Source organism: Coffea arabica, chromosome 1c (assembly GCF_036785885.1).
Source record: "Coffea arabica cultivar ET-39 chromosome 1c, Coffea Arabica ET-39 HiFi, whole genome shotgun sequence".
Classification (NCBI taxonomy): Eukaryota; Viridiplantae; Streptophyta; class Magnoliopsida; order Gentianales; family Rubiaceae; genus Coffea; species Coffea arabica.
Genome location: NC_092310.1, coordinates 50,549,273 through 50,610,220, shown reverse-complemented (window position 1 = coordinate 50,610,220; position 60,948 = coordinate 50,549,273). Strand labels below are relative to the sequence as shown.

The 60,948-nt window shown below is 35.2% G+C and overlaps 6 protein-coding genes across 15 annotated transcripts in view; 4 read left to right on the top strand and 2 right to left on the bottom strand.

Moving 5' to 3' along the window:
• Positions 1-292: 292 nt before the first annotated feature.
• On the top strand, positions 293-5,234 carry LOC113726660 (uncharacterized). Its single transcript, XM_072075934.1, has 5 exons — positions 293-432; positions 1,777-2,030; positions 2,653-2,864; positions 3,994-4,261; positions 4,788-5,234. Exons 2-5 carry the CDS (start codon positions 1,779-1,781, stop codon positions 5,076-5,078), a joined length of 1,023 nt encoding a protein of 340 aa, XP_071932035.1. The 5' UTR covers positions 293-432; positions 1,777-1,778; the 3' UTR covers positions 5,079-5,234.
• Positions 5,235-12,976: 7,742 nt separating this feature from the next.
• Positions 12,977-15,667, top strand: LOC113726652 (probable lysophospholipase BODYGUARD 1). The gene is made up of 5 exons (XM_072075923.1): positions 12,977-13,202; positions 13,319-13,581; positions 14,465-14,676; positions 14,769-15,030; positions 15,171-15,667. Exons 2-5 carry the CDS (start codon positions 13,321-13,323, stop codon positions 15,486-15,488), a joined length of 1,053 nt encoding a protein of 350 aa, XP_071932024.1. The 5' UTR covers positions 12,977-13,202; positions 13,319-13,320; the 3' UTR covers positions 15,489-15,667.
• A 669-nt stretch (positions 15,668-16,336) lies between these two features.
• Positions 16,337-16,976, bottom strand: LOC140005919 (uncharacterized). Its single transcript, XM_072047214.1, has 2 exons — positions 16,953-16,976; positions 16,337-16,843 (listed from the first exon to the last, which is right to left on the bottom strand). Exons 1-2 carry the CDS (start codon positions 16,974-16,976, stop codon positions 16,337-16,339), a joined length of 531 nt encoding a protein of 176 aa, XP_071903315.1.
• A 2,143-nt stretch (positions 16,977-19,119) lies between these two features.
• LOC113726620 (uncharacterized) lies at positions 19,120-33,821 on the top strand. 6 transcript variants are annotated; one of them, XM_072075885.1, is made up of 16 exons: positions 19,120-19,443; positions 19,652-19,756; positions 19,933-20,078; positions 26,385-26,573; positions 26,758-27,381; positions 27,489-27,583; positions 29,728-29,790; positions 29,887-29,975; positions 30,081-30,140; positions 30,297-30,447; positions 30,538-30,893; positions 30,966-31,037; positions 31,313-31,383; positions 31,467-31,521; positions 32,729-32,993; positions 33,365-33,821. In XM_072075885.1, the coding sequence occupies exons 3-16, from the start codon at positions 20,041-20,043 to the stop codon at positions 33,676-33,678; spliced, it is 2,442 nt and encodes an 813-aa protein (XP_071931986.1). In that variant the 5' UTR covers positions 19,120-19,443; positions 19,652-19,756; positions 19,933-20,040; the 3' UTR covers positions 33,679-33,821. The 6 variants fall into 6 exon arrangements, with proteins under 6 accessions (XP_071931986.1, XP_071931980.1, XP_071932014.1 ...); XM_072075879.1 differs by having other exon boundaries at positions 19,925-20,078; XM_027250451.2 differs by having other exon boundaries at positions 19,121-19,443; positions 19,925-20,078; positions 26,385-26,546.
• A 7,211-nt stretch (positions 33,822-41,032) lies between these two features.
• Positions 41,033-48,426, bottom strand: LOC113726612 (transcription factor TGA9-like). Of its 3 annotated transcripts, XM_072075866.1 has the most exons (13): positions 47,953-48,424; positions 47,661-47,837; positions 47,433-47,524; positions 46,967-47,049; positions 46,579-46,830; positions 45,685-45,729; positions 45,384-45,443; positions 45,192-45,269; positions 45,023-45,071; positions 44,051-44,322; positions 43,738-43,959; positions 41,996-42,138; positions 41,033-41,360 (listed from the first exon to the last, which is right to left on the bottom strand). In XM_072075866.1, exons 2-13 carry the CDS (start codon positions 47,780-47,782, stop codon positions 41,273-41,275), a joined length of 1,506 nt encoding a protein of 501 aa, XP_071931967.1. In that variant the 5' UTR covers positions 47,783-47,837; positions 47,953-48,424; the 3' UTR covers positions 41,033-41,272. The 3 variants fall into 3 exon arrangements, with proteins under 3 accessions (XP_071931967.1, XP_071931969.1, XP_071931971.1); XM_072075868.1 differs by lacking the exon at positions 45,685-45,729 and having other exon boundaries at positions 47,661-48,426; XM_072075870.1 differs by lacking the exons at positions 47,433-47,524; positions 47,661-47,837; positions 47,953-48,424 and adding an exon at positions 47,137-47,382.
• A 10,723-nt stretch (positions 48,427-59,149) lies between these two features.
• Positions 59,150-60,948, top strand: part of LOC113741989 (transmembrane 9 superfamily member 5-like) — a 6,445-nt gene continuing 4,646 nt past the window's right edge. The window contains exon 1 of one of the 3 annotated variants that reach the window (XM_072075845.1): positions 59,150-59,544. In XM_072075845.1, the coding sequence (XP_071931946.1) occupies positions 59,402-59,544 (143 nt within the window). In that variant the 5' untranslated portion in view covers positions 59,150-59,401. The remainder of the gene's footprint in view (positions 59,545-60,948) is intronic. The other 2 variants (XM_072075851.1, XM_072075857.1) reach the window with 2 other exon arrangements.

Here is a 60,948-nt window from a genome sequence, read left to right as displayed (position 1 = left end):
AGACCAATAATAGCAAGATCAATATTGGTAGAATTTACTTATCAAAAAAAAATAATGGTAGAATTTATTTTAAATAAGTATAAGGAAATTATAAAAGTCATGCAATCTTTTTGTACCTCTATAATAAAAAAAATTAAAAATTTTAATTCATGTTAAAAACTATAAACTAGATTAGAACCTTCCTTTTTGTTATGTAATTAGGATAACTAGACGGCAATAATAATATTATTATGAGAATAAAATTTGAGAGTGAATCATATTGAAAATATTTTTTTAGCATAGAAAACTCCATTTTCCAGCACCCAATTTATAAAACATTGGAAACATAGAACGTGTCTGAACTCTGACGGTCCAAAGAGCAAGAAAGTATCAGCTGCGTCAGCTAGAGCTTACAGAAGAAGAAGAACAGCAGCTCTTTTAAGCTTTCTTCAAGTGGGTTTTTCTTATCTTTTCTCGTTTTAATGTTATTAATAGCTATTGCATTTCTTTGCTAGCTTGTTTCTGTTTCTCGGATGTTCTTAATGTTCAATATGTTGCTATACCTGCAGGATTCCTTATTGCAATCTTTTAATCTGTAATTATTTTAGTGGATATGCTTTTGAGTAAATTGGATTACAGGACAGTTCTAAGATGCAGTAGAGCTGCTTGTTGGAGCTTAACTAAGCACTTAAGCTTCAATTTTGGTCTTCAATCTTGCCATACTAATGTTGAGCATAAAGGGTTCTGATTTAGCATTCAAATGAGTGAAAGGTAGAAATTCAGAACCGATAGTCTCTTGAGGTTGATGCCATATTTTGAAGAGTTTTAACTTTGGTGCTTGCATCATGTGTTTTTACCTGGTTCTCGGTCCAATCCCAATTATTCAAGTCCTTTGGGTGCAGAGGGCATTAACCTAATGCCAGGGGAAGTTCTCATGCAGGGCTATGTCTTAACATAAATTTGATTTTTTTTTTTCAAAACAATTTGATAATTTATGAGGTGTATTTTCCCCAGCCAGGATAATCAGGCTTTAAGTATTCCATTCATTGGATTCCTAGAGTACTTGTGATTTTCTGGACTCTGGACAGTTGCTGAAATGAGTTTTCGTAGCCAAAAGTTTAGGTCTTAAGGGTGTCATTCAAACATTTCCTGGAGTTACAGCCATGCTCTTTTGTTCTATTAGAGTAATTTTAGTATGCCGGGAAAAAGAGCTTGAGAGCTAAATCTAGCTTAGAAATTCCATATCTTGAACTCAATTTCACTATTTGGGTATAATTTAATTACCAGTCAGTAACATCATCAGGCTATGTCATACTTCAAGCACATTGAACATATAGAAGCATGAGAAGCAGTATTTTGCTAGATTTTCTGCCCTATTCAGAAGCATTTTCTTGTTCTATCAACTATCATGCTGCATCAATGAGAAATCTATCATTACTTGAGCCCAAAATCGGTCAATACGTGGTACCTGTTAAGTTTATATTGATCAAAATTAGCTTAGATCCTTATTATTGCACAACTGGAACTAGTAGGACTTTCTAGATTTTGGATCAGCAATTACATTTAAATGAGCAGTAAGAATCTTGCAACTTGTGTATAAGCAAATAAACTTTACTGTTAGAATCCTTCAACGTGTCTAGTTGGGTGCTTATTGCTAAGTATTCTCTTACTGATCCATCCCTGCTTGACATTTTCTCTTGTAAGACTTGGTTTATGATTCATGCTTTTTGCCCGGTCTATAATTGATATTTAAACCAGCGGCAATATGCTGACTTTCACATTTTCATTTGTCTCCAGCAATGTTTGCACAAATAGCAGTGGGAATAGTAGGGGGTTTTCTGGTCTGGGCTTACCTGTCAATGAAGCCTGCTCCTCCAAAAATATGTGGTTCCCCTGATGGTCCTCCAGTGACTTCACCTAGAGTCAAACTCAGTGATGGGAGATACTTGGCCTACAAAGAGGCTGGTGTTAGCAAGGAACAAGCTAAGTACAAGATCATTCTCATTCATGGCTTTGACAGCTCCAAAGATATGATCCTGCCAATTTCACAAGTATGTCCTTGTTCTTGAAAATTTAATTTATCATTTACATTTTATGTCCTGTGAGCCTTTAGTTGGGCTTCTATCTGCTTAAAATTATCGTGCAGTAATCTTGGAGGGAATAAAGTTTTCCCTACCCACTTCCCCAGCACTCAAAAAATATAAAAGCAAAGTTGTCTTCAAAGACAAAAGCACTTGAGTTCCTAATGGGTAGCCAAACCAAATTATTTTTGACAAATTGATGTGTTTTCTAAATGTAAGAATTTGATAAAGTTCTTTTTCTGCACCATGAAATTGAGAAAGTTATTGTTGAAGAGGTGGAAAGCGTGTTTTTGGTTATTCCAGACAACATGGTTGAACCAAAGGCTTAGATGTGTACATCAGGTTCTGGTTCTGTACCACAAAAGACCTGGAGTACTTTGTTTATGCAGCCACTCTAGCAATCAATTTGGATAAGACCTTCTGGGGACAGATTGGAACTAAGTTTAGGTTTCCAAATATCTATCATATGTGCAACATTTAGAATTTATCATGCAGTCTCTTTACATAGTAAAACATATGTAGTTTATAGTCACAGATCTAATTTGATCTCAACCTTATGAAAACATCTAATGACTCCTATTTATGTGTATAGGATCTGATAAACGAGCTCCAGATATACCTTCTGTCATTTGATCGTGCAGGGTATGGGGAGAGTGATCCATATCCAAAGCGCTCAGTAAAGACTGAAGCATATGATATTCAAGAGCTAGCTGACAAGTTGCATATTGGCCCAAAGTTCCATATATTTGGCATCTCCATGGGAGCATATCCTGTTTGGGGTTGTCTGAAATACATCCCTCACAGGTAGAAACAAATGATTGACTTTTCCTCAGTTATATTTCTAAATAGCTAATCACCACAGTTCTTTGCTTCAAACTCTCCTGATAGTCAAGTGCTACTCTATAATCACATTACTCGAGACATTGGTAGTTACCAGGAGCCTTGTTTCCCTTATTGTGTTCCTCCTTATTTCAACTTCTTACCACTCAAGGCTTGCTTTCTTGTTGAACTATTACCATCATCCTTGAAAAGGCTATTTTTCAGGTCCCAAGATGTACTCTAATGCTGACCTCTGATTGAAGTGCTATAATAATGAAGATGGTGCTAAATGTTTCCCTTTGATTGAAAGTGGTGTTTTTTTCCTATTTTTTTTGGGTTGCCTAATAAGAGCATCATATTCGCCTCGAGGAATGCATTGCTTTGCTGGAGATGAAAATAACCCTCCCCCCCCCCGCCTCACGGGCCTCCCCTAAAAGAACTGAACAAAAATAATCTAAGCGAGGCAAAATTCTCTTGTATGACAGCATCTGCATAAAACGCTCATGAAAAATGTTACCCTGCCTTGGCATGCTTAAACTTGTATTATGCAGAGCAACAAATATAGCTTATTGGGTGACACTAACTTCTTTCTAGCATATTCAGTATTAAATTATATTCTGAAAGACTGATACTCACGCCAAATTATGGTAAAACTAGGTATCAGAATAACCACTGTGATTCTGAAAGTAAAACTATTCTTGGTCCATGTGAAAACCTTTATTTGATTTAGTGCATGCTATATTTCAAGTGTAGTGCGTTTTGTAACCTTCCAGTGAAGCACATATGTTGATTTTCATACTCATGACTGAATTATGTTAACACTCACCATGTGGTGTTTATCACCTATTATAAAGGTAAGTTTTTGAGAAATCCCTGTTTTCCGTTTTAGTCAAAAGCAATTTGTAACCATTAGAAAGTATATGCTCCTTTTCCAACATTTATCTTATGTACCCCTTGATTGTTAACTGAAAGTATTTGATTGTTAGGAGAGTTGTTACATGCAAAATATTGACATGTATTGTTTAATCAAGTTGAAGGAAAATCTATTGTTTTGTTCTTTTCAACACTTTGTTGAACAAATTTGTCTAACGTTCATTTCCACCTGTATGTGCAGGTTGTCAGGAGTTGCACTGGTAGTTCCATTTGTTCACTACTGGTGGCCTTGTCTCCCCGCTGAACTATCCAAACATTCCCTTAGGAAGCTACTTGTTCAAGACCAATGGGTATTTCGAGTAGCACATTACACCCCATGGTTGCTTAATTGGTGGATGACCCAAAAATGGTTCCCATCCTTAAGTATAATGGAAGGAAAAACAGATATTTTAAGCAGCCAAGATCTTGAGATATTAAAGCAGTCGTCAGGTGTCTTAAATGATGGACAGGTATTTCTACTCTTTCTCTTTTGTTTGATGTTGATAGAGTGTATAGTCACTATTTGCTTCATGAAAGAGTTCATGTCCTTTACCTTTGAAATGTACCTCTTGAGCTAGTTCTGCGCAGGGCAGATTAGATATATTGATCATTCTATTGCTGAATTAACTCTTAAAATCACTCTGATATCAAAATTATTTCACATGATAGGTTGGTTAAGTTGAAATTGTGTAAAAGTTAAAAGCATTAAGAAACTGCAGGAGTGCTTTCTAAGAAATCAGTAGTCTATTTGTAAGATATCGACTTCAGTAGCAGCACAAGAGGGAACAACTGCAAATGAATGCAGTATTTGTTGTCTGGGAAGAAATTTTCCAAAACCTCTACAAGTTGGAACCTGTGAAGATAATAAGCTTTTCTCTTAATACCACCCTCAGAAAACTATGGCATATTACATTGGCATGATTGCACCAGATTGTAATTTTCACAATCATTTTTAAAGTACATGTCATCCGTAACTCCAGAACCTTTCTTTGGCAGGAGAAAGTGAGACAGCAAGGTCTTTATGAATCTCTCTATCGTGATATACTAGCCGGTTATGTGCAGTGGGAATTTGATCCCACGGATATAGCTGATCCATTTCCAAATAAGGAGGGCTCAGTTCATCTTTGGCAAGGTTGTGAAGATAGAATTATTCCATTTGAAATAAATCGTTACATATCAGAGAAACTGCCATGGATTCGATATCACGAGGTTCCTGATGCTGGACATTTTCTGGCCTTCAATGGCAGCTTATGTGAATCCATAGTGAGGGAACTTTTGACTGCATGATGTCGTTCATCCTCAAGATGGCTTCAAAAAGTTTTACAAATAAATAATGCCTTCATGAGTACGTCCGCTTTAGTGAATTCAAAATAGCTATAGAAAGCCTTCTCATCTCTGTATTAATTGTAAAGCAATGCCAAGTTTTCACAAGTTTTAGCTTCACTCTTCTTCTGCTTGTTCATTCTTCACATGAATTTTTATGCTGTGCTTTAACACTTTCTACAACTTTCTTCCTCTTCTCCTTGCTCCCTGGCCGTGGTACCTTGGGGAAGAGTGACAAAAAGGGAAAACATATGAAAGAACAAAGAGACAGTTCAAAGCAAGATGAGATGTGCTGCAGCTTGGTGTCAAATGATAGGGTGCCTACTTTTGGTTTGACAAGAAACCATGCCCCTATTGTCCTACAAATCTAAGCAAGGATCTTTTTTCATTTCTGACTTGGTCCAGTGTTCTTCCAACCATCCTAGAATGTCCAAGTTAGGTCAATTTACAATTTACAGCAATTAACTTAGTTGAACAGTACCTTATGGTTGGTAGACATATAAGATTACTCCATTTTAATGCTAAAGCTAAGTGCAATCATGCATACACGTCCCAATCCTCTTTCTCTCGCAGACAATTGGATAAGGAAACAAAAAGTTAAGCTTGGCAAGTCATGTTCCATTAACTGTTTGGCAGAAGAACTCTTGCTTAAAAGATCATTGAATTTGCCAAACTTGTTATCCATATATTATATGACTTGTCCAAACTCCACTGCCATCATCTGAGACTTTTGTAACGGGTGTTTAGTAGATACTGGTTGTATATCATTGACGATTTAAATGCACACATTCATAATTTACTAAGTCCCCTAGACTTTAACACTTTCAAAATACTAGCACCTGAATATCTACAATCAGCGCCCCTACAATGTATATTCACATAAGGTAACAACTACGTTCCACCTGGGTGAATTCAACTTAGGAAAGGAAATATTGGGATGCAGCTGATGTTGAAGGGGCTAAAAATTTTCCTCATCAACATGTTTGTGTTTTGGATTCATCTTGCTATTTTTTTGTGTTTTTAACTAGAATTCCCTTGATTCGATTCATAAAATTAATTGAAAACATGATAGATATCCGACAAGATCTGGTCCATCTGCGCATGTAGGCCATGTTTTCCTTGCAAGGGAAATGTGTAAGAAGAGATTATAGCAAGCTGTGATACTGCAAAAACATTTGTTTTCTGGTTTATCAGAAGGAAGCAGCAGCCTAAAGAAGATGACAAAAAGTATCAGCTCAAGGAAATTTCGCCACTTTGCTCATGTTCTCGGGCTCAAGAAGTTGCAAGTACAATTCCCATCACTCATATATTACCACAAAAGGGCCACCGGCTGTCACGACCAAGCAATTAAGTCTTGGTGGTGTGAAAGGTCAAGTGTTCAATTTTTACCTCCCACCAATTTGCCACTATATGTGGCTGCCTTCGGTGGCTTTTTTCCGATGGTGATTCAACTCTCATCGGCTCTCCCTTCCCCTAGATTAGGATAGATTAGATTATAAAAATGTTACCGATAAATTTTATTAGGTAAATCTTTTCTATGTTCAGCTCTACACAAATCTTGAGCATATTTTAAGCAAAAATGTAATGGGGCATGAAATGCCTGCTTGATGCAACAAATTTTTTACAGAGTTTTGATACTTATTAGTCCTCAACAACAAAAATGTCAAAACCCAAATGTTTTACCTTTGAATCTTATACCATAAAACGTTGATTTGATTCCCAGCATGTCCTTTGGTGCATGGACTCGTATTGATTGCCCTCTTCCAGTGCTAAAAAATGGCCCCAATTGCTGATGCAAAATGGTCAGGTTCAGATGGTATTCAAATCGCATGAAATTATACAATGACATGCTCTAAAACAATACATCAAATGGGGCCAAAATCAACTATCTCCAATAGATTAAACAGACACAGTAACATCACCGAACGTAATAGAGGAAATGCTCCATAGAATGTTCTTAAATCTGGTATAAACCAAACAGATGATTCCATTATTCCCGATCGTGCTAATTACTATATTGAAATATAAATTTGTCCCAAGATTATTTAATTCTGATTTTGTTTTGCCAAGAATTATTGTGCTACAAGTTACAGGTGCACCAGATTTTTCAAGCAGCCAAATTTGGCAAGTCTGTAGTTGTCATCAAGATGCTTTAAAGGTCTTCAGATTGATTATATTGTCAGGTGGTAAGAGTTAGCGACCGGGTAAATTCCACGAGTCAATACCAAATTAAATCATTACCACTTGCATGTTTAATGATGAAATTATAAGGGGAACTTTTCTATAAAGAAGTATAACACATGCAAGATTAACGAACGCAGGACTTTTCTTTTTTCCAATCAGTTTGACTAACACGTGCCAAATAGGCGACCATTAAGAGGGTTTCTGGTGTTAGTTTTTTTTAAAAGTATAATTAATTCAGAAAAATAGCTAAATACAGGGGTGCAATAATTATAACTATATACATTCGCATAATAAATTAAGTATTATTTAGATGTATTAACGAGTGTCTGGTAGGCACCTCATGAAATAATACTTTTTTTTCTATTACTTTTTGTGGGATGTGGTCCATTAATATTTTGTTTTGGTAGGAAAAAAACAAACATGTGATCCGTTTATTTGATTCTCTCTCATATTAAAGTTATTGTGGAGGTCCTAATTCATTTCTTCAAACAAAGGCTCTAGAAAAGTGTACACTTGATTACTATCGTGGTATGTAAAATCCAAAAAATTCTACCAAGAAGATATCGTATATAAATTTCATAAAATTAATATATATAGGGAGAAGCAATTTCCACACATACAAGTATGTATAAAAGAAGAGAAATAATATCAATAATATATCAATAATCACACGTAATAATAACAAGGCTCTCAATCCTCCATTCTTTTCAACTGACAATAATATTAAGACTACCTATTTATAAACTAAATTATTTGGTAAACAAATCTTATAACCACAAAAAATTTCGTAATAACAAACTAATTTATAAATACTAAAACTACTACAATTTGTTTCCAATAGAATTACTAAAATCTTAACTTGACTAAAACTCTGCAATTTAATAATATGAGACTTGTTTTAATATACCAACATTGCCTCGCTTAAATCAAACTATCCAATCAATCAAGTTCACCACCATCATTATAAATAATCTCTTTGTCAAATTCTGACAACATCACTTTGTACTGGTTCTTCCTTGTTGCAATAATCCATGTACTTGAATAGATTGTTGAATAGATGATTTTCATCACATAATATGTATGATGTCAATTTATTGACAACTCACTTTGTAATTTTAATAATCGCAAGCAATTCAACTAACAGGATTGTTCTCTGGTCTCTATCGCAATACTGCAATCAATATGACAATTTTCAAACCAATTTTATGGTTCAATATTCACCTGCCGGATACTTCAAGATTAGCCTTGTGATCTAACTCGATCAACTGACTTCTTCACCTATGCTCTAATTTTGACCGTAGAAAACTCCCAAAACTAAGTTTCTAGTCAGGTCAATTCTTCAATGTTTATAAGCGCTCAGGATCAATTTTTTGAACCTACAGCTTCAATACTAGTTGTAGAATCCAAAAAATTCCAACAAGAACATATAGTAGATGAATTTCATAAAATTAATGTATATGGGGAGAAGCAATTTCCACACAGATTGCAAATGAATCGAGTCAAATCGAGTTTTAACTTAATCAAGTCGAATCTCGACTCAATTTTTCCAAACTCGTGTTGGATGACCTCTCAATATAAAGTTTGAGGTCGAACTTGACTTAAAATGTGAGCCGAGTTGAGCTTTAGATCGAGCCTACTCGAGCTTAAAAAAATTAAAAAAATCGTAATTTTTCTTAACAAATAACAAAATATTATGGACATATATACATAATTTCACTATTAAAATAAAAAGTAATATTGCGAGCTAATGAGCTAAGTTTTTCTGTGCTGAACCTCAACTCTAATTTGATGTTGATCGAATTCGAGTTGAGTTTTGATTGCACCGGCTCTCAAGTGCTCACGTGTAACTTGACTCGTTTGCAACCCTACATATAAGTATGTTTGGGAGAAGATGAATAATACTAACAATATATCAATAATCATACTTAATAATAACAAGGCTATCAATTCTTAACTCTTCTCAATTGGCAACAATATATTATCAATTCTTAACTCTTCTTAACTAACAACAATATTAAGACCTATTTATAGACCCTTTCAATTGACAACAATATTAAGACTCCCTATTTATAGACTAAATGACTTGGTAAATAAATCTTACAACAACAAGAAATTTTCTAATAGCAAACTAATTCCTAAATACTAAAATTACTATAATTTAATTTCAATAGAATTACTAAAATCTTAATTTGACTAAAACACTGCTATATAATAATATAAGGAGAAGAAGCGGGGATAGAGAAATTGGTCAACTCATCAGAGGGCTAGCTTACAGGCTAGGCCTCTCTCTAACCTAAAAACTAGTATTATCAAAAAATTTCTATTTTTTGACTTGATTTAATATGCCAAATGGAATTTTCTTTTTTGAAGTTTTTCTTACATATGCTCTTAATACACCTTTTTCACATTTAATTTTGAGCGAGTACATACCCCTATTTATATTATATCTTTTATATTCAAACATCACGGATTTAATTTTACTTTTAAGAAAAATATCAGTATCACAATCCATAACTCATTCTAATAAATGCCTTCTATAACCTTTTTTTTTTTTTTTTTTTATAAGTGGGAGGTTTCAAATTCGAAAACTCTCACTTATACTGCCTTTCCCTGTGACACCTAATCCATTCATTTTCCCTTTGACAACTCCTTTTTTTTTTAGTAGCATCACTCACACTTTATATTTGGATATCACCCAATCTATACCTCGACAATCCACTTGACAAATCCTTTTCAAGAAATATATTTTAGGAAAGTAGAAAGCTAACGTGAATCATTGAGTTGGAATATTCTATGAAGAATGTCCAAGTGTTCAATGGATGATGATGCCTTGCCTTCCTCGTCCATTGTAAATAGACTGCACCATATAAGCTGGCGGTCACATGTTTAAACTCCCAAGAAATAAACTGCCCGCTTACGTGTTTCATTTTTTTTATATCCAAAATTTCGATTGACTATTATTTGTAGCATTTTGCATTCGGCGCTGGACATGCACATGAAGCCTCCTTAATCATGGAAATAAAGCAAAAGACAGCCAACAACTCCTTGTTTTTAAGCTATTCTAATGCCTGTATCTATCTCGTAGGCATGTCATGATTTTGTACGAGAGAAGTGAAATAGAAGATAATTCACCTCTTTGTTTTTAGCAATACTTTTCTATATTTGTATTTATTGCACAAGCATGTCATGATTTTGAGTTGCTTTTTTGTGACTAAATACCTAGACATCCCATCTTACATTACAATCTTGATTGACACTTGATTTATTTTCTGTGACTGGAACATATTTGTTGCATTTGAAACAAACCTCACTATAAACATTTGCATGCAATATAAAATTTCCATTACAATTAGTTTTATTGAGCCCAATTAATCACTAGAATTGGCCCTGTGATCAAGGGACTCGGGGCTGCAACCGTCCCTGCCAATTTTAGCTCATTTCAACTGCGCGTAACATTGGTTCAACTGCGCGTAACTTTTTTTTCACAGGATGTATTTTCACAACAGATAGTGATGGGCCCCACACTTGACGCGAATTTCTAGTTACATGGTGTTATTTCAGCCGCACAAAATTTTGAGGGCCAATTTTCAGCCGCACAAAATTTTAACCGTGCAGGGACGGTCATACTGATGACCGTCCCTGCCCCAAATCCATGATCAAGAGAGAGCTCTTAGGGGTCTCTTCACTGTCACGTTCAGCGTCCAAATCATGGATGTGATACTGTAAGACCGGAAAAGATACTAGTGATAAGTGTCAAATCACCAAAATTAAAATTCCTACTTTAAAAATTTAAATTCAAGTATAGCGGCGAATAGAGTTATCTACTCGGGAAGTGGATGATTCATTTCCTTCTAAAACACTAAATAAAATGGAAATTTTTGGAAATTTTAAAAATAATTAATTAGAAAAGTAATTTGTGAAAATAAATAGGAATTAAATCAACGATACATATGATTCTAGTCAAAAGTGTAACTTTTTATGTATGGTTCACACAACTAATCATCGATGCAAAAATAGTTTAATTATTAATTAATAGATTGATTATAACTATTAACAAACACCGACAATCAACTTTTCTTTACTTCATCGATACTCAATGTACGGCCCTTAACTATTTATCTAACCAAAAAATAACCTTGGCTATGACTATATGACTTAATTTCCTAATTGCATTAGAAACTAGAAAAATTCAACCCTAACTAACAAACACGCTACGAAAGTTTGTTTAAATTAGATCATGCGTTTTCCTAATATGAAATCAATCACGCTAGTTGCCACTAGTATCAACTAATCAAACAATTATAGATTTAATCGATTAATATGACAGTAGGTTATTAGATTAATTTGAATATCGGACCCTTTGACAATCAAATAACGAAACAATCATAAGAAATTAAATTAGAAAATACATGAATACCAATGAATTAAAAGAAATAATAAAAAATCAATTTGATCTCACGGAACCGTGTTTTCAAATTGATCCTTGACTAGAAAAGAAATTAATTGTTCGTCACGGAGAAAAATTCCAACGCAAAAGATGAAGTATTACAAGGTCGTCCCGTCTTTTCACAAAGATAAAGATGAAGATGCGATGTAATGTTTCCTGGTTGGAGAATATAAAAGCCAAACGTTCTCTTTTTCCTCTTGTCTAATTAGTTTCCTAGTTTCTAGCTATCAAGATCAGGAGAATCCCGGTTGACAAAGGAAAGCCTAAAAAGATAACCTATTACAAATGATTCCTATTATGAATTGGAAACGTCTCTGGGAAGAAATATCACGTTCACACTCCAACTCAACGATCGCAACTGCTTTAGTAAACTCCGATGTTTGCATCGGAATCCTGAGTTTCTTTAGTAAACCTGCCAATTGCAGAAGTTTCTTTCCTTCTGTCAAATGTGAATGCGCATTCGACTTTCAAAGCCTACCTTTCACAGATGCTTCTAACGCTCGGAAGTTGGAAACTGCCAAGAATTCATGTAGAATGCCCTCAACTCAAATGTGTTGGAAAGATGCTGCACTTATTCATCTCCTTTTGCTAGTGGGACCAGGAGACAGTAAAGCTTGCTAACAATTGCAGCCTGAAAAATATGAGGAAGAAGTTTCCTTGGAAAAGAGAAGTGTGTGGGGCTGAAACAATTGGAAAAGAGAAACTCTCGTTTCTTGACAACTTGGTCGGCTCACGGGGTTTTTTTCATTGAATTTTTTATAGCTTTCAATTATCAATATATATAGTTCAATTTTTATACGCTAATACAATTAATTGCTGCAAAACGTAGCTTTCACCTGTACGTATTTGTGTATAAATAATATCTTTTCATTATCGTTTTGAATTCACATTTCGCTTCATTTCCTAGGTCCTTCTTTCCCGTTTTGGGCATTTACAAGTTGATTGGGACAAGAATTAAATTGGCATTACTAAGGAAAATACTTCGACAAGTTTTTTCCCTTTTTTTTTTTTTTTTTTTTTTTTGGTAATCTTGGTGGGATTTGTTGTATTGCATAAAGGCCCTCGAATTCTCGATTAATAAGGCAATAATCCTCTCCTAACCCAAGAATTAAGTGGAAAACCCCCAACCACAGCTCCCCGCCCACTCCATCCAATAAAATATACATGTACATACTTAGCACCTACTTCTTACCATTATAAAACCATCTATAAGTTACAATCAGGATTCACCAGGCTGCACAAGGGGTGACAAATCAATTAAATTTAAACTTAGAAGGGAAGGAAGAGTGAAATACACACAAATAATTAGTAAATCAGATCTCTTTTTTTAAAGGCTTCGAGAGTTTACAGTGTCTCCAACAGGACTCCAAGGCACTCTACAACTGCTGACCCCGATAACAAAACTTCCACCGGAGAGCCCATATCCACCATCGCTTCTGCTGAAAAAGCTGGCTCAGGTGAGCTTAATTCAACCACCCCATCAATTAAACGAAGAATACAAGAGTAGCCCATGTTTCAATTTCCTGAAATCTAATCAGTAAATTTTTTTGTTGATGTTTTTGTCATAATTCAGACATGGTCTTTAGGAGATTTTTTGGTATGATGATTGGCTGCCTCGGATTAAGTGATCAGCCTACACTGCCATCTCCTTCTGAGGCTGCTGAAACACAGCCATTAGATCTAGCTGAAGTAAACAAATCACCAAGAATCAGGCTGAGTGATGGAAGATACTTGGCTTACAGAGAAGTGGGAGTCCCCAAGGATAAGTCCAATTTTAGAGTAATTTGTGTTCATGGCTTTGGCAGCTCCAAAGAAATGAACTTTTTAGCACCCGAGGTATCAGCAACTTTTTACTGATCTGAATCTTTTTGATTGATTGAATGAATGGATGTTTCATCGTTTACCCGTCCCAAAAGTTTACTTTTTGAATGTAATAAAGGTTTTGGGTATTGCATGTTTGTCAAGTTTGGAATCGTGCTTTGAAATTTTATAGGCGTAACATGAAACGGTTGAAATTAATGTCAGCTTGCTTGAAAATTAGATTGATTGGCTAGTTTTCAGTGTTAACTTGTATTATGCAAAGGGGATTTTATCTATATCGGATTGATTAATAGTTCTTGCGGGTTCTAGGCTGTCATGTTTTACAGTTCTCTAGATTTGGTTTGCCATGAATATCTTTATTTCATGTGGCACGATTGTAGTATTATGCAGGTCTGCTTTAAGTTTCTGTTCCAAAATGTTCATAGTACAGATGGATGGTATTGGGCTCCAGGGTTTCAGTAGCCGAACTTTGAATATGAAACGCAGATTAAATAAGTCTGCATTTTCACTGTTCAATTTGGAATCATCAATCTTGACTAGCTCTGTTTTGTAAGTTATGGAGGAAATTAGCCTTTTTGATTTAGCAACACAAAGTAATTTACTGATTTAATGATATATGCAATTTACAAGGGTCAAGATAGTGCAGTTAATCTGGTTGTTTGTGGAATGATGATGGAAGAGTGTAACTTTATACATGTGATGGAATGACTCACTAATGAATTGTACCACTTTCAAGATTGACATACAACTAATATTAATAACAAGTAACTTTGTGTTTTCTCATTTGACTAAGATAATACAAAATGTATAGATGGGGTGGCCTTTACATTTGTCCAGTGAACCATTGTTTCATAAAGATTCATTATATGGAACAATCTCATTGTGTACTAGTCTCCAGGAACTAATGGATGAGTTGGGAATATATTTCCTCTTATTTGATCGAGCTGGATATGGGGAGAGTGATCCAAATCCAAAACGCTCAGTAAAAAGTGAAGCATCTGACATTGAGGAACTAGCTGATCAGCTAGAACTAGGACCCAAATTCTACGTAATGGGAGTTTCTTTGGGTTGTTATCCTGTCTGGAGTTGCCTCAAACGTCTACCACATAGGTTAGAACTCACCTCAAAAACCGCCTTCAGCAGTTGTCGTTCCTATTTCAAACCAGCAAATTTTACATGTATCTATGATTTATGAGATGCAGGCTAGCAGGTTCTGCGCTCATAGTCCCTATGATCAATTACAAGTGGCGCACTCTTCCAAAAGATCTGGTAAAGGATGACTACCGGAAGAACCTTTGCCGATGGATTATCTGGCTTTTACGCCATACTCCTGGACTGCTACATTGGTGGTTGACTCAAAAAGTTTTCCCCTCATCCAACGTTCTTGATAAAAACCCTGCATTCTTTAGCTCGAAAGACCTAGAATTCTTGAGTAACACTAAAGGATACCAGTTATTTGCTCAGGTAATTTTCTTTGTGCAATTTGTTTAAAAAGAGAAGGGAAGTTTGTTCTTACAACAATATCCTAAGCAAGGCACTAGTCTGTTGTATCCTTTTGTAAAGCTGATGAAAGATTGACCATCTCATTTTACCTATTTGTACAGAATGGATTTAAGGATCGCCACACGTTTGAGTCCATTCGCAAGGACTGCATTGTGGCCTTTGGTAGGTGGGACTTTGAACCGATGGAACTAACTAATCCATATGCTGAGAATGAAAGCTCTGTTCACATCTGGCAAGGTTGCGAGGACAAGGTTGTGCCAGTTAAATTGCAAAGGTATGTTTCAGAAAGGCTGCCCTGGATTCGGTATCACGAGGTTCCTGATGGTGGGCATATGCTTGTGTATGACAGTTCGGTATGTGCAGCCATCTTGAGGTCTCTTTTGCTTGGAGAAGATCCTCCAGAATACAAGCCTTATTAGCCAATCAATTGTTGGCTTGTTCTTGTAATCAAATTGATCATTCTGTAAGTAAACTGGATCACAAAGTGACATTATTTGTTTGAAGGAGCTTCCAGTAATGGCGGATATGTTTTCTATATTAAACTGTACATAAGCTAACCAAGTCAAGGAAAAAGGAACAGGGGCTTGAATTTCTTTTCTTTTCTTTTTTTGTTCTTTAATATATATTTTTTTAACATCACCTAGAAAGCAGTAATGTTTCTCTTTTATTTGTCTACCATTCTTGTCGTGTGCAAGTTGAAATAGGAACTTGTAAGTGGTCAACTACTGAAATAGAACAAATGTCACGTCTCTGATGTTATAATTTTTGTTTGCTTCCATTAATTTCTATTGTTGTTTGGGCGTTTTTTGTCCTTTTCTTTTGGTGGTGGTGGTGGTGGTGGGGGGATTGTCTGTCCTGAGAAGAGGAAAACTGGAAAAGTGAGATGGACCTCAAGTTTTTTCGTTTGGGAGGCGGAGGGGGGGAGGGGGTGGGTGTTGGGGTGAGGACCAAATGTTTTGCTGCAATCTACACCCATGTCAAGCATTTACAATACCAAAAGATTGGGTGTAGATGATCAAATAATCAAAACCTAATTGTGTTCAATGAATATTATTGACTCGTGCATTTATTATCTTTTGCCAAAGATGTCTCAATTCAACCGGATTAAGAACATCAACTCATTATTGCCATTGAATTTATTCACAGGCTCACCGTCAAATTTCTTCCATCATACGCCTACAAAATCCTGCAAAACAACAATACATCAATCCTAGGATTTTTTTTTTTCCAAACGATAACATTGTATTAAGCATAAACGGGTACAGAGTCAGAGCAACTGCTCCTGTAAATCCGCCTGAGCTAATTCAAGCAGCCACGCTGGGAAGCTAAGCTTCCATTCAGCTACATCAATCAGTGTTATAGCAAACTTTGCTAAATAGTGACTTACATAGTTGTTGCTCCTTCTAGTATAGGAAAAACAACATTTATCAAATTCTTTCATCAGCCTCCAAATATCCAACTGAATTATGGCTATGCTGACTTCCTCCTCCCTTGCATTGATTTTGTCCACTACTAGCTTACAGTCCGATTCCAGCTCCACTTTTCTCCATCCCATTCGTTTAGCTAGTACCATAGCTTCTCGTATTGCCAGAGCTTCCTCCACCTGTGCCTCAGCACAGCCTTCAGTTGGCCTCGCCCATGAACCTACCAGTTCCCCTGAACCGTTCCTGGCCACTATACCCCACCCTGCCTTGTTAAGTTTTTGGTCCAAAGCTGCATCAGTGTTGAGCTTGATCCAGCCAGCTTGCGGTGTATCCCATCTCCTGCCCTTCTCCTGCTCTCCAACTACCAGGTTGTCATGTTTTGCTCCCCCCCCCCCCCTTGTGCCAGTTGAAACTCATTCCATTCCATTAGTGCCTTGTTAATCACCACCATAGGCTCACTGCTCCTGTTATTGAACTGCTCATTATTCCTGGATTTCCAAATCTGCCAGAAAATGTTTACCGTGAGAGTTATGTGTTCCCTTCCTCCCCTCGAGCCACAGCCCCCCCAAGTTCTTCCCACCAATGCCAAAAGTTATTCCTAAACTCCTCCAATCCATCCCACCTCAATGGTGCCACCTTCCAAATTGCTCTAGCATTACAGCACAGAAAAAACATATGCTCTAATGTCTCAGAGCTGTCTCCACAGCACTTGCACGCATGGTCCCCCTTACCACACTTTCCCTTCACCACTGTGTTAGTTGGCAGTATTCCTTGCAAACATTTCCAGATGAAGTGTTTATGAGTTTATTTGGCATGCTCAAGCCCCACAGAAAACTCCAGTTTTGAGACTTGATCGTCCTACTAGTACTTGGTTCTGAAGTTCCTCCATGTTGACACTGTCTTCTCTTCATTTCCTTGATGAGATAAATTAAACCAGTATTTTTAAAATGCAAGACTAAGATTATTAAGCATGGTATAATATTGTTCATACTGACAAATTTGTGATTTTTGCACCTTATTTACCCATCAGATTACAAGCTTCCTAATTTTTTTTTTTTGGTTGATGAAAAAGAATTTTATACTCCATAGAAAAAAAATAGGGAAAACATAAAAGTGCTCTGCGAAACACCCCTTTTCAAAGTGCTCTGTTCGTATGATACAAGCAACTGCTGCAAATCTGAGCTGCCACTTAGTCGTAACAATTTTAGGGTGAGTTCTTTATTCATTGAAATTGCATATCTTTATTCAAATGGGTTTTTGAGTTGTTTTTTTGTTTCTTGAATTCTTGCCACATGCGACACAGTTTTTGACTTGAAAAATATCAAATTCTCAAATGGGTCATGCATATTTTCATCAGGTATCCTGTAATTTTTAATTTTTGTGGCTCTGATGATTATATGAGATTCCCTTCTTCTTGCGTAGAAGTAGCTGCAGGTATTGTGTGGATTTTGATTTCATATAATCATTTGCATAAGGGATAATTACATAAACCTCTCTGGAGGTTTTTGATAATTTCACTTATTACTCTTAAAGGTTTAAAAATAATATCACTTACCTACCATATTTTCAATTTTTGTAACTTTCTCAACCCAATTCAAATTATATGATTAAAATACTCATTTTACGAAAGAGAAAATAATTTCTTTCCAATAATGCCCTTCATCGCCTTAATTTTTTTAATTGTAAGTATAATAATTATATGTTTAAAATAAGGACAAAAAGCATGAAAATGTTCTTTTTTTTTTTTAAAGGAACAACATATAATAATTGCAACCATAAAACAATATGCTTTTTTAAAGTACAAACAAATAATAAAATTTTGTTTAACATGTTTTCAAATTACAAAGTAATTTTTTTCCTTTAATGTTTGTCTATTTGGTAATCTAAGGTCACATAGTAAGAAATAAACCTGATATTATTGTTATTATTATTTTTTGAAAAAATGTAGATTTCTTCTACAAATGTTTTGTAATTTAGGAGGTTATCATAATTTAAAAACTTCAGTGTTTGTCCAATCTTTATTTATCCATATGTTTATCACATGCTCTTAGATTATCGAATGAGAAAAATATTTCTTTTTATGTAAAATGTTTTGATTGAATCTAATATGAATTGTTTAGAAGAATATTTAGTTTTTATTTATTTGAATCAATGTCTTGAAGATTTAGAAAAAATTTAAATTATATTTAGAATTTATTTGAGTTGTTGTTTAGAAGATGAAAAAAGTTATTTTTCACATCTTTACAATATTTCAAATAGTTTTTACATACTTTGTTAATTATTTATGATTTGTCAATTTAGAATTTTGTATCCAAATTATAGATAAGATTTGTTAAAGGATTTCTCAACTCTAAACTTATAATTTTTTACTAAAAAACACATTCATCAAGTTTTAACAAATATGAAAGGATTTTAAATTGATTTGTCATTACAACTAAGGAATCACAATGGAAGGTCAACTTTGGAACGAAACAACTTTCGCTTTAAATTGAGAGAATGTTACAAAAATTTGAAACTAGGGGGATAAGTGATTTTTTAAAACTTTAAGGGAGCTAAGTGAAACTATCAAAAACTCCAGGGGAGATTTCTGAAATTATCCCTTGAATTTAATCTTTTGGATTATTCCCGACATTCTTCTAGGCCTAAAAGGTTCTCTTTTCTACTCTAGAGAAAAGTTGGTTGGCCTTCTGATGTAATCCTTATTTCTCATTTTTTTGGTAGAAATTTCTCATATTTTATGAGCATGCTTCACACACTCATGAGAGCTGTGAGATCAAGAAGTAACGTAGGAGTGATATCATACTCGATGAAAGGTGGTGCAAATTCACTGGAGATTGCGAAATGGGGTTTGAGAAATCTTGGGGACTGTCCAGAACATGCGGAGGAGAATGCTATGATTGTTAAACTGGACCTGAAGAAGCAAGTGTGCATTTCACTTTTGGTTGCATGGGTTAGTATCTGTAAAAAAACAAATATATTCAGATTGATGTCTGTTACATTCTTCTGCAAGATATCTTTTTATTAGGATCATTAAATGGTGGATATTATTCCTTTCCATGGGCTTATATCTTGGAACTTACTTCTCTGTCCTTTTGGATGGTTTATCTTAATGCTGCACTCAGTGAACTGATACTACGTATAATCATATTTGTTCGCAGGCAATCTTTGATCAATTCTTATAGTCAAGTCATTTTTCTTCGATTTTGACTTTTGAAAATGCTGATAAAGTTTTCTTTTCCAATTCCTTTTGGCATCTAAAGGAGGTAATTCCCGTTTAGCTCATAGAGTATTTGTTCAAGTGAAATATATTCAGTTTTTCTGAACTGATGGCTTGTATAATTCATCTATTCAACTGCTGTTCTGTTAAAAGACATGTTGTTTTATTTCCTTTTATTATTTCTTTATTTGCTTTAATGATTCTACATATCAAGGAGACTAGATCAACTATTGTGGAGTCCAGTGCAACTAAGAAGATGGAGATGTCTTTGAGGCTGAAATTTGATGATTCTGTTGAACTTGCTACAAGTTTATAAAGCCTGCTCAACAAATGAAGAGTAGGCTGCATGTGTGGTGTTATGGTTTCAGGTATAGTTTTACTTTATTGAGAATCTGCTTGGTGATAGATTGCACTCGTCTGACTCTAGGTGTTTGGATATGATCAGCAGTTATAAACTTGGTGTTTGGCTTGATATATGTGGGGATGCAGCTTTCTATATGCTATATCAAACATGCTGCCTCTTTTTCCATCTCATTATATCCCATATCACTTTTCACTTTGCTGTGCATTAGGAAAATGTATACTGATTAATCTAAGTGAGATAAGAGCAGCACTGTTCTGCATTTTGAAGTTCTCTTAAACCCGCATCAGTATTACAACAAATATTTTAACATTTGTTCTATCACTGCTGCTGCTAACATCAGTATTTTGAGGAATATTGTCATCTGTCACTGATACTCTTGTGAAACATTAAGTAATCAGGAACAAGCATTTTTCTCTTTCATTAGTTTTCCTTTCCTGGTGCTGTTAGGTAAGGTATTGTCAAGGGAAACCGTAGATGATCCAGAAGAAGGTTATTTGTGTTAGCGTCAGTAATTACAGAGGAATTCTTAGGTTGCTTTTTCAAAGGTTATCAGTGGAAGGCACAAAACACTAGCCCGAGGCTCGAAGATATTGAAAATACTTTTCCATCAGGAAAATATAACAAAAGATGAGTAAACCAAACTATGTTTGTGAAGAATTTCGTAGGGCTTGTTGAGGATGCTGATCCATGTTGAAGTCTACTTCAACTGTTCATAAGTGTTTGGAAAGGGATACAAAAAGTTGAAAACAAGCAAAGCAAGACAAAATGTTAGAAGCACCAGTTCTTGCATTAAGTTTCCAATAGGTCATGCTTGCAATTTTGCATTGTCTCTCAACCATATGCTAAGGGTGTGGAAATTTTATAGGAGTATGAAGGATGTGTGACATTCAGACATTGAGATCAGAGAACAGTGCTTGAAGAATTCTAAACATGGAAAAGTATGATTAGCAATATTTGCAGAAAAATCAGAAAGATAGAGATGACATGGGCAAATGAGTAAATTGGAGATATAACTGATTAGCTGGGAAATTGTTGTGTGATTGTTGGGGCTTCTTGAAATACAACAGATTGAGTGGTAACCACAAAGAACAGTGCTACAGGGCATCTTAAGAGTAAAACTCGTAATAATATGTTGTTCTTCTTTACACATTTCCTATTTAAAGATTTCATACGAAGTTGATGAATGGGCTTTCCAATTTTGAAGCATTTCTGGATGTATATTCACCAAGTTTACATTTGATTCAGTGTGTCATCAATTCCATTTGTCCATTTGCATTCTGCATGATGGACTTGTGATGGGAGAAGTTGCACAAAGCAAGGTGTTTATTTCTCTGTTGTTCCTATTTCATTGCTGAGAAATTGGAGTAGTGGCAAAGAAACTTCCATTGCAAGGTTTTAGGGAGACAAGCTGTTTAAACTAATTACCTGTTATCCCCCAGTGGAATATAGGGCTCTTCTTAGACATCAAGAATATTCATGGGCTCTATTCTGCTCTTGCAGAAATAAATGGGTTTCAGGACTTGTAGGAGAACTAGAGGCACTAAGGAGGGTAACAGGCAAGAAGTGCGGATTGTAATGAGATCATTGGAGAGTTAAAGAAATAGACCTGCTATATCGTGTGGGTTATGGTGAAGTATCATAAGAACTTGGGTTGGGTTTCTGTTAATTTATTGAAACTTCTATAGAGGGCAGAAGAAGGTACGCTGTGCAAAGAGCAGTCATGGAGAATTTCTTGGTTTGTTCTGCATACCAACTATCAAAGTAGCAACTGGAGCAATATCAAGGAGGAATGTAGGAATCGGAAGATGAGGGCTTTGGAGTTCAGATTAGGATGTCAAGAATAGGAGCTGCGACCTTCCCATGGTTTGTCATCTAAGCGCTACAATTGCAAATCAGGACAAGTGGATATGTAGAGGAAAGATTCATAAATGTTTATTGTGAAACCTGATTGCATCATAAATTAGAAGGAAGACTAGAAGAGCATGGATTTTTGACAATTGAAGCTTCCAAGAAAAAAGTTGTTTTCAATGCTGCGCAGCTTAGCTGGTGATTCTGACAGAACGAATTTTTGGCAAGGAAAATGGGGAAGACAACCAATTGCTGCAGCACCTTAGATATGTTGACGACTTAAGGAGCATTGGGAAATCTTCTCCATGTTCTGTTTTAGTGGGCAATACTTTAGTTAGCCCAGGAAAGGTGCTGAAAGAACATTGGGAAACATTCAGCAGTCCTTTGGATGATAGGAGGAACATAACGTAAGGTTTTTCAGAGAGAAAGATGAACATTGTGGGCTTCATTAGCTTGCACAGTTGCTAAAACTTAATCTTTGTAATATTTGTTGATCTGAAAATATTTTGTGTTAGTGGAGATAGCCATTGTGGAAAATTTGAGGAGAAATAGTATTGCAAATGTGAGATTACATGTGATTTTGTTTAATAATATTGTTCCTTTTTTTGGGGGGTTGGGGGGGGGGTTATGATTCAATTAGTCGCATTCGGTATATGTAGGACATTTTTGACTATCTACTAACTTGGAGGTTGACCATGAAAAATCACCCCTTTCCAGTATTGCTTGTACTTGGAAATAAATGGGATCAGACCTAGAGATTTACTTTCAACACCCCCCTTTAAAACCGAACCCCCAAATGCAAAATTGAGCTGCAGCAGGCATGCAGAATTTGATTTAAATGTTCACTTATTTATGGATATGGATTTACAAAATTTGTGCATTGAGGACCTGAGACCTATTTCAAACATAATTGTTGTCTTAGTGTGGGATATACTAAAGTTTCACGATCACCTTGATTAAAGAACATGACATCCTTTTCGCTCTAAATACAAGACATTCTCACCTATGGAGCTGCTCTAATGCCAATTTGTCAGGCCAGTGAACTTGGTGGTGTGACCACAAGTCAACCAGCATAACTGAATCTGATTTTGGTATTATGTTGCACACCAGATATCTTATGCTGCAAAGCAGTACTGTGGCTCATACTTGTAAGACATTCCAAATCTTCTCCATTCCAAATCTTCTCCTATTTGATGCAGTTCTCAGACTCTCCTCGTCAAAGAAATTAGATTGGATGTCCTTGTAGTGCCCTGGCACTGATAGAGTTCTTTTAAGAGGTTGGTTGTCTCCCCTTGGATTGAGTGCAATAGCATGGGTAACATCACCGGGTTTGTTGGGGTCTAGGTGTGACAAAATGGTAGTGGAGCAGACCTGTAATACAAGATGTTTACAGGATGAACTTTTCATTTGTTTCTATACTTTGTTGCCTGCCACAATCTCCTGCATGATAGCTTCTCCTGTCCTACTGGTTGGCATGGTCAGCAATAAAAGAACTGGATTGCTTTACTTGTGATCAAGAACTATGTAGGATGTTTCTACCTTCAAATAATGGTGTAAGCAATGTTTTCTTTTTTTAGGATCCTACAAAAATGATAATCATCCTGTAGAAACTGTCTTTGTCATCTTACTTGGATGATATGTTTCCAAATTATGGAGTAATAGATCACAAATTTGTTCCGAAATTATGGGGTGACTATATCCTGAACCTTCAGTTAAAGTTTTCAAAAAGAGGAGAGAAATTTATATTGAGAAAGTTGTAAATAAGTGCCACTGCATGGTGGTTCCTTGAGACAATATAGTACTTGCTTGAAAACTTTGTTTCTGAGTAGTTTATTGATCAATTTGAGACTTTTTTGTGCAGAGAAACAATATGATTGATTCAAAGTTTGGATATGCTATTAAAACTTGCAGAGGTAGAGTAAATAACATATTTGGGACATCTTGCTTGGACTAGGATTTCTATCATGTCTTCAATCTTGGTTGGAAACTTTTTATCGCTTTTTGGTTGAGTTGTGTTATTTTATTAGTCAATTAAAGTTGCTGGTTTGCTGAGAGTCTTCTCATAAGTGTTAGTTGTATAATTTCCTGTTTAAGAGACTGAAAAAATTTATAGTCAAGATAGTTTGGATTGATATTGTGTGCCTTCTTATTTATTCCACCTAAAATCTGGTATGGATGTATGTGCATGAAATTATTGGGGATCTATTTTTAAAATTTTCCTGTCTCTCCATATAAATTATGGATTTAATGCATGTATTCGAAATTTTTGTATATGCTATGCAAATAAGTCATAGCAAAATCTTTCTCATTGATTTCCTTTTCTGAAATTAGCATCTTTGAGACATTATATTTGTTTCTAAGATTGACTCTTTTTTTGAAGTAGAGATGATTTTAAGTAGGGAAACAAGTCAACGAAATGAGTCGGATTAATCAATGCATTATATCGCATTCAGACTTTATAGGATTTAGGTGGTTGTAATGGTTCACTTACTTAAATGTTGGGTTTTACGAGTGACATAGGTGGTAAATTGTATGTTAAAACCAAAGAGTCTTGAGCAAAATAGCTGTAAAAGTGGTTCTGTTACTGTTCCAAAATGTATTGCAGACACTAATCTAAATGCTTCACATTTAGATTAAAATTGGTTTTATTGGGACTTTTGGAAGCCATGGTTGGGCTACCAATTAGATAAATCAGTTATAAATTCTTACATTTCTAAACACAGCTAGGGTTTTCTTCTCCGCCGGGTCCTATACCAAAGTCTTTAGGATTGTTCTTTAACTGAAGAGGCTTATAGATGTGAAGATAACTGTAGAAGGAGAAGAGGAATTGAACTGGCTTGGGCTTTTTTGGGCATCTTCATTGCTGGTGCTCAAAAGCGTATAGATTATCTTATTCTTCCTTTCATTCATTTCATTAGCTGAAACTTTTCTTGTTTTGTAGTCCCTTCCTTTCCCTCAAGTAAAGATATAATCTGATTGTCATTGCGCTATTCTGGATTTTTACTTCATTTCTGATAGCACACATTGCTTCGATTTCCAAGAAAAACTTTAGGAATACTTGTTTGGAAAAACTAGGAAAAGTACATGTTTCTCACAATGTTAATCTAATATATATGCATTTACTAGTTTTTCTAAGTAGCATTTGAAGGTTCATTGTTTTCATTTCTAGAAAATTTACAGGATTCAAATAGCCAAAACAGAACTAAATGAAGTGGTCTACCATTGATGTTTGATTACTTCCTTTCCCGTCGTGATTTAACTCCAACACAAGTGTTTCCAGAACATTTGATTACCTTAAAAAGAAGTTTCAAGAAAAGTGAGATCATCATTTCTCCAATAAAAGTTGCGTTCATGAGTGATGCAATTTATGTTTTCATACTTTAATAGGTTTAAACACATGTTTCTGTTTCATTGGACATGTATTTGTTGGTAACTGCATTGATGAGTCAGAAGGAATAGTTGAAGCAAGTGATGCCCTTCAATATGAAGAAGGCTTAAAGTGTCTTGCACTGAATTTATTCTTAAAAGTAGTTAATAATAGTTAGCAATTAATCTGACATTATTTTGTATTTGGCTGTGGGTTTTATCAGTAGTGATACTAGAAACTGAGTATCCTGTTATTGGATCTTTTATCAATTTGAAAATCCAGGTTTTCATGCAGTGAATTGTCTAGTTCATAATGATCAAAGTGTTTATAAGTCAGGCTTTCCCACAGACATTCATCATGCTACAAACAATCTTGCTAATTTATGGGTGTTTTAGAAGTCATTTGAAGTTGCTTGGGATATTGGTATTGTGGAAGTAGAGAGAGAGAGGAGAGACCTGATCGACATTGTCACAGTGAGCTCTCGAGTGAATTTTTGAGGCTGCTTTATATGCTGAGGGAGAGGATGAAGACGTCAATTGTTTTACTAAATCTAGTTTCTAAATCAAGGTTAGAATGAAATATATGCAGCAAAGGGGGGAAAAAGGAGAAAACAGCAAATGTATGGAACAGAAAAAGTACTAGTTATGACATCCTTTCTCTAAACCTTGACAGTGCTAATTCGAAAGACAAGAGTAAAAACATTGAGGTTGGTCTAGTATGACACCCAATTTTAGAGCTTGTGACTTTTTCCTTGGGGGTAGGTAGGGAGGATGCTGCCCCTTCCCTTTCCCCAAAGACAAAAGAAAATGAAAAGATCAAAGGAATATGGAGAGTGGAAAAATAGAATGCAGAGAAAATTGAAAAGCTACGTCTTATTGTTGATCTACACTAACTTTGGACAAGTAATATTATGATTAGGAATTATAAAGCTAGTTGTAGTTATTGAAAATTGATGTTGTAGTTACTATATCTAGAGCTTAGCCTTCTAATGCTGCCTGTGTGAGAAGGATATGTAGCACTGGTTGTTCATCAGTTTTATTCCATATAATTTGTAGCAAGTTTTTTGAGGGTAAACCAATTTTGCCTGGCATGTAGAGCAATGGCATTTGGAACAAGTGAAATCAACAAAATGGACCAGTCAATTGAGCCTTCAAAAGTAAGTTCTCCTGCAGCAGAGGGGAATAAGCTGGGAGCTGGTGACACTTTGGAGGACCAGATAACAACACCAGAAGAGAAGATGAAAAATACTAGAAACAAGTATGCTGTACAGTTTGAAACTTCATCGTGAGTTTGAGATTGCAAGAAAAGATTAAAGAAAATATTGCTACACATTTTGTAGTTTTGAGAAGGACACATTTTTCTTAACCTATTATCTTTAGTTACGAGGGGGAAAAAGAGAAAATCAGTGTAAATTCTCTAATGCAAGTTCATAGTCCATTGATGCATTCCGTCTGTGTATTTTTTCCAGGCGTACAATCCATGATGAACAAAAAGCCAGCAGTACAATAAACATTGATAACTCCAGGATACCTAGAACAAATTCTATCTCACATGAAGATGGATCATCCTGTCATCTCTTATCTGGAGTTGTAGCGAATCTCAAACTGCCTACAGAAGAGAATGGAATGTCGGCAGGCATGGCCAATAACTGTAAACTTGCGCCTTCGACCATTTTGTCTGCTAATTACATAACCAATTGTGTTGCCCAAAGACAACATTATTCAATGACAAACGATGAAACCCTGACGCCATTGCAAGATTTGGCAACATCTGATCCAGGAAGTAGGTTTTGTAAGAACTATCCCGAAATGGAGAAAAATTGTGGCAATATTTTCTCTACAAATCTTCTTAACATGACAGAAGGATCAGGAGTCACAGAAAACAAATTTAAAGGAAAGGGTACTCATGCAGTTGGAGCATCTGTTGCTGCATATTGTGTAGCTGAAGCTTTTAATGGAGAAAGCAGTAATGATATGAAAAATCAAGGAAGGATTATCTCGGCAACAGTAGATGTCAATCCAGGAGCAGAAAAAGATGAAAGTTTACCTTCAACAAAACCAACTACGAGATGCAGCTCTACTAAAGATAAAAGGTCTTGCAATCTTCACTGCTCTGGATCTGGAAAGGGTTATTATAGTATTCTTTCCTACTTTTTCTGTTGTTTCTTGCTTTACCAAGTATTTGAAATATTGATTTCAGTAAATCTGGAAGTGTACCACCAAAAAAGTTGAGGAAATGTGAGGCATCTGTTCTTACTGGACCTAATTCAAACAACAAGCCTTCAGATATTACAGGTACAGTTTGCCATATGCTCTTGTACATTCATTGAAATGTATCCAAAAAATAAAAGACCTTATTTTTTTTTTATTCTGCTGCCTGGTTGGTGTCAGGAGCTTTGAAAGACTATTTTCATGTTGGAGTTTGTCTAGAAAGTTAGATGTAGAAATATTTTCACCAGCAAAACCCTCTTTGGAAGTTGATGGGATCAAAGCTGATGGTCTGTTTTCATGATGGTTTTGAATGATTTAGGAGGCATATCTGGGTGAATGGAAGGACAATATCTCTAGCCTGACCTGACTGTCCAATAAGGTCACTTTGATACAAATTGCTTGATGACTGTAACAAGCATATTTTTTTCTTTTAGAAAGATCAATTCATGGAGCTATCACGCTTCTTTTTTCTTAAACTGACTCAGTCAAGGGGCAATTGATATGTGAAATTTGAGTATCTATTAACCATCTAACATCAGCATTATATATTTGGAAGGCTGGATAGAAGCAGCGGAAAAACTAAATTACGCTTGTAAATTTTCATGGTTTGGGGTATCCTTCCGGTGACTTCATGTCCCTTTCTTCTAGGAAATATGTAAAATTGGAGCGAGATTAGCCTTCAGTTGTGTGAACATCCAAAAAAAGAAGGTTCTGAGCCTACACATAGATAATTCTGCTATGGTTCAGTAATTGTGTCTCTCTTATGAGTCCAAATCTAGGTTGGTCCATGCATTTGACTCTTGAAGGATGGCAAAGAAGGGGCTGGCCTTGTACATAAGTGGAAGGGCTGACCCTAAAAGAGAGGTTCCTAGCATGAATAGAAATGATTATTGTGTCTTTCAATAGAAAAGTGAATTCAAGGTGCCTGTGAAAGGCAAAATAAATGATGATGCGCTCTAGATGAGGTTGTTTGAGAATAATTGCTGATGAAGGTCTTATCCGTAATCTAGACAAAAGGACTTGTCCTGGTTAAAGTAAGAGTTGCTAATGATCATGCAGGAGTAGTTTAGGAGTGAAGAGGTACCTATATTTGTTTTTTACTTAAATTTTCCTTGAGGACAAGATTTATTTGATGAGCTGATGTAGTTACCCCTGCAATCATATGTATTTCTCTGTCGAATGCTGTTCACAGCCATGATTCCTAGTCAGCTTTCTGTCTCACGTGATTTGTGTCATTTAGCATTTGAGTTCAAGAAGGAAATATTGCTCATAGTAACTCAATGCCACCTAGAATTGGACAGAGTGGAACCATGCCATGTGCATTTTCCACATCTAATCTCCTTTGTATGAGTTACACCTAGGCATTTTAGTTGATAAAGTGCTGGCCCAAGGGCACTCTTGAGGTGGTTGTGTGGATGGGATTTCTTTGTCATGAGCTTATTGCTTCCGGAACTTTAAGTGTAAATACTGTTTCTAAGCAGTGGTGTTTGTCCTATATTTCAAGCTAAGTGCTTGGCAGAGTAAATGTTCTTGAAATACTTACCCCATAATTAAATTACAAAACATGTCAAAGATACTGACTTTTCGTTAGCAGTGGTAAGTTTTCAACCTTCTGAAGTTACTCTCCTTTTGCACTTAAAGCGCTCTCTTTGAAGAACAAAAGGAGATGGCACTAATTGAGTGAAATGTACGATTGATATTTTAATTAATGATTGAAAACTTTGTAATTTGGGATTTACATTGCTGAAAAGGAATCAAGACAATGGGCTTATGGAAGCACTACGTGTGGTACATTATGTTGACTTAATATCAGGGACCTTAGAAGGATGTTAACAGGATGTATATGCCTGAATTCATAGTTTTAAGATGTTCAATTGGAAAGAAAATAGGGAGAATAATTAACACATAATTGAGTAAATCTGCCACTGTGGATGGGAATATGGAGTTAATGATTATGTAGGGGTAAGTATCAGGTCTGATTTACTTGAACTTTTGCTCGTGTTAAAAAAGACATTTATTTGAATTTCTGTCTTCTATGATGTTTGTAGTTGCATGCAATATATTGTTGCTCGTGTCTTGGTGACCTAGTAGTTTCTAGTTCTACAGGATTCTTCTGTAGTTTGCAACGTTGCATTGGGATGAACAGGATAAAGGATGACAGCATTCAGAGAAAATAGTTGACTTGTTTTGAAAACTGTATTAAAACTATTCTGAATGTACTTATCCAGGTGAAACCGATGATGATCACAAAGAATTGTTAGTGGCTGCTGGTTCAGTTCATAGTATACGCGGTACATATCTGAATCTTATCTGTTTTCTTAGACATTTATTCTTCATACTTTCTCAACATGAATGTGATCCTAGTGATATATATGATGTACCTGCAGAAAATGCCTGCTCTTTTCCATTTTGGAAGACAATGGAGAGCTTTTTTGCTCCTGTCACTTCTCAGGACATATTTTTCCTCAAACAAGAAGTAGTACCTAAATAAATTCTCATGCCTGATATATACATTTTGTATTTTGAAGTTTGAAATTCTTGATACAGCATCTATTTCTTACACGTTCTCTTCTTTTAACAGCTGAATTTTGTTGAGAACCTGACTCAGTCTCAGATATTTGGTGATGAATATGATAGACCGGTAATTAGTTGCCCATTTTAATACTCCTTTTTATTTTCTTTCATAAGTTTGCAATTTTCTTAATTTGTTTGGCAAAGATAGAACCAGCAAAATACAGGGACGAATACAACTAAGCTTTTGACTCAAGTAATTTGATTGTTGAGTTTATTTTCTCAGGGTGGCATTAGTAGTTCTCCTCGAAGGGAAGTCAGTAATTCAGATCAACAATCAATAACATCAACTGCTTTTGGTAGATCAAATAAGCCATCAAATATTGTTCCTCCATTGCTTCAAAGAGTCCTCTCAGCGTTCGTTAATGAAGATGGAGGTGCAGACAAATCTAGTTCAAATGAAGTAAGGATCATTTCTTTTCAGTGCATAACTGATGACCTTCATTTGTCTTCCTGTACCTACACAGGTTCTGATCCCCATTGCTGTGAGAGAGTGGAATTTGAACTTCAGCCAGAGTTAGATATGCAAGCTCAGAAGTATTCTTCTGTGTACAGATTATGTTCTAATAAAAGTGCTTCATCAAGTACGTATAGCACAGGAAGTGTATCCAATACTTTCAGCAATCAAGGGCGACTGCAAGCAGATGAAGGCTTGTCCTATTCAAACGCAGGAATTTTGCATGGGAATAATCAAAATGATCCAATTTTAACACATGCTTCACAAGTAAATGCACCTCCAGGTTTTCCTTTTAATTGTCCATATCAGATGCTGTCTCCCAATGACAAACTATCTCTGGAACCGCGGAGCATTGGTTTAAATGCGGTAAGGATTTGACTGATCAAAGCTCTTTTCATTTTGGTCCGACCATTTTTCTAATTCGTCCTTTTCTAACAGCCTCTTCTAGACGGTAGAGAAGGATGGATTGATCGAGAAATTAAGCAACTTAGAGGGGAGCTGTGGCAAAAGGTTAGAGTGATTTCCTAAGTTTTTCAGTGGTTTTATATCTTAAAGTTTGCCATATTCACTAGCACCTAGTTATACTGTTTTGATCTCTCTCTTTTTCTTTTGTTTTCTTTTTTTTTTTTTAAAGCTTCTCAGTAGATAATTTTATGCGACTCTGTTTAGGAAAAAGCATGGTAACATGCATTTTGTCCCTTAGTGTCAAATTTGTCATCTTTCACAATAACTTGATAGGTGTCAAATTCTTTCATCCCTTACAACAGATAATTCAATCTTGATAGGTTTCAATGGTGAAGAATAACTTGAGGAAAATTGGAAAAGCTATTAAATGTGAGCAAGACTTGGAGAAAAGGTATGGTCACACACTGTTTAAGTCTGAACTGATATCAGGTAGCTCATTCATTTGTATATGAGAATAATGAGGTTTTTCTTTAGGAATCTTGAAGAATCTGCTATGGATCAGCTGGTTGAAATGGCCTACAAGAGGATGGTAATTGAGATAAGCTGATTCCCATGTTTTAATTTAGAATTTTAAACGATCAGTATTTGATTATCTAGTTCAGGTCTATAGATGAAACTTTGTGTCTTCGTCACTTCCTGGTTACGTGAACCATAGGTGCTACTAGCTTTTTATAAGTGCAAATTGCCTACTAATATCTGGATTGTGGGAAATTGTGATATTTTCTTTGATTATTTCATTTTGATTATGCTAGTATGAGCTCTAGTTTTAGGACAGAAAAGCGTTTAGAGTAAAGAAGCTTTAGCTCTTGGTTGATAACTATTTTTAACTGAAGGTACTTTTGCCAAGAAATTCCCTTGCCATTAGCTTTGCATTGGGAAGGAGGGTTGCTGTTTTAAGGCTTTATGTCACTGATGGGCCCCATGTGCTGTGCTTATTGTGCATGTATAGGGCATGTAAAATTCTACAGTGAGGAAAGGGCATGTATGGTTCTAGAGTGAGGAAACACTTTGCTAAGACTTGCATTCTCAAGTTTGTCATCTGAATCTGGGTCATCAGTAGATTATGAGTGCCTACTAGTCCCTTCTGGTTGTTTTTTTCCCTGATTTTGCACCATACTTATTTGCCTCATGATGTGCTGTACCTTCCTGGTTCCCCTAGTCCGCACCCAAATACGGGCACCTAGTGCCATCAAGAATGAAAATGTAAAAGAAGAAAACTATTACAGCAGCAACGGATCCAAATGTCCCATTTGTTGAGGCAGATGTCATTCTGCTTAATTGTATTCGTTCTGTATAATCCAGGTTATATTCTTTGGTAAAACCCATGGCCCAGGGAGGGTGGGGTGGGGGTGCCCAAACTGACATGGGAAATCTCATGTCAAAGTGTCCATACATTTTACATATCTCAAAACTCAAAACATAATACATTATTCATCTCACTGGCCTCCGTGGATGCATTTGATTTAAATTACATAACTGGAAAGTAAAAATGAAGTGTTCTTGGGCTACTGATAAGTAACTCAAATAGTCTGTTCTAGTCATGTTGCTTGATTGTTGAAATCATTATTTAAATCATAATTTCTTTGCAAACAATTCTTTTTTACTTTTGTTGCATTCTTGAATATTTTTATTTTCTTTACCCAAATCAAGGAACTCCAAGGTCATTGTTGATCGAATCCCCTCTATGTCATGGAGTCACTTTGAGCCTTATTATTCAAATCAAGTATCTTTTTCAGTTCCAGGGTGGTTGGCGAAGCAAGTCTTCAAGGATTCGTAAAGTCTCTGAACGAGCTGCTTTGCCCTTTGTCAAACGCACTCTTGCTAGGTGCAAGCAATTTGAAGACTCAGGCAAGAGTATCTTTGGTCAGCATGATCTACTGAGCAGTATCTTATATAAACCTTCAACTGAGAAAGATCCAAGGCCTATTGAATGTGATGGCTCTGTGATACTTGATAACAAATGTAAACGAGCTCATGGCAAAGCAAAGCGCAAATGTTCAGGTACTACTTTGTAAAAGTCTCTTCGTCATGAAAGAAATACCAAAATCTTAACATTGTCTTTAGATGAGGATATATTCAGGCAAGAATGTATTCAGTCAGTGTGCTTTGCTGAGCGGTATCTTGTATAAACCTCCAATTGAGAAAGATACAAGGCCTATTGAGTTTGATGGCTTTATGATACTTGATAACAAATGTAAAGAAGCTCGTAACAGAGCAAGATATTTGGTAAAATGAATGACAAAGTTTGCTTTTTGCTTTATTGTGTAGTCAACAGTCCAGTTTGACGCCAAAATATAATTTATTTTTCTTCTGGCGCTAAACAGCAGTTTTCTTTATTGGGCTATTCCAAATAATTGAGTACTGATTTTCAGAGATTGGTCCTGCGTTGGGTGCAATTCAGAGGCTTGACTCTCAGAATAATAACATGCAGAGAGGTTCTTCTGGGTTACAGGAGACTTCAACTCCATTAGACCCTGTAAAAATCCTTGGTGAGACTGAAGATCTTGGTTCTTTGTTGAAATTTGATGAAGAAGGCTTGTTAGATGGTGACTGTATAGGACTTGACGTGCCAATTCAGAAGTGGAGATGTTTCTGTAATGTTCTGCTTGTGAAGTGGCTGAGTTCTACTTTCCTCAGCATGAAGATTATTCCTTGTCTTTTCTTCTGCAGAGCAATTCCTGATTGATACAGATTTTAGGGTCTTCTTACTTCTTGGGGTTAGAATTTTTAAATTCCTGGTTAAGTCTTGTTTGCGGTATTGGAATGTTATTCTGACTGTTTGAACTCGAAATAATTTGACACTTTATCAGATGCTTGAACTCATTGAAATTCAAGATTGTAAAAATCTGGTCCGTTACTTGCTTGTCTTTCCAAAGTTTCCAAAATACCATGTGCCATTTAGGCTTCTCACCTGCATATAATCCCTCCTTATCAGCAAAACAGAATCGCTGTCCTTTAGGTTCCTTGAATCTTCTTCAGTTTTTACTTGAAAAAGGCCCTTTGAGGTATGTGGTGGCCCTTGAGGTTGTAATAAAGTCGCAAAAAATTATCTGTGGCTTCCCAGACTGAAATGATCTCAGATTCAAGTCCCCTACTATGAATCACCAATGGTTTTGTTGTCAAACAAATAAGGCATCACTTTAATTTTCTCTTAAGCTTAGTTATATTTGGTTGTAAAACTTTATGTAGGAAGAAACCAATGTTTGGTTCCTTGAGTCTGTGATTCCATTTGAAGTTGCAAATTGGTCCATATATGACTTGATATTCCATTAATGTGACTTCTCTCAAATGCCCATGTAAATAATTCTGATTCTATTACATCTGCTACATTTGAGAATTTGGGATTAGAATGGTTGCAAGTAAATCATTTAGAATCAACATATACACATAACTAACGATTGTACTAACTCAAATTATGCATGTATAAATTTTAGTACTGCAAGTAAATTTTACATAATATTTTTGGTGTCTCACCATAAAATAAAATAAAAAAAAAGCGTAACTCAATAATTTGTGTCATAAAATTTTTAAATTTTTGATTGACGGTTCAATTTGGATTGCTAATCTTAATTATGGTCATTCAAAAGGGACATTTGTATGTGCTCCTGGTTATCTATATTTTGATATACAATTGAAAGATTGGAGCACTTCATAAGTTTTTTAATAGAAGAAGACTGTTTCTACATTATCTAGCAAAGATGAATTTTCTTTTTGTTTCGAGTATTAACTTTTAAATTAAATTCGCTTTAACCACAAAATACCATTAGAATTTCGTGGACCCAAATCTGTCAACCCACGGTTTAGAAACTATTGGGCCTAACATGGTCTTAACGGATTGATACACAAGAAACTGCCTCCTTTAGTTTGCATTATGTGAAAATTGCTTCATTTTATTTCTGTTTGAGGATCTTAACAAAGTATATATTCTTTAATGTTCTATCTCTCCTCAAGCCCTTTTTATTCTCAATTGTCTAGTTTAAGATTCGAATTCCGAACCTTGATAGTGGAGAGAACTTGAAGAGCCCTTCCTGGCTATTGAGCCAATTCCAATGGTTTTCTATATATATATATATATTAAATGAAGATGTTGTAAGTAGAATTTTCTACTTTTCTAAATGCTTTAACTTGATTAATTGTGCATGCTTGTCTATTTGATTCTATATATTTGTTGGTTGGTACATCCAATCAAATTCTTAACCAACTATGGGCTATTATATGAAAAGATTCTTTCCTAAAGATGCTGTTCATCATTATTTTATTTTTAATCGAGCTATCATAATATTATATTTACACATAATGTTAATCTCTTAAATAGTTGGTTTTGAATCATGATGGTTTGTTTATTTTAGTGGTTGTTGCAATCTCTAAGTACATGAATATTGAGAAGGCTATCTGAATTGGATTAGGTTTTGTAGTCTATGTTTAATCAAAGTAAAATTGATTAGTATCAAGTGATAAAGCACTTTTCTTAAAAAAAAAAAAAAATGCCAAGGATTAACGTCCATAATTGTCTATCTTATAGTCCCATTCTTCTTTAGTTTTGAAATAGTAGAATATATGTATTAAAACAACTTCCCAAAAAAAAAAAATATTCAGCCCGCTTAGAGCTTCAAAGCTTCAAATGGGAGAAGAAATTAGTTAGAGATTATATATTAAAGAACGATGTGTTTAAGACGTATTTCAGGTGTTAGATTTTTAGAAATATAAGATTAATTAGGGAAAACATATAAATACAAGGGGATTAATTAGGAAAAGTGTACAAATGCAAGAGAAAATAATAATTTTTAGGGTGTGTATATACATGATAAGATAGGATGGAATGTAGGTATGTTAACGTATGGTCACCCATTAGAAAAATTCATTAGAATAAGAGCATTTGGTCAACTGTTCAGTCATTCTCAGAAAAGGAAAGGAAGAGAAAATTTTAACTGCTCAAACACTACCATCTGGCAATTTCTTATTGTTTTTGCCAATTAGTTTAGCATGGACTATTGTCATTTATAACAAAGGAAAATGGAAGTTCCTTTCGAATTTATCTGCTGTTGCGTAATGTGATAGGAACTAGTACTAGTTTTATAGACAGTTAATTGAAAGAGGTTAAATGTATGCAAAGCAAACAAAATTAAGTAACTAAAAATAATTGTCAATCTTGTGCTTGATTACTTTGTGACACATAGATAGCATTGTCACTATCTACATACCAAATTCAACTTGATGCAATATTTAAGTCATTCTCCAAAACAAAAAGAAAATAAAAAAGAAATCAAGAAAGTGAAGACCTTGACTATCATTTTTCACTGTAGTTTCACATATAATTCATTAGGAATTTAGTTACCAATCTATGTGTTTAACTAACTAAATCCTCGTTGTGACATATTGATGGGAGTTCAAAGTCTTCTTCTCATGCTCATAAAAATGCTTGTGGATTGCCATCTCCTTTGGATACTCAGCCTAAGATGATTAGCTTGCAAATCCAAATTGTAGCATCCTTTCTAAATTGCCAAAGGCTAATCAAACCCCAAAAACAAAGGCTTAAAAGGAACATATATAAGAAATGAATGACAACCCCCTTAACGTTTTGTCTGTCTTTCAGGAAACCATTTTGACAAATTTTCCTTGGAAGCAAGCTCCAGAGGGAATTAATGACCAGTTGGCTCCAAAACTAGTATCATTCAATGATCTTTTTTTTAAGAAAGAGGATGTCCATAACAAATAAGAGTAAATCTTATATATTCTGTCACAGTTGAATATGTGACACATATGCAAAATTTATATTTTAAATTTAAATTATGTGTCATGTATTCAATGATGAAAGTGTACACACTGTCGGTGTCGGTGTATAAAAGATTAATTCAATAAATAACCAAAAAAAAAAGGTAAATTGAAAGATTGTATAGTACATGCTTATCTACCTCGATGTTGCTATATGATTGGTTATTCAACAATTTGTCGGCAATTATATTAAGCAATCAAAGGAATCAATTATTGATCATTCCTGAATAATAGTTAAACCGTTTTGGATATGTGTCTGATATTGGATTTGGTGCCCTTTTGCTTTAGATCTTATCATTTCTTTATGAAAGGTCAGGTGAGCTTTTGCAATCACAGTAGTCCATGTCAAACAAGATGTACTATAAAGATCATTTCATCTACAATTCAAATTGATGAGTTTAGCTATACATGCAATTTCTTTCTTTCTTTTCCTCTTTTTGGTGGGGAAGTTTTGTATAATTCTTTGGTTAAGTTGAAAACGAAGAGGGTCAACCTAAAATTTGTGGGATGAGCTGTGCTTTGGATTTCAAGCTGCAAATTTTGTACGTTTTAAACCAAAAAATATTTTCACATTTTTTTTTATAAAAAAAATCATCATTCATTAAATCTGCAGTAATGACAGAAATTATATCAACCATATACAGAAGCAAATAGATCTGAAGAACAAAACTAGATACTACAGATATGAAAAATTAAGAGAATGTTACATTAAAAAGTTAAGTATTTTTGAGTTTCTATTTTCACATTTATGTCAATGAAAAAAAAAAAGAAGACTATCCCTTTTTGTTTCTTTTGGCAAAGTGATCAAGAATGTTCCAATGTCACAACAACATAGATATTATGACTTGGCAACAGGGAAATCCAGTGGTTACTTGCTAAGTTAAGTTCCAATTTGCTTTCCTTTCTTGGCTCGGTAGTAAGTAAACTTGTTTTTGTGGACCACAAGACACTTAAATTGCTTTTCCAACTTTTATTAACCCCAAAAGGCAATGATGAAAGAATGATTATATTTGGTTAATCAAACCTAATTTGCAAATGACGTATTTGATTTATACCCAATAATTTTCTAGGGTTTACAAAAGCACGCTGATAATGACGGGATATTACCGACCTTTCTCTTTATTTTATGTTGAAAAAATTGCTTGTCATGCTAACCCAAAAAGTAGAGGCCGAATAGAGTCCATTAATCACACATTAATTTATACGTTAATCTCTTTCTTTGACGAATCCAACTTTTGACAAAGAGATTTATCGGCCAAAAGACCAACATGTTAGTTAATGTCGTTTGTCGTTTAATTACTTTTTATCAGCAAAATCGTTTGAAATTGCTCCTCCTAGTTATGGTTGATGTCCTTTATAAGCCACTTACACCGACTTGACAAATAAGTCAAATTAAGCCTCTTGATGAGCCATTCTTAATCACTCTTTGCACATAATTCTTTCTTAAAAAGTTTTCAATGTCCATGTTTTCACATGTTGTAAAACTCTAAAGCAGATTTGATCAAAATGATGGATCCGGGGTTGAAACTTTTGTTACTGGTGAAACCGTTCGGAGCAGTTTCATGCATTTGAACAATATGTAAATGCATTTATTCAATGTGTAAATCAATTTGAATACAATGTAAATTTAGTTCATCTTTTATGGACTCCACGCACATTGTTAATTAAAATGGATGTACAACTTGTAAATTAAACCATACAATCCTTTCTTGATCGATGGAGGCTGTGAAATGTTTTAGGAACCGCTTGCTATTGAAGCCATTCCTGCCCCAAATCTCAAAAGCATAGACTTGACAAATTCAAAAACTCATTCAACATACTACTGGTCCGGTTGCATACAATTGGTAGTTCTTGGTGTGGGGAAGAAGAATTCTTCCTTACTGTGCACGTAATCTAGTATGGCTGAGAAAAAGCTGACAATGCAAAAGTTCAACTCTTCGTCTTTTAATAGATCTATAGCATTAAATTGGCAAATACGAACAGAAAGTGTTTTTGTTTTAGCCATTGTTTGAAGAAATACAAACAAAATATATTCGACCAATAGTTTGGTAGAAACCCAAGGCCTTCTCCGATATAGAGAATCAAATTAAGTTGCGAATTTGGATGCAGTTAACTAACCCCATAATTTACGCACTTAGAATCCTCTATTCCGTGTTTATACAGTTGCCATATGTATTAATGCTTGATAACTCAACGAGTCAAAGGTTTGCTTGAGTTATCAATGCATCAATACACGTGACAACTGTATAAACACGGGACAGACGGGATAGAAGGTAATTTCAGGATAGACGATTTAAACCTAATTTACGTTGTCTTTCTTAGCAAATTATAATGGTATCCAGTAATTCAAAATATATGTGAAAAGAATATCCTTTGTTCCATGAATTCAAATTCAATTTTTGGTAATACAGCCAAAATGTCAAAACAGAACTTGAATCATATAAAGGTGATCACGTACGTCAAGAAACTGAGAAATTCTCTTATGCCAATCTTTCGGACCAATGTGTTCTAGCTAGCTTTCTCTGAGCTAGCTAGCTAGCATACATCTCCTTGATATATATTATTTTCAAAGCATTTAGTCAATAACTACTAGGGTTGATCTAGTGATCAGCTGAGAGTTTTTAAAGTTCTCTCTGCAGCGAGATTGTAACAATATTGACGTACACTTTCATGGAAGACAACACTATATAGCCCATCAAGTTATGAGTTTTTAAAACCACTTCTCTTTTCCCCCTCTTCGAAAATCACTTGTTTTCAGTGAAGCTCTAGAAAACAGAAACAGATCGAATGGTAATACGACATTAGACAATGTAGCTAGAAGCATAAATCTAGCAAGTAACGTCCCTAGATCCTCAAACATATCAACTGAGCTATGGAAATTAATATCCTAGTGAACACAGCCCAAATGTGAGGTATTCTCTCTTTTATGTCCGGATTTTGTTTGACTAAGAACAGAAACAGAAAAAGGTAATTTGTTGTATCTGAATATTCAGATAAATCTCTTTATAGCCTTTTGTCCACCTTGTTTAAGCGATCGATAAAGATTCTTCTAAATTACACGATCAAAATTTGCAATTGGAGACTAAATAATAATGATGACATTTTTTAGCCTTTTCTGTCGAGCTGCCAACTAAATCAAGAATTTTCATGACTTAGCTTCCAAATGTGATTTTAGAAGATTTTCTTGCAGAAATATGGAGATCGGTTCTCGATTGCTTATAGCTCTTCCAAACTTGTAAAAAAAGCTGTCATCTATTATGGGTAATCAAAATATTGTTACTTTGCTTATAAAGAATCTTATTGAAAACAGTTTTTTTTACAAAAAATAAAAATAAAATTAACAGACTGAAAAAGAAACAAAAACCAACGTCTAGTTTGAAAGTATGTTGATATTAATTCAGATTTCAGGTACAATATCTCTTGTAACAAACAAGTAGTGGGAAAGCAACTCATTCATTCTCAAGCATTTAGTTTGCTTCAAGAAACATGAAACTAAGCAATTTATTAAATTTAAAAATTAGAAAACAATTTTGTCAAACCTCAGCTATTTCGTTGTGTCCTTGATTTCCTCAATTCAATAAATGTGCAACCGAACTTCTTCTGTCCCTTTGTGCATTATTTTTTGTGTTTATCGTCAAATTTTATGATTAAAACCACGAAGGGGACGAGTTTCTCTCTTATCTCTCTGGTATTTGCAATAAAATATCCACCTCCATGAAAGCCATGCAAGCACAGAGTAGCAAGCAATGTTCATCCCGGCCCCTCTTCCTACTTCTGCAAATTTCCTACTCGAAAGAAGACAATATGCATCTAACTTCCTTTCTCTCCTTTTTCTTGTCCTTTGTACTTTAAGATAATCTTTATCACAACCACCTCAATTAAATGAAAAGCTGCAACCACCCTCTCATCCTAGTTTTTTCCTAGTTGATTTTCTAAATTGTTGTGTCACAAAGAGGTCCAACCCCACCCCATCCCCACAACCAAGAAAACAAAAATTAAAAATAAGGGAAATGGGGCAAAAAAAAATTTTTTTTAAAAAAAGAAACAAGAAAGATATCATCCTTTCCCTATATACTTAGTATATATGTTACAATGCAAAAAATCTCCAACACTTTTTTCTTTCATGCAAAGAAAGTAGACTCATTTATAGCTAAGTATCAGCTAGCATTGCACTCTCGAGGCCTTCACCTTAGTCCTCATTTCTAGCTTAGGACTAGAAAAGAACTTGATTGAATATGATGTTACATAATCGTCTAGAAATATAGACATTTTAAAATTGTTTTTTTTTTTTATAAATTAATTCATAAGGAGCTTCCTGATGCAGATAGATCTGATTTACATTTACAAGATAATAATACAAGTCAAGGATTTTAACAAGATAGAATTTTCAAGAAATGCTACTTCCTCTAAAGTATATAGATTGGGAAGCCCTAAAGCTAAGAGGCATGGGAGGAGGCTATGGGATTTGAACATCAATACTCTATCAGGCTACTCTGAGCTAGGATATATCAGAAGTTGGCGAATTGATTCTGAGAAGATTGTACCATCTGCAAATCGGTGGTTGTTTGGCAAGAGTTCTCATCACCAATCATAGTCCTGGCAATTATTGAGATCAATGATTGATTTATGACATGCATTAAAAATTGTACATATATAACTAAACAACAGCAATAAATAAAATTAAAAGTGCTCCACACAGCAACATTATTTCAAGATGCTTTAATGATTTCCATTGTCTGTCAAGTTTTAGATGACACTACGTACTAACTTTTTCTTTTTAATACATTTTTTAATTTAAGGAGAATATCTTGTTCTTCTTCATTATGACTCAAAAAAAAAAAATAGTCACCTTATGAACCTCTTAAAAAAATGGCCACTCAACATTTTTATAAAGTTTATAAACAAGAATTGGCTTGTGATTGGGGGAAGGGAGTGTAAGTTAAAAATTCTGAGTTCGAAACCTCCTACTTACACTAAAAAAAGAAGAAGAAGAAGAAGAAGAATTAGCTTGCAATTAGTTGTATTCCTTGATAATCTTCTACTACTTGAGCATTTCCCTCAAAGGGTTTGCAAATCTTAAGTAAAACTTTTGCCATTTGCATGTTCTCTCTAACAAGGAAATCAAACAAAACATAAAAAGATTTCTTTAACAAGCTCCTGATTCTAATTAGTTGTTGATCTATGTCTGGAAGAAATAAAATCAGAAAAAAAATTCATCCGTTTTATCTTACTCTCTTGGCCGTGATGCCCAAAGGGAGCTAAGTGCTCGGAGTCGACCATAGTACTCTCCAATGACCAAAAAACATCGTGCCACTTGTCGAACTGTCAATATTCGCAACAGATGATGAAGAGTTTGCTGTCTTAAATTATCGGCCTACAATTCAAATTAAGATTTCAATTTCAATCATGGAGTATGAAGAACATAGGCAAACATAAATGCAATCAAATAAAAATGTAACGCAAAACCCTACGACGACACACCACCATGTTGTCATATATAATGCACAGGCAAGAAGAACTCCAAAAGTTGTAGCAAAAGAGCTGAAATCATGTACGTGGTTGTTTCATTCATAGGATTTGGACTATTTTGGTGATAGATAGATTAAGAAAATGAAGGTTAAGTTTTGAGTTGTCAACTAGCTAGTTCACAATATTCCAAATCCATCTGTAGAAAATTTGGTCGAGTGGTCTAGTAAGGGTTTTTATTTCAACAGTTGTCCCTTTCATCCACCATCTGATAGCAACACATTTTGATGGAAACATTGCATCAAATAATGTCCTTTTTGCACAGGAGCATTCAAAATTAAAGAAAGGGACAACATTTAAATTAGTAAAATCACGCCTTAATCGACAAGGCGGGGGTTGTTAACCACAAATTATTCCAGTATCAGGATTAGCAAGGGATGACGAAACCATGACCTATATATATATATATATATATATATATATATGGAAGTTTGAAAAGAAGTTTTCTATGTCAATCCCTAAACTAGACTGCCCCTTTTATAAAAAGGAACAAAAAAATATTCTAGCAAGGGAGGGATAGAATTTAAGAAATTGGGAGAAAAACAGGGGGATTAGAACCCAGAATCTCTACGTTTTGGTAGGGCTGCCCTTGAAAGTAATTAATAAAAACTTATTTTCTTCTAAGCAGGTGTCTACATTGCAATTATAGTGCTACAAAAAAAGGTTTAATTGCTTTAATATACTGGGTTTTGATGGAAATATGTGTCAAGTCAAATTTTTCTTGCTTTTTTTTTCCCCCAACTTTTAAACCAGTCTTTTTCTGCTAATGCCATGTTTTAAAGACATGCATATAGTCAATTACTTCACCAGGAAGTAATAATATTCACTCTGACCAAGGCCAAGGGGAAAGTTGAAAGTAGTTTTTCCTTTTGTTAAATTTAGAAGGATTGACTCCATATTGCTTTGGATAACTTTTTTATTTTCTCAAGCAGAACCAGCTCTAGAGGGATCTTTCCCCTAGAAAAAAGGGAAAAATGAGTAAAGAATTTGATACTGTTGGAAAGAAGGGACGCAATGGGTACTCCAAAGAGTGAAAAGAAAACCCGAAAAGAAAAGAGACAGAGTTAAAGAAGCCAAGATAAACAAGGCCCACTCCCATGCCTCCTCTACAACCTTTACAAACTCTCTTTTTATCTCCTCTTATCTTTCGGGTCATATGGATGCACAAGAACCATTGCTTATTATTGAAATTTTCTTGAATGGATCCACAGATAATTTACACCAAAGTATGGCCATCCAAACGGAAGACTGATGTGATATCGCACTTGTCATAACTTTAAACGAGAAGGATGTTGCATCAGGACACGAGAGTTGATTAAGATTTCTGCCAATTTTGCTCGTTCAGAATTAATGTTTTTCCCCGTTCATGCATGTGACAAATCCTAGTTCCTAAATGCCAATCACATATAGAATAAATACTGGGGAAAATGCCGTAAATTCGTTTTACCTGACGGACAAAACCTTCAAGATTGGTGAGCTTGCCTAAGGCAACAGCCATGTGATGCATCCCATCATTGACAGTGCCACCGGCTATGGTTTCAATCAGAGACTGCTGCAATTGTTCCAATCCTTGCGAGAGAGCCTCCTCGGCTTGTTGCGAAGAATGTTGGAGACCATATATCCCCACAACTTGCTGCTCCGTTAAAGGGTCTAGTTGCGTTATTAACATCTGACAACAATCAAGAAAGCCGTATACAAACGTAAAATGGATTTGTGTGATTGATTTAGCATATGTAAAAGTGGAAGGATGAAAAGCAAACCTTGATTAGCTCAGAGGGACGAAAGCCGCCCATCCAAAGAAAGCATCTTTCGGCTGGTGTAGTCCACATTCCAGTGATGAGATGGAATACATCAGATTTGGCTGCTACTCCCTTGAGGCGGAAAATCTCGTCATAATGTGCAATGTATCCATCAAGTATCACCCTCATATCACCATCTGATAAGTGAGCTTGCAAAGCAGTTCGAAGCTCTGACATGTGCCTGTGATCATCATCTAGCCATCTTGCATATTCCATATCGAATATCGCAGCTCCTGCATTAAAATTAAGCAGTATTGCAAGTCCTATTAGCCTTATATACACATATGTATAAGCCCACCAGTATACTTCCTTGAGCTTTTTATTTGATTGTTCAAGCATAAAATGAATTTGTCTGATCATTGTTTGTCCTGAGAGTGGTTGCATTGACAGAATTAGTAGTGAGATTTGCAACAGTTTTTTGCTCCAGGGAAACTGTTAAAAATGCAAGGACATTCTTCTTGAAACATGCAATATCTATTGGAAGCCTTGTTAGCATCTAAATCAAAAAGACGATGGAATTAAACAAATTGTGGTCATAGTCATTCTCATATGCCAGGTTACTAAGATTTGACATGTGACGTTTGACAGATTTGACTATTGGCTCATGGATAGAAATTTCGATTAAAAGGCAGCCGGTGTCAGATTCATGGTTGAGAATATGGGATTTCATGTTGAAATGTAGAGAACAAAGTTTGACAATTTAACTTTATTCCGCTTAGCATATAGGAAGAGTATGACTTACTTTTCCTCACAAGCATAGTACCTAATTTCTACAGTGCTGTTAACATAACTGCCAAAATTTCTTCACTATAAACTTGTCCTAACCACAACTAGAATCTAGAAGATAAAAACAGGAAAAGAAAAAGAAAATCAATGGTGGATAAAGACAAGATGGTTAAAATGGTAAAATCAATTTGCAAATGATAAACTAACCTGAGCTGATGTTCCCACCAGGAGCACCACCACCACCCAAGAAAAATCCCTGTTGGTGAAAGAAAGTCAGAAACTAGTCATTCCCTCTAGTCAGCAAGAATATCAATAAAAAAAAAAAGTATTGTCCTTTTGGTTAAAAAAGGAACGTCCTTCTTAGGAACTGACCAACCTGAGCACGGGCTCGTTGAAGGTCTTGTTCAAGTTGAGTAAGCCTTATCCTGCTTGTTTCTAGCTGTTGTACATAGGCCTGCAATACAACACATTAAAAATGTCCAACTACATAAATATGGAGAATTAGGTCAGTGGAACTTTGTTACAATTTAGTAATGCCCCAATAAGAAACCAGAAAAATGGCACTGACCTTTTTTCTAAGCCTACTTTTCCTCGCAGCTTCTCTATTTTGTGCTAAACGTCTCAATGTCTGCAACCACAAAGACAATTATCAATCGTGGATGAACACTTTGGAATTTCTTTATTATTAAACTGTAATTGACACTAAAATATGGCCGAATGACTCAAAAAACAAAAGAAAAGGCCGAATGAAAGAAATTAAGAAAGACAAGGTGGTGACATATCCAACAAAAAGAAGACAAGACTGTTTGTATGGGCTTTTATCCTACGTTTTCTTGCATGCACACATATTCCATTTGAGTGTAAACTACCTTAGCATCGAGCACTTTCTCTGAAGTTGAACCAGGCCCTCTTCTCTGCAACATTGAAAAGTGAAATAAAACTATATAAAGAGAGTAGTTTGGTTGAGTTTGAATAGCATGCCTGATGTTATAATAGTAAAATGAAAAATAAGTAGTTTACGCAATAACTGCTACATTAACAAGTTAGTAGAACTTTCGTCCACTTCTAATTTTCAAAAGGGTAGAAGAAGTGAAGGGTAACGTGTCAGCAATGCAGAATCTGTTCAAAGATTTGGTCATTTTTATTCCAAAAAATCAAACTCATAATTGTTAGGTAGAGGGTCTAGAGCGAAGACAATGTGAAAGGCATTTTTCATAATTCTGATGCTGATGTGAAAACTGTTTCTTCAAGATGGTAATAATGAGGACTGATCCCATGAACTAGCTAACGTATGCTATCAGCAGCTGTGATTCTTTTCTCGGATTTCGTTTTTCTTTCCCTAATACCAAAAGCAGATAAAGCATAAAAGACAAGTAGTTAAACTAGAGTTCTTGGGATAAGAAAAGGTGGTAATTATTATCAGAACTTAAACTACAGTTATGGAAATCGAGTAAAGGAAGAGAAGCCTCTTTAGTACAAATAAGATAAAAACAAGAACAGTGATACTGCTAGTACTGAAAAAAAGATCCGCTTTTTTTGCCTCTCATGTCAGAAACTGAATCAGAGAATCACTGAGAAATCAGAAAAACTCTCAGGCAGGCTTCGATATTATTTTCTGACAATTGTTGGGATTTGTGATAATGGAGAGAGAACGGGAGAGTATAAAATTTCCTGAAAGGATGCCAACTTTTTCCTGGATTTTGGGATGTGATGACTGAAGAACTGGGAGACTAGACATGGAAGACTGGGAAAGTGCAAATAACCTTTTCAGTTGTGGGTTTTCCACCAGCTGGTTGATGATCCTGTGGCATTTCTACTCTCGAGCCATCATTAGCCATCTCTAGCTGTTGCTGTTCGTTTGGTAGCTGAAGATGCTTCTGCTCAAGTCCTTGAGGTTCCAATGATGACTTTTTGCTGATGGGGGATTCCGGTTCCAGTCTGGCCTCAGCTCTACTCGATAGTGTGTTTACTGCTGAACCTGAGTCAGTACTCTCCTCTCCAGACTTTGAACTTCCCTAAAGTTAAAGAAACGGCCAAGAAAGCGTATTAATACCCCAAAAAAATGACACCCCAGAACATTACTATGACAAGATGTAGGCATATTAAACAGAAGGTAGAAGAATATGAGAGGAGATAGTTGAAGGGAAGTACTCTAGGAGTCTGAATAAGTCTAGTGGGCCAAGAAGGGAACATTTCCAGAGTTGCTGCAGGCCTGACGGTTGCTGCATATAAAGCTGCATAGAATCACAAGCCAAATCTTCAGAAGATCAGCTAAAAATCAAGTCTTGCAAGGACTTTCAAACTCATAAAAGGGGAAGAACCTAATCTCCCTTTTTGCCCTCTTTCTCTCCTTTGTTCTTTCTGAAGTTATGGAGTCAGTAAGTAAATCATGCAAGAAGGTCAGGTTTCCTAGTTTGTATCCCCACGCCATTCAAGTTCTTTACCCAAGAATGATTATTGCATCAAAAATAGTAAGCCTTAGCCTCCCCGCTGGCCTCAGCAGACCACATATGTAGCTCCTTTTCTCTCTCTTTTTCTGCTTTAGGAGTTTGTTATACTTTGCAAACGTCAGAACAAGGATAAAATGATGGGGAAAGAAAATAAAAATAATGCATACGTGTTTTGGCTTCATCATTGTTGATCTTAACTCCCTGCAGCACAATAGCCTCCTCTAGCTCTCCAAAATCAAAAGCAGATCCTTCTTGATTACTGTAGCATAAAAATATTAACACCCCATGTCAGAATAAATGCAAGACTCACAGATTATTTAAAAAAAAAAAAAAAGAGATAGACTGACAAGAAAAAAGACGAAAGAACTTAATGATCTGAGGTGATGGAAAAGTACATGAAGGATGTACTAGGAGGGTTGAGCCCACGAAAAACAGCGTAAGGCATAGTATTGTGGTGATGATGATGTGAGGGTCCTGAGTTGGAAAAACCAGCCTCACCAACTCTTTGACTCGCCATGCAAGAACCCAAAACTTCTTTATCAGACCATACTTGTGTTTCTGAAAGAAGAAAACTGCAGCAGCCAAGCGTGAGATACAAAATTTACTGCAAGACGGCTGGGAAATGAATGGTTTTAGATGGAAACAAGGATCAGGGAATGGAAAGTCGGAGTTTTCCACATGTTTCACCTCAGTTTTCTATGGGATGCACCACCAAAAAGTCCTCTTTTCTACAAGTTTTGATGCATAGAGCACAAGAAAACGAGAAGGAAAAACAAGAGTGGCTAAGAATCTAAGAGCAAAATTGCGAAAAGGATTAAGGCTAGGGGAGGGCTCCTCCAGTCTTTTGTTCTCTCAAAACATGCCCTCTCTTTTTAAACGGTCTCTAATATACTCCCTCTTGTGAGTTGTGATGACACGCCTTTTCTTGATGACCTTTCGTAGCTCTCTCTATCTATCTGCTTTTCTTTCTTCTCTCCTTCTCTGCGAAGGAAATTGTCAGATTATTCTGTTGTTTGAGTTGCTTTTATCTGCTTCTGGTGTAGATAGAAGTAACGAGGGGTCAGTATTATTTTTTTCAAAAATGAAATGAGACTCCCATCCCACCCCGGATGGTACACCAGATCTTCTCCTTGAAAAACTACTTTGTCTTTTGGCCCTCTAGACCTGTGGCTCTGCTCGGCTCTGGCTCTGGCTCTGGCTCTGACTTTGTGACTTTGTGGGGTTTGAAAAGGAAAAAAGAAAAACACAAAAAAAAGAAGAAAATACTAGTTTAAACAAACAAATATTTTGTAGTATAGTACGTAAAAGAACCAAGGTGGGGTCTTTGGCAGGAAGTGAACCCACTAGAATCAAGTGACTCCTACTCCACTTCCCTTTCCCTAACCGCCTGAGATATGTTATTGGTCCTTCTCTAGGGGCTCTTCAGAGTTGGAAGTACTAAAATGAGGAAAACGATTAAACAAAGTAGTGCATCAATTTCAATTTTCAACATTCCGTTGGAGATGAGACAATCTTTTCTTTCACAACAATGTGAAATAAAAGAAAATGGATTAATGTGTTTTCTTGATCTTTCATTGTCTTATGCAGGGTAAGAAGGGATTTGAGATACGTAACACACAGATTACGACTTACTTAATTTACGGTTCATAACGTGTCTCGTTTTATTATGTTGCTATTATTTTCTTTCTTTGTACTTATATTTGGAAGTGCATATTAACTATGTGGCAAAGTGACTTGTCTGACTTGAATCCAAGGATAGAGGCGAGGAGAGAGGTGTGTGTTTTGACAAGTATGGCCCTAGGTGGAGAAAAAAATATATAGAGAAGATAAGTACTATTTGAGTTTAAAATCTTGGCTTATAGCCTTTCAACCAAAACATTAGAATAATCACCAATGAGAAAACCTACTTGTTTTGATTATTAAGCCAAACTTTGAGATGGATTTGTTTGGTATTATCCCCTTTGTTGAAGGGTCAACATCCATTCCCTGTCATCACCTAAAACCATGCCACAAATTGATTCCTTTCCCTTAACTGGAATTTCCATTCAAACTACTGCTATCTATTGGTACAGGTCCATGGCAGGGTGGACTTTATTACATCTTCCAGATCAAGGTCTTTTGGGACATGCATTAGGCATGGTTGTGTACCCTTAATAAATGTTCCCAACCCACCTTCCTTAAGGATAAAGCCCCTATTCACAATCTAGAAACTGCCCTTTTGTTATCTTGAAACATATAGTCCCTTGAAGGTTTCTGTTTGCACTCTAGGTTATGGTTCTGGATATTCATGAATATCATTGATGACCAAAACATATTTATTGTGCTGAAACTTTAGATAATGGACCCATAAATCTTATATATAAAGAGGTGGTGGACACAACCATGATAACTACTATTTTGTGTTCATCCATTACCTTTGCTGGTAAAATGCCATCTACCAATTATTCCTTCTCAAAACCAATGATTGACCAAGAAAAGGTTAGGTTAGATGTAGATGTTCTTCTTTCAGTTTCATGGATTAGGTACGCCAGTGATAACTTTGTATCTGATGCCACAATTCCAATATTCCTAGTAAATCCCACATGTTTTTTTTATCACTACAGTTGCCAAAGATTTAGCCATATGTAATGTATATGTGATATGGCATTTCTTGGATTTGCATTCACCAAAAATGCCCTTGTTTATTGTTTGCTTGCACCTTTGTCTGCAGGATGCTGATTGGCCTGAATGATATGTAAAGCAATTGTCAGTGATTTTGCAATCTTGTTGGACTGGATTAATTCCTTGCTTGTTCCATAAGCATGGAACTTAAACAAACTACAGGTCATGTTCATTATTGTAAAATGTTTCTTCACAAAATGACCAACTTGTTATTAAATCCTCTGTTGAATGTGCCATTATTAATTAAACTGAAGATGGCTGACCAGGAAGCTGATGTTGTAAGGGCTTGTACAATAGTATAACTGCTAGATTATATTACACGATAACAAATCTGAACTCAAGAAAGAAATAATTAACATATTCATGGAGATGAAGTACACATGATTCTCTTGAATGTCCAGTTCTCTAACTTTTGGATCAAAATTTGAAACTAGTTCTTTATACTTACAATTCCAAAGCTTGGAAGTTTTCAGTCTGCAGGTATATTATTGCTTCTTTGACCAGGACTCCTTCAATTCTCAAATACCCTTTTCCAGTCGCTGGTCAAATATTCCAGAGGAACTTGTACAAACTTCACCAAATTAAGCAGGTAGAAGAGAAGTGTTTTAGTAGTTTTAGTGCACTTGATTGTCTTCCAAAGACTTAAGCAGGATATCTTATGCTTCACAGCTTAAACTATCTTAGAATTGACAGCTGAAATTGAAAAAAAAAAAAAAAAAAGCCAATAATAAAAGATTGGCTTGCATTTCAGATAGGTGCATTCTGGTTGAGTAGTTGTTTCGTCACGTAGTCAAATTGCAAATGCAGTACCCTGTTAAGCTTGATTCTATTTCATGTCTAAATACAAGCAGTGATCTGTTTCTCCAGCTGTATCTATATGCTCTGTAAAACAACAGAGATATGTATATGCATGTTTACTGTATTATTAATTTATTCTAGCTTCCTAGTTGTTCAAATCTCCACAGGACAAGAACTTGATGCATATCTTAGCAGCTAGGAGAAAGATCTTATTCACTAACTCAAATAATTTTTTATCAACAGCATCCCCTAGATATTGGGCCGAATGTTTTACTCAGGTAATCATCCATCATCACAATATTCAATTAGTTCTTGAATGTACAACGTATTAAAAGATAATTGCACTTAAATGGTTAGACTGGAATTAATAATTGATTAGGAAACGACTGAAATGAACTTCTATGTTACTAGTAAAACATAGTTGCAATTGCGTGAATTGACTGGAAAATATATTACTTAATTACACAACATATTGAAGTTTTGACTCTCAGCTATTGCATTGCCGGCCAAGTTCGCATCAATTTACAGAGATTGATGTGATTCAAGATAAAATGAAAATAAATTAGTGTTGCTAAGCAACGGATGTGCTGTGGGAACTTGTGTCATCAATATCTATCGCAGGGTTTTCAAGTATAGAATCAAAGGGATGAGACGGTTCTTGCCCAGTTTGCAGCGTTTAAGTTTATAAGAATTCGTACAGGCTAATTTGTCTAAATTGTATAAGAGGAACTAATGCCTTTTACATAGATGCGATCCAGAAGTATTTGTGATATAACAAGTGCTGTAGTAAAGGATTATATTTCACATTGGTCCGAAAGATAGAGAAAGAGAGAGTTAATACGTAAGTAATGGCCTGAAATCTAATGGTTTAAACTTTTGGATCAGAGTTATATTCCTGACTTATGTATTAGGCTCTTTGGTAGACTCTTTCAAGGTGTTTCTCCCTATCAAATTGGTATTAGAGTTTCAGGTTGTGAGATTGGACTACTCATGGACAAGTGGATTCTTCTCGGAATTGGACTGGTGAAAATTCTCGTCTTGATGGTGGATCGAAGTGCCAAAGTGCTAAGAAGTTTGGCTAGTATTGGACTAGGTGCGTCATGGGTTTGGCAAGCGGTCCAATTGGTGTTAGACCAAAGAGTCAAAGGTTGGCAAGTTCCAGAATGCACTTTGGATGTTGAACAAGAATGAGTTCATGTTTGGGAGAAGAGACGACCTTAGGTGATAAGATGAACTTGCGTTGAGTATTAAAGTGGGTTCGAAAATGAACTTGTAAATTTGGGTTTAATGCGGGGTTTACTCATGAATGGGGAGATTTGTTAAGTTCATGAGTAAAATATTATGTCTCACATTGGTCCGAAAAATAGAGAAAAAGCGGTTAATATTTAAGTAAGGTCCGAGATCTAATGATTTAAGATTTTGGATTAGATTAGGGAATTAATCGAACCGAACTGCTCGCGAGTAGCTCGCGAGCAACTCGGTCAAAAGCTTGACTCGAACTCGGTCAAACCGAATTCGAGTCCAGTTCGAGCAGCTCGATAAGGCTGTCGAGTTGAGTTCAAGCCAATGTTTTAAAAACCGGACCGTTAATCGAACCGGTGAAGTGAAAGGGTCGAGGTTCAACCGGTCGGACCGGTTCAACCTCGGTTCAATGAATTTTTTAAAAATAATTTATATAAATATATATGTGCACAAAATAAGACATGTAATGGATAATTTAATACTTTATATGATGAAAAGTTTACTATTTTTGAATAACTTGGATTTTTAAAAATAAATTTTTTAAATTATAAGTTAAAACAAATAAATTTCATCTCAATTTCAATTATATCTACCAAAAAAATCTTAAATATAATCCAAAAATATCACAATATTTGAAATTATACAAAATTCACATCTATGAGAATTTAGACATTGTGAATTTAAATTTTAATTTACATTTTGGAATTTAAATTTATAATTTAAAAAAGGAAGTTTGGAGTTCGAAGAAAATCAAGAGAATTGAAAATAGAAATGCAAATTTGATAAGAAACAAAAAATGAGATAAAAGTGAGTGGTTGTGGTATTAAATAAATTGGGTTAAAGAAAAATAATTCTTTTTTAACTTTTTTAAATTTAATGGACAAAAACAAAATTAAAATATGGAAGAAAACATCAATAAATTAAAAATAAAGAGATTTGATTAAAAAATGAGTGGCAAAAGAAAAGATGATAGAGAGAGAGAGTGTGTGTGTGTGTGTGTGTGTTGAAGATTAAAAAGAAAGAGTCATGAAAGAATAATATTTTGTAAAAAAAATGGAACAAAAGAAATATGAGTGTTTGTTTTATATAAATAAGTTATCAAAAAAAACTAATAAGATGTGATAGTGCAACGGTTACTACATTGGTCTTCTATTACAAAGGTCTTGAGTTCGAATCTTGATAACTACATTTTGCAAAAAAAAAAAAAAAAAAACTCAAAAACCGGAAATAACCGGTTCAAATCCGGTTCAGCGGTTTTTGCGGTCCGACCGGTTTTTGACCGGTTTCTTGACAAAGTCAAACCTGGCACGCAATGTTTTGAAAACCGGACCGGACCGGCCGGTTCGACCGGTTGAACCGCGAACCGGCCATTGCACCGGTCCGGTTCAATGGCATTGTTGACTTTGCTAGAAAACCGGTCAAAGACCGGTTGAACCGTGAAAACCGCCGAACCGGATTGAACCGGCGGTTTTCCGGTTTTCAGCTTTCCCTCTTTTTTTTTTTTTTTTTAAGTTTTGCAAAATGCAACAATCAAGATTCGAACCCAAGACCTTTGTAATAAAAGACCAATGTATTAACCATTGCACCATTATATCTTATTAGTTTTTTTTGATAACTTATTTATATAAAGCAAACACTCATATTTCTTTTTTCCATTTTTCTTACAAAATCTCATCCCCTCATGGCTCTTTCTTTTTAATTTTCAACTCTCTCTCTCTCTCTATCCTATTTTCTTTTGTCACTCCCTTTTTAATCAAAACTCTTTATTTTTAATTTATTGATGTTTTCTTCCATCTTTTAATTTTGTTTTTGTCCATTAAATTGAAAAAAGTTAAAAAAGAATTTTTTTAACCCAAATTATTTAATGCCACAACCACTCACTTTTATCTTATTTTTTTGTTTCTTATCAAGTTTACATTTCTATTTTCGATTTTCTTGATTTCCTTCGAACTCCAAATTTTCTTTTTTAAATTGTAATCTCTAAATCCCAAAACGTAAATTAAAATTTAAATTCATAATATCTAAATTCTCAGAGACATGAATTTTGTATAATTTCAAAATATTGTGATATTTTGGGATTGGATTTAGATGTAATTGAAATTGAGATGAAATTTATTTGTTTTAACTTATAATTTAAAAATTTTATTTTTAAAAATCCAAGTTATTAAAAAATAGTAAACTTTTCATCATATAAAATATTAAATTAGTCCATTACATGTCTTATTTTGTACATATATATATATTTATATAAATTATTTTTTAAAAAATTCATTGAACCGAGGTTGAACCGATCCGACCGGTTGAACCTCGACCCTTTCACTTCACCGGTTCAATTAACGGTCCGGTTTTTAAAACATTGCCTGGCAGTGAACCGGACCGGAGCCATGGCCGGTTCGCGGTTCAACCGGTCGAACCGGCCGGTCCGCGGTTCAACCGGTCGAACCAGCCGGTCCGGTCCGGTTTTCAAAACACTGGTTCAAGCATCCAGAAGCGATGCTCGAAGGCTCGACGAACCTTATCGAGTATTTTAATTTTAATTATTTAATATTTTAAATTTTAATTATTTAATATATTATTATTATAAAATTACCCTTATACCCAAAAGAATTGTCGAATTTACGAAATGTTTCAAGTCATATAAAAATTTTAAAAGAGCAATAATGTCTTTTTGCTTAAAAAATATTAAGAAAATAAAATTTAATAACTTGAGCTCGAACGAGCTCGAGCGAACTCGATAAGGCTCGAATGGACTCAAGCGCATGCAAGTCGAGCTCGAGTACTGCGAGCAAGCTTCGAGCTCGAGCTCGAGTACCCTAGCTGTATGTCGAGTCGAGCTCGAGTATGGCGATACTCGAGCTCGACTCGACTCGATTACAACCCTAGATCAGATTTAGGTTCCTAACTTACATATTGGATTCTTTTGTGGATTCTCTCGAGGAGTTTCTCCCTATCAAATACTAAGAGGCAAATATCTCAACAATCACATCGAAAATATCCCAAATCAAGAAGAAGTATTTGCAATATTTGAGATGGTAAACATGGTGTTGTGTAACACTAAGAAAGAAATCCAAAGAAATGAGAAATCTAACAATAGATAGAGTTGATCTTTTTAAAGGGTCCTTTTAGATTAAAGGGTCCTTTTAGATAGATAGAGTTGATCAATTAAAGGGTCCTTTTAGATGGTGTGTTTTTTTATTTTTTGAAAGTTTTTATAAAATTTTACTTTTAACATACTATAGATAAAAATTGCAGAAAAAATTTATGTATTTGTGTGTTTAGGAAATGTATAAAAGGCCTTTTCTTTTTATTATTTCTTCTTCTCTTCATCTTCCTCCTTCCCCCGGCCACCACCTCCCTCCTCACCTTTTTTTCCCTCTCCTCCTTCCTCTCTCTCCCTCCCTCGCCTCCTTCCTCTCTCTCCCTCCCTCGCTTCCTTCCTCTTTTCCCTTCTCCTTCTTCTTTCTTATCTCCACTCCCCCCTTGTACTTTACCTCTCACCGCTTTTTCCCCTTCCCCTTCCCTTGTCATCCCTTCTTTCTCCTGCCCTTCGCCCGTCCTTTTCCCCTACCCTCTCTTGCAGGTCGCATGACCAGAGCCGATTGTAACTCTAGTCGCACAACTAATACAAAAAAGGGAGGAGATAGGGATGGGTGAAGGGGAAGGGGGAAAGAGGGAGTGGTAGGGGAAGAAGGAGGAGGAAGAGATAAGAGGAGGAAGATGGAGGAGAAGGGGAAAGATAGAGGATGAGTGGGAGGGAGAGAGAGGAAAAACAAGAGAAAAGTTAAGGAGAGCCTGCAGGAGTGCTAATCAGCATTGATTGGTTGAGGTGGGGAAGGAGGGAAAAGAAAAAGGGAAAAAATTTATATATTTTTAGATATTTTGAAGCGTGTATTTTAAAAATTTTAGGATGTTTTTGAAGGGTTACTGTAGGCAAAAGTTGTTAAAAAAAACTTATCTGTTAAAAACAACGGAGGGCAAGAAACAAGGCTTCCAAACAAAGCCAAGATTGTTTACATATATTTTTTCACAAAAATATTGAATATGAAATTTTAGACTAGCATCAAAATTATTTTCAACAGCAAGCTCCAAAGATAGACTGCACTTCATAATTTCTCAATGGCAATCCAAAATTTCGAACTCCAATATGACTAGGGTTACAAACGAATAGAACTACTTGCGATCGACTCGAGATCGAGTTGACCAAGTTGAATTCAAGTTTAAAAATATTAAACTCATTAGCTCGCAAGCCAGATCAAGCTTGATTATGTGTGTGTGTGTATATATATATATATATATATTATTTTTTATTTTAATAGTAAAATTACATATATATATCTCTAATATTTTATTATTTGTTAAGAAAAATTACAATTTTATTCATTTTTTAAAAGTAAAATAATTATTTTTTATATTTTTTTAAGCTCGAGCTCGACTGGAATTTGAGTCAAGTTTGAGGTCGAGTTTGACATTTTGAGCTCGTTGAACTTGAGCTTGAGCTCAAGTTTCGCAAAATTATGTTGAGACTCAACTCAATTATACCGAAACTCAGTTCGATTCGACTCGTTTGCATTCCTAAAGTACATGACTACTATATACAGTGGACTATAAGATGGACGGAGAACTAAATCTCAGTAATGCAACTTTCAAAGAAAGACAAGCATTATTTACCATTTTCTTGAATATTTGAGATCTACAATCTTAGTGATGTATCTCGATAGAAAGTGGTCAATTTTGTAACAAAAAATATTCATTGATTGTAACTTATTGCTGGTAATATATTCTTCTAGCCACCTTAAAAAAATGGGTAAAACAGATTTTGACCCTCCGAAAAGGAGATGCAGGGTGGACTATTTCGTGTTTTTGACATCTTCAGACTTCAAAAAATCATGATTTGTGGCATTTACTTTTCTCGAAGAAGAGAATTTCTAATAACTTAAACATCAGCAACCAGAACGAAGTGTTCTTAATCGGCCAATCAGATAGTTTATGCCTCTCTCGGTCGTTGCGTGCTTCCTGATAGAACGGAAAGTGGGAAATCACAGGTTCAATTTCTCTAGATGCACCTCAGATTAATGCTTTCATTTCATGCACAAATTTTGTTTGACGATAAGGTACAAGAAACTATGATTTAAGAATCTAGGAATGGTGACAGCCAACAAATGCCTACAAAGCAACACATTACTGAGTTTAAAGGGAAATGTTCATTTACTGATTAGGATACAACTCGGTGCTCTCACAAAAGGTGTATGTGAGGCATCTCAAAGATTTTGAAGTCCAGAGGCTGAAAGAAAAAAGAATTCTGCAATTATTCTATTGCACGTTAACTCATAATTCCGAGCTAAATTGATTTAGCATGCAAGAAAAATTGGCGATTATGGAATGCATGAGGAAACAAAGGCTTCAAGAGCCAAGAATCACCCCATTAACTAGTTGTAAAGATTTAGCACCTGAAGCTTCAATATCTACAACTGCCTCATGTTACGTGCTTGAGTGGATTAGTGTTAAACTAGAGAAATCCATAAAATTTCAGATTTGGTAAATGATGATCATGAGATATAACACGAGAGAACTTCAATTCCTGAACATGACATATTAAAGAGAATTCGCTAACACGAGTCGGCTCAGTTGGCAAAGATGAATAATTCCCTTATAAAAGATCGTATGTGTGAATTCTGTTGATAATGTGAGGCCATGTTGATGGCGATTTATAAGAATCTCTATAAGCAACTTGTGATGCCAGAGGCATTTTCTGGTACGTGGTAGTTATCGAAATCGAATCGAATCAAACTTTTCATTACAAGAAAAATAGAGAACTCAACCAATCGGTTCTTTTTAAAAAACAGCAGGATGATACAATGTTCTTTTTACATAAGAATTTTGTCTACTTATCGTTACTTGTATTCGTGTTCATGCACTGCAATAATATCCATTAGGAAGTGAAGGTTACGCAAAATTAAGTGGGACAAGAAAGCGTACAGCTACGTAAAACGGGTGCATTTTGCAACCGTGTGAAATGGGTACAATCACTTTCGAACAACCTTTGAAGATAGCTGCTACTACAAAATCAACCTCCAACCTTTTTTTGGCAATTGGAGAATCATGTTGAATGGATCTGGGTTGTCATAAGAGTCCCGAAGAAATTTGGATCATTTATTTCAAATTTGCATCGTTTATTTCTTCCAGACCTTTGTGGCAAATAGAGAGGTCAATTGGTCATGAACTTAGCAAGGAAGGTTAATTGACTCCTGAAGGCCGGGGATGATGATATTATTTCAAAATTTTCTGTTTTAGAAGTTTTAAGGTATAAGGGGAGAAGAGACAATTCTGCATGTTGTAGTTAAACATCTCATCTCTAATAAAACATAGATTAGAAAATGAAAAAGTGAAGAGTATAACTATCTTGAGAGTATTAAAACCTTGTTATTTTAGTTTCATTTCTAAAAACTGAACAATTTATTAGCATTTGATAAGCAATAAGGCGTATTTTCGTATCATACACTCTTAATTTATCAAAACTAGAGTTGCAAATGAATCAAACCCCTTGCGAGCGCTCGTGATGAGTTGGTTTGATCAAAATTCAACTCAAGTTCAAACACAAAGAACTCAGCTTATTAGTTTACGAGCCGTTCGATTATATATTGAAATTAAATATATATTTTTAATATTTTATTATTTATTAAGAAAAAATTATTATTTTATTCTTTTTTTAATAAATAATTATTTTTTAAATTCGAGTAGGTTCGAACTTAAACTCGAATCCGAGATTAACTTCAAACTTTGAGAGCTCAACTTGACTCAATTCGCTGATAACCCTGATCTAAACAATGGAGTCACATTACAAAAACTTCAATAATACTTGGCCCCTCATCGCTGCTTTCTCTTTTTTACCCTCACTTTGTAGTTTGTGCTGGTATTATTCCCAAAGCACGAAATATAATGCCACAGCATTCTCTTTGATAAAATGCTTAAAGTTACTGGTCCATCAAATATAGTAAAAAATTAACTTGAATTTTATTTTAACTGTGGTATTAAAATTTTAGTTGTGACAAATCATTTGCCTTGTTTTTGCATCATCAATTTGTCTCTATTGATTAAATTAATTGACTTATGGGCTTGGATTATTTCACTAGATGCTAGTATCATTTTTAGTCATAACAAAAAATTACTATTGATATTTTCATTCGTCTTCCCAAAAGTATATTCCAAAATATTTGATTTCAGCTGAAATTCGGACCAAGTGCGAGGCATTTTCATACAAAAAATGGCCTTTTAAAGTAGCAAGCGTTTTTTTGTGAATTTCAAGGATGCAAACTGGCGTTATTTGATTCTTTCTGAAGTGCCTTCTTTTGACTTTCACATAGCCCCTACGATTCATTCATTTCAGCTCAGCCTCTTTCTCCTAAAACTCTGTTTCAGAGTAACAAATTTAACCAAAATGGAATTTTCTAAACTGCTTTTGTCTCTAATAATTCTTCAATCCCTGTTCTCTTCCAGAGCTTCCTCAAGTGATCACATGTACAATGTGGGAGATGAGGTGCCCTTCTTTGTCAATAAAGTTGGCCCCTTGAACAATCCCAGGTAATCACATTTTCGATTCATCACTCTTTCTGCCATTTTTTGTTTATAGTTTTCTCTTCAGTTGCTCGATAAAGTTTCTGTCGTTATGGGCCATTTTATTTTCTGGGATGGGGCTTTTCAAGAAAATACAAGGAGGGATTTGTTGTTGCAGCTAAAAGTTGACTCTTTCAGTTTTAAGAATTTAATTTTAGGAATTTCAATAATTTCTGTATTTTTTAAGGTTTAAGTATGTGCTAGTATGGTATGATTTAGAATTTAACAGTCCAATTCGTGGGTTTGGGAAAAGAGAAGGACCAATTAAGACTATTCTTGGAAATGCCGATCAAGAAAGCTGGATTACCATTTGACTTTCTGAATAGGAGTTGGTGTCTTGGAGAGTTTGCAAAGTTTTCGAATTCAGTAAAAGCAAATTGATGGGCTATATTATTGAAAGTATAGATTTTTCTGATCATCTGTAGTAAAGTTGCAGGACTTTGTTAAGCTAAGTAGAAGAATTGAGTCCAACTATATTTCTATATACTGAAAGTTTGGTTTTTTATAAATCAGAGTTACCAATCTGAATGTTATTAGAGATTGACATTCGCTGCTTGAATGAGTTGCTCTCTTTGAATTGACATATAATTCTGGTCTTGATCATTATCAACATTGAATAGATGTTAATTGTAATGAAGAGTTAAAGATGCATTGAAGCCCTCCAATTAAACCTATCTAGATTCTACAGACTTCATATTTCTTTTCAACGTTTCTAGTATTTCAAACGACCACAAACAGTTGTGGACTTCTGGTTATGAGTTTATCTTGAGCTGTTTATTGAGCTGATGCTAATTAGTTAATCATAGTAGTGTGATAGTTGTCTAAGTTTTTGAGACAAACTCACTTAGTGGATAAGTATGTTTAGACTGTTCATCAAACCGAGTTAGAACTTGGTTCTACCTAACTCTGTTTTCTTTCATCACGCGAGTGCCAGTGCAATGGCGGATAAGTCTTCAACTTCTTAGCTGTCTGTTGCACCTTCACTTGCCTTTTCTTCTTCATTCTCCCCTATAAGCTCAATTTCAGCTCTTCCATCTAAAACAAAAATTATGGCATCTGTTAAGTTGTCAAGACATCCTTAGTAGATCAGTTTTTCAGGGAAGTAGTTCACAGCGTTAAGTGTGCCTAAAAGTTTATTAACAAATACACCATGATGAGTTTTTTCTTCAATGTCCAGATGGTTCTTTTTCCTGTTGCAATTGCGTAGCAGTCTTCAGCATTAAGTTTAACATGTGTCACAGCACCTATGGAAGATTAAGGGGTCTCTTGTGTGTGAAATGCCAAGGACTTTATCATGATATGGTTTTATCCTTTTCAGCTGATGGAAATAAAACTACTACAACATGTTATTCGAAACATCTTATACATGGA

What these genes read in the sequence shown, in the direction of transcription:
- LOC113726660 (XM_072075934.1), top strand. Translation starts at nt 1,779, where the DNA reads ATGTTTGCACAAATAGCAGTGGGAATAGTAGGGGGTTTTCTGGTCTGG. An exon ending in CTGAAATACATCCCTCACAG is followed by an intron (nt 2,865 to 3,993) that starts GTAGAAACAAAT and finishes CTGTATGTGCAG; the next exon opens with GTTGTCAGGAGTTGCACTGG. An exon ending in GTGTCTTAAATGATGGACAG is followed by an intron (nt 4,262 to 4,787) that starts GTATTTCTACTC and finishes TTTCTTTGGCAG; the next exon opens with GAGAAAGTGAGACAGCAAGG.
- LOC113726652 (XM_072075923.1), top strand. Translation starts at nt 13,321, where the DNA reads ATGGTCTTTAGGAGATTTTTTGGTATGATGATTGGCTGCCTCGGATTA. An exon ending in TGAACTTTTTAGCACCCGAG is followed by an intron (nt 13,582 to 14,464) that starts GTATCAGCAACT and finishes ACTAGTCTCCAG; the next exon opens with GAACTAATGGATGAGTTGGG. An exon ending in GATACCAGTTATTTGCTCAG is followed by an intron (nt 15,031 to 15,170) that starts GTAATTTTCTTT and finishes CTATTTGTACAG; the next exon opens with AATGGATTTAAGGATCGCCA.
- LOC140005919 (XM_072047214.1), bottom strand. Translation starts at nt 16,976, where the DNA reads ATGAGCAGTTCAATAACAGGAGCA. An exon ending in GCAGTTCAATAACAGGAGCA is followed by an intron (nt 16,844 to 16,952) that starts GTGAGCCTATGG and finishes GTTGGAGAGCAG; the next exon opens with GAGAAGGGCAGGAGATGGGA.
- LOC113726620 (XM_072075885.1), top strand. Translation starts at nt 20,041, where the DNA reads ATGAAGAGTAGGCTGCATGTGTGGTGTTATGGTTTCAG. An exon ending in GTACAGTTTGAAACTTCATC is followed by an intron (nt 26,574 to 26,757) that starts GTGAGTTTGAGA and finishes TATTTTTTCCAG; the next exon opens with GCGTACAATCCATGATGAAC. An exon ending in TTCAGTTCATAGTATACGCG is followed by an intron (nt 29,791 to 29,886) that starts GTACATATCTGA and finishes ATGTACCTGCAG; the next exon opens with AAAATGCCTGCTCTTTTCCA.
- LOC113726612 (XM_072075866.1), bottom strand. Translation starts at nt 47,782, where the DNA reads ATGGCGAGTCAAAGAGTTGGTGAGGCTGGTTTTTCCAACTCAGGACCC. An exon ending in TGGTGGGAACATCAGCTCAG is followed by an intron (nt 44,323 to 45,022) that starts GTTAGTTTATCA and finishes ATTTTAATGCAG; the next exon opens with GAGCTGCGATATTCGATATG. An exon ending in TTGAAGGTTTTGTCCGTCAG is followed by an intron (nt 42,139 to 43,737) that starts GTAAAACGAATT and finishes TTTGAATTGTAG; the next exon opens with GCCGATAATTTAAGACAGCA.